Source organism: Phocoena phocoena, chromosome 21, assembly GCF_963924675.1.
Source record: "Phocoena phocoena chromosome 21, mPhoPho1.1, whole genome shotgun sequence".
NCBI lineage: Eukaryota > Metazoa > Chordata > Mammalia > Artiodactyla > Phocoenidae > Phocoena > Phocoena phocoena.
Window position 1 is genome coordinate 22,976,432 of NC_089239.1, and position 68,863 is coordinate 23,045,294.

The following is a 68,863-nucleotide window of genomic DNA, read 5'->3' on the forward strand; positions in this document are numbered from 1 at the left end:
TATTTGTGGTAGTCATGTCCTGTAGTGTTAGCAGGAACACTGAATTAGCAAATACTGGTTCACTGCTCCTAAGGGAAATAACAGGTTAGGTTCCTTTGAGCTTCTGGTTACATTTTTGTCAACCAACCAATACATAACCTTGTTTTACATGTGTTTGTGTTTAAAGCCACATACTTAATATATATGGTTGATCCATTAACATTAAACTCATGGCCAACTGCACTCAGGCCTGAAGGAAGCTCATCTAACACACATATCTCCTCCATAAGGCACAGCACAGCCTTCCAGCACTTAGAAACCCTGGACATCACTTCATCACTATGCTTTGGGGCCATTTTAAACAATGAAATCACCAACAGAAAGCACAAAAAGGTGAAAAACATGGCACTGAATAGGTCACGAATGGCCCCATTTTCAGAGTGGGAGCAGAGCTGAAACACGAAGGCAGGTCATGGACTAGTTTGACCTCAGCTGGGGAGACACGTGTCAGGCAAGTTTTTCATTGTGCTGTTCATGTCCAAGAATGAACAAACAGGGGTTAGAAATAAATTTTAGAGAGGAGTCTAATTTGCAAATATGGAATCTGCAAATGAGGAACAAGTGTACTTTTTCATGCACTGATAAAAACATATTCAAGAGAAGCAGAAAAATGAATTTATGGCATGATAGAGTTTGTAAAATTGTATTTAAGGACTTGAAATTTGAATTTAAGGCAGCCATAAATTTTCATCCATAACATTATATTGGGGTCAATACATGACCCCAACGTGGTTGTCCACTTACTACCCTCTGCATGTTCAAGATCCCACCCAACTGGGGGCTTCCCTGGTGGCGCAGCGGTTGAGAGTCCGCCTGCTGATGCAGGGGACACGGGTTAGTGCCCTGGCCTGGGAAGATCCCACATGCCACGGAGCGGGTGGGCCCATGAGCCATGGCCACTGAGCCTGCGCTCCGCAACGGGAGAGGCCACAACAGTGAGAGGCCCGCGTACCGCAAAAAAAACAAAAAAAAAAGATCCCACCCAACTGAAGGACTCAACTTTCCCCAAATACTCCCCAGGTTCTCTATGTTTTTTTCAGATGCACCTTTTCCTCATTCATTCTTGCATTCAACAAATACGTATCAAACACCACCCATGTCCCAGGCACAAGGCAGTGAAAAAGATGATTACTGTCCTGAGTTTGCGTTGCATGCTGTAGGTGTTTTTAAATTTTGCCTCAGCACAGTTTATGGTCCATATTCTACACAAAGTAAAACAGAATGGAAGCCATTATTCAGTTAATTGAGGTTTAAACACAAACCATGGAGGCGAGCTCTCTTTCAAAGTTACCCTTATGAGCTCCCTTCTCTGTCAGCTGCCATACTTTTTCCCATACACTCAAAATACAAAATAAGGTGGCTAAAAAGACAGAAGATACCCATAGGTGAGGCTTTTAGGGAGAATATCCATAAAAAATGAAAAGGGTTTATTGGGGGTGCTAGTAAAAGAAGGGGTGCATTTAGGGAGAGAGCTCTGCAGGAAAGAGGGCTAGTGAGGAATCCCTGGGGGCAGGATACTCCATTCCCAGCTGTTACTTTAAACACTTCCCAACCCTCCAGACCTTCAAGCCTGACAGCTCTGCACGGTGAGAAGACTGCAGAGCTAGGACAGTAAGCGGAGGTACTGCCTGTCAGAGGCTGAGGGGTCTGGGGGTTCTGGGTGCGCTCAGGAGCTGGGCTGAGGACGGATTCCACAGGCTCCTTACACAAATCTCCGCTCCCGATGCCTCAGGGATAACACTCACAGGGATGGGGGAGGCCAACGTCTGGGTCATGTGCAGAAGGGGGATAGTGACACTAATAAATGTTCAGTCCCCTTCTCTACTTCCCGCTCCTGCCAGGGAGGGCCCGCTGTTCACTCACTGCTCACATGGCCCACCTGCTTCTCATACCCCACATCCCGCACCCCCGGCTAACTCTTAGGCTTGAAAATACTCAAAGGGCTGGCCTTACTTTGAGATATACTTCACAAAAGTATTTGTCCTCCTAGCCTGCCCTGCTTTGCTTTTCTCTCCATCAGCAACAGAACTTGGGCCGTTTCTATCATCCTTAGCATTGGAAGGCCAATGAGGACAAGGTATCCAGAAGGCGCCTAACAGCCAGCGTTTGTGGCCTGGCCTCGAGATGGCCTTAAGAGACTTTCTTTTGAGCTCTCTGGCCTTTTCCAGCGGCAGAGACAACTGCTAGATTAGGAAGGATGTAACCTTGGAGGTGGCCAAACACAGACCTTAGTTACTAGAGTGAAATGAGGCAGCCGATTTTTTACCGGGGACGCGGGAGTAAGGAGAAGAGATTGGGACGAAGGGTAAAGAACAGAGGGTACCGGGACTTCCCTGGCGGTCCAGTGGTCAGGACGCTGTGCTTTCACTGCCATGGCCTGGGTTCAATCCCTTGTCGGGGAACTAAGGTCCTGCAGCCAAAAACAAAAACACAGAGGGTACCGAGATGCCCTTCAACCACCTGTCAGGAGAACCACAAAAGACACGTGCCTGCCCTCCAGGCTTCGCCAGCAGGTAGGGACTTGTTTCCTCCAGGTCACTCCCAGGAAGCAAGGGCCATATGAACGGCATGCTCTTCTGCACCAGTAATGCTTCCTTTCCTCTCGCAAACAGGTTTATGAGAGTCAAATCCAAAACTGCCTTTCCTCTAGGTCTTGATAAATTGTTGCTGAAAAGAAGTGCTGGCAGATACTTTCTATACCCACGTATTTAAATCTAGTTATTTTCTTTCAAGGCCCACCTTCTACCACCCCCCCCACCAGTTCATCTCCCGGCTTCTAGTCCCTACTCAGCCAGGATTCACTGTCTTAAACGTTACATTATCTAACAATGCCATGTCACTCCTCTCTCCTGACCCCACTTAAGCTTTTGTCAGCATAGGCTCCTGCCTTTTTGTATCTTCCACAGGACCTAACAGGCATTAAATACCAGCTTGCTAACTGATTTTCAGTGAATACTGTCTACCTGTCATAAAATTCCAAGCATCACAATTCTCTAAAGGCACAAATACAGAGCACTTCCTAATTGTGCAAAGCTCTTGAAACTGTGATTTAAAGCTTTTAGTGGAACCTCAGAATTCCTGAAGACAGTATGATAGTGCATAAAATAAGGTAAGATTATAGAAGCTACGATCCGTGTTACCACTAGGAGTCTACAGCAGCATCGTAGGAGGTAAGGTGAAGAGAGACGGCATAACCTGTTTCAGTTTGAAAACCAGAACTTTAAGCCCTGTAGGTGCTCACATGATACACAGTATAATATCTGACATTTAGAAGCTTGGCCACGGAGTTATAAATGAGTCATGCTAGAAAATAAGATGGATGGTCTTATGATTTTAATCCATTTGGCAGTTAAGAAGAATTCAGTAAAATATCGTGCATTAAGTGGTCTTTACTGACATTTCACCTTCAGTTATTCATTATTGTGTCTTCAGTTAATTATATAAGTATGATAAGTTCTTTTCTATTTGCTGTGGGAATTTAAGTGTAAAATAAATACAAAATACATTTGTGGTTTAATGAATACTCAATGAAGCCTTTTTTTTTTTTTTCCTGACGTATTCCTTTCAATCTGGTTTCATCCCAGATCTTTCTTTTTACTTCCCCTAGGAAGAGTCTATTAAACCACACAATGGATCTGGAACCAATGAACTTGAGTTTTAATTACATCAGACATATTTTTTGATCTCATCATACAATACCAATACAAAAGCACCGCCCATGCCTCTCAACACGTTGGACCAGGCGCCTTTGAAGAAAGCCTTGGGTCCTTCATCTTTTGCAATCTTCCTCCAGCAGTCCACTGTCCCAGAGTACATAATATCCGCTGTGGAAACAAATGTTGGTAAGGGCTCCATAAGTCTGGGGGAAAGAGACTTTTCCTCCAAAAGACATCTGCCCACATAGTCATCAGTGTTATAAAGGTCACTTTGAGCCTACCGCCCAGCTCTAGGCACATTCAACAGGACGTCCCCTCCCCCTGCATAACTGCTGAGGGGGGGTCTCTGGTGATTCCTACTTCAGCTCAACTCAAGATCAACTGAAGAACTGGGGCAATGAACCAGCTAATTCACAGAAGTCAAACAGAGAAACAGGAAGGGAGCTGGGTGGAGCGGAAGTATTAAGCTGGGTGGTCCCCTTTGTTATGGATGAGAAAACTGAGGCCTAACCTCAGACTGTACTGCCTAAGGTTAAAATGAGAGATGCAATTATTAGGTTGAACCATAAGAAACGGCCAAGATTCGATGTTTTTTTACTGTAAACATGGCAATTTCATATGTTTCAACCTATGGAAGCCAAAACTTTTCCTATCGCCACAGACTGCTTCAGGCCATCTCTCCCCCAGCTAAACCACCCTCCCCAATAATACTTGTAATAACTAGATAAGAGAAGAAGTATTTTTAAATAAACTAGCTGACTACTTCAATTCTTTCCCCTTGTTTCTGCACCCAGGCTCTAAGGGAAGAGGGCCTAAGGCCTCTGTGATGCTAGATGCCTAGTTAAGTTCACTTCTAAATATCCCATTTTTGGTGTTATCATTCCTTTGATAAAAATAAAATATCTTTTTTTAAAGGAATACTGGAGAATGTTGGGGAGGATTCATTATCATCTTTCTTTCCTAAATTCTCAGCACAATTTTAACAACTTAGAATAGCGAAGGCTGAAACGAGCACTGACTAGTATTCTCCTTGAGCAGAAAAATAAGAGTCCGATAGGTCTCAGGCTTACCCCCTTTCCGACCAGACTGCATCATCATCCTACGACGGACAGTGTCAAAGGGGTAGGACACCAACCCCGCGACCGCCGTCACAGTCTGGGCGATCATCCAGCTCACGATAATGTGCACATTCTTGGGGTCAGGCAACATCCCTGTGGGAAGAGCCAAGAAACCAAATGACCATGACATGGGTTCCTCTGAGCAGCTGAGCAAAAAGCAGGTGGGGATGGAGAACAGGCCACCACACCTCCAACTCCATGCCCTACCCTTCCAGAAGAGTCCGCCCTTTGTGGGGTGCTTCATGAGTAACCAGGCAGCCAACAAAAGTTGGTGGCACACTCCCTGGATCCTCAAAGCCAGAGAGCTGTGCCCAGTGCACAGGGCATGTTGAAGTGGCTCCAAGTTAAACTTGGTAACGGATAGAGGGAGCTGGGCTCCCACTTCATCCGTCCCCGCCGAATAACTCAAGGCCAGTTTATTTCAGTAGAGGACAAGGAGAATCCCCCAGCTATTGATCCACGCCTTGACACCTCCTCACTGAGAAGCCTCAGTTTAGGCCAGGGCAAGGGACAAACAAGATTAACAAATACAAAGTCCTTTATCAGTTAGAGATCTCTCAGGATCCTCTCTGCACACACCCTCCTCCCCGCTCTGCACCCCCTGATGCCCATCTCTCACCCTTGGCCGTGTCATAGACTCCAAAGTAGGCGGCTCTATAGATAATGATGCCCTGGACAGAGACGTTGAAACCCTGGTAGAGACCCCTCAGGCCATCAGACTTGAAGATCTTGGTGAGACAGTTGCCCAGACCAGTGAACTCACGCTGGGCAGCACCCTTGCCCACGTCGGCGGCCAATCTGGTCCTAGCAAAGTCCAGCGGGTAGACAAAGCAGAGAGAGGTGGCCCCAGCTGCCCCACCGGAAGCCAGGTTACCGGCAAAGTAGCGCCAGAACTGCTTATGCCGGTCCACGCCCCCCAGGAAGATCTGCTTGTACTTGTCCTTGAAGGCGAAGTTGAGAGCTTGGGTGGGGAAGTAACGGATCACGTTGGCCAGGTTACCCCTCCAGAAGGAGAGAACGCCCTGCTCCTTGGGGATTCTCACCACGCAATCAATGATCCCTTTGTATTGCTTCTCAGCACTGATCTGTTGGCTGGCATGCTGGACCTGTGGAGGGGAGGAGGGTGGTGGAGGACAGGCAGGGCAAAGAGAAGGAAAGACGACAGGAGAACAAGGTTTGCACTTCCTGGATTTCCTTGTTTAAAAAGTATGGGGAAATCAAATGAATACTGAGTAAATGTGTTAGCTACTTGGATAATGCGCCCCCCAAACCCAATTTTGCCTCAAGTATCAGGGCATTTGGGAGAAAAGTTTCTGCTCCAAATAAACAGAAAGGACGATTTGATTACATAAAGGGAGTCATTTATTTGTTGCATTTTTCCCTAGGTGCCAGAACTATACTAGGGGCTTACTGGGAGATAGAAATGATTAAAGATCCTTGCCCCAAAGGACACCTGCTCTGATTTGACAGACATGATCGGCAGGAGATGAGAATTCCTCAGTCTCTCTAGTCTCCCCGGAGACCAGGATCTCTGAGTAGTAGATGTTCTAACAGCAGGAGAAAGAATCCACTAGGCATTCAAGCCTGAAATTTTTCAAGAGGATTATCCAAGTAATTAATTATTGAGGGGTTTGTTGCCGTGGGCAATTTGTTGGGGTTTTTCTTGTTCCTGATCATTTTGACTCCCAAATTGAAAACGCCCAATTCCTCATTGGAGGGGCCCTTGCCTTTTGGGCAAGTGAAAAAAAAAAAAGGATACATGGGATGATGAGAACAAACCATTCAGAGACCAGGCTGGGGAGGAAAAGATTTGGGGAAAGGATGAGTAAAGCGATCTAAGTTTATTCTGAAAATTGTTTCTTAGTCTCTCAAAATCTCTTTATGTGCAAAATGGGGAAAAATAATACCTACCTTACAGAGGTCATACAAAGATGAGTGAATAATAGATATGTCAGCCTACAGCACAGCGCATGGGACATCGTAATAATCTCGAGTAATAATTATTATTTTGATGTTTTTATTGTAAAAGGTGGATGCAGGTAAGAGGATGCAAGGGACTTTGAAAATCAAGAGGTGAGGCCGACCCAAGAAGCCTGAGTGTCCGCGCTGTCCCCGAGCAGGATCTGGCTGGCTGCAACCTACTCCGGGTGGGTTTCCATATATAGACACCCGCACGCGGGGCGCCACCCGACACCGGGAACCCGCTACTGACTGACGCTGGACCTGACTCTGAGCAGAGGGCACCTTCCCCTTTTCGCAGGCCGCGCGCCGGGCCCAGGCCTACAGCGGATTTTCGGCGGCGCCCCGCTTCCCCTCGCCCCGCAGCTCGCCCGGGCTCCGCGCGCCCCGCCCCGCGCCCAGCTCGCCGCGCTCGCGCCCGCTCGGTCTCCACCTGCAGCAGCAGTTTGACTCTCTCGATGGGGGCAACCGCGGTCTTGGAGATGGCAGCGGCGACGCCGCCAGCCAAGAAGTCCTTCAAGAAGCTCAAAGCCTGGTCGCTCATGGTGACAGCCGGGCGCACACCGCCTCCGAGAGCCGCGCTCTCACTCTCTTCGCCTGGCCAGGCACAGAGTCCCCGGCTCTGTCCCTGCGCGACGCGAAGGGGCCGGTCGTTCCCCCGCCCCGCAGCCGGCCTTATATGCCCCGCCCAGCCTCTCGCGAGAGGAGTAGGGACCCCGGGGCCGTGCGCGCCCCGCGCATTGGCTGGACAGGTGCGCGGAACCCCACCCCACCCCTGCCAGCCCCCTCCTCTGCAGAGGGCAAAGGGGGCGAAGGCGCTTCCGGGAGGCAGGGGTGGGCCGGGTACTGTGCCTTTACTTGGGACGTTTAAAGGGCGAATTCATGTTATCTGTCCCGCGAGCGGAGGGAACACCGTGTCTGTGCAGCATGTGGGCCGCTGTATTTATAGCACAAGGAGGCTTAGTCCCGGGCCTTACCTGGACTCAGACACAGGACCTGCAGCTTCCAGCCCAGCTTGCTTTAGCCTCGGGCCTGCCCGCGACCCGCCCCTGGCCAAGGCCTGAAATGTTACTTTTTCTTCTTCTTCCTTGTAACTGTGTCCCTCACCAGAGCTCCCTGCCTGGATGTGGGACTCTAAAGAGTTGTGTGCGTTCACAAATAAGATCCGCCAAAATAAATACACTAACGTCATTTGATGCTATGGTTGCTTCATCTAATTTGGCAACCCGCTGATTCCCCTCTTCTCACCATTCAATCGTTCAATCCTTCATTCTGCTATCAAATGTTTCTGTGCCGGGGGCTCTGCGCCACCAGGACAGGCCGAGCGCAGGGGGCCACTAGGTGAATACTTTTAGCAATATTTTAGCAAGTTGTGTGTGTGTGTGTGTGTGTGTGTGCTGTTTTTCTATTGGGTCAGCCTGTAACCCCATGATACATAGCCCCAAGGACCTTATAGGATACAGGATACGTTTTTTTGGTTTTTGTGTTTTTTTTTTAAATCCCTTAAGGGCTTGATGTTCCACCCTGCTCTCAATGGAATCTCAGAGCATATTCTGGGCGGAATGTTCTCAGGCAGCTGGCGGCTTTCTGAGGGTCAGTGCTGTTACCCTTCCCTTTGGAGTAGCTGGGTGACCGGGATGTCAAGTAAGAGAAGGTCGAATCCTTGACTGTATTTGCCTCTTTTTAATAGACACCTGGGGTGGGGGAGATATATGCTATCTAGTCCTAGGAATGGATTGCAATTAATGTGTGGAGTATTTTTTAAGAAAATATATTACTATGAGCTTTGATTTTCCTTAACATTTTTTCTAGACAGTTCATATAATCATACAGGTTTTCAAATACAGCTGTTCCTTCCCCTAGAATGATTGCTCTAAACTCTTTACACTATCCAATTCTCTTGCCATGTTTGTTAATGTTCGTTTGTACACTGGACAAAGTTTATTCACTTTTTTCACAAGCTTGCTGTTGAGTGCAGACAGATATCATGTTAGGCATTGAGTGAGCTGCAGCTTTGTGTCACTCTGGGTTTGGAGGCTTCAGTAGAGCGGAGGTCACGTAGTTGGGTGCCAGGACCACAAAGGGTACGCGTTTATCTGAGGCTGGAGAAGACTAGAGTCCAGAAATCCAGGTGAGAGGTCAGAGCAGGTAGAAGGTCAAGGATTCAGCATAAACAGAAAAGTCCACAACCTCTTAAAACTCAAAAAATTGGGAATTCCCTGGTGGTCCAGTGGTTAGGATTCCATGCTTTCACTGCTGGGGGCCCAGGTTCAATCCCTGGTTGGGGAACTAAGATCCCACAAGCTGTGAGATGTGGCCAAACAAAACAAAAAAAGTTTTGTCTGCCTATATGCCTGGATTTATTTTTACTGTCGAGCTGTTCAATTATTTAAACATCACAAGATTTTTTTAAACAGACATTTAAGTTAAATATTAACTTATATTAATTCAGGAAGTTTTATCATCTTTGTTACACTTAATTTTACCAATCAAAATTTTTAGTATTTCCTAAGTGGGAGATATCATATCTCTCCTTGGCTCCTGTCCAATTGTCCTGTCACGTCAGAGGAGCTGTAGCTGGAATCCTTGACAAGAGGTTTTCCGTGGACATCTGCACACTGTCCTCTCCCCCCATGGGCTTTCTCAGAAAGGAGAGGCCTCAGATGCCCCCAGGAGCATGGGCTGTCTGTGATCACAAGATCTGGGTATCACTTACACAGGCAGGGGTGAAAATGGCGCTCAGTAGAACATGCGTCTGCCTGCCAATCCCAGTACTTGGTGGCTTTCTGCCAGCCTGAGGATGGACAAGGCATCTGAGATAAGAGAGAAAACTCTGCTTTCAAATGTGGCATGGTGTCCTGGAGACTGGGGTGGGATGGGGGGAGGGCTATGCAGAAATGAGAGTAGTGTATTGAACGGGTTTTGGGATTTTAGTGGCAGCTTTTAAAGAATTAGTCTCTTTTTACCAAATTGGGACTAGAGAACGGGAGCTGCTAAAGAGAAAAAGCCACAAGAAATTTAAACAAAAAACACTTAAGGACTTGGTGATGATGGGGCTAATGCACTGCCTGCGTGTAGGTGTACCTCTAAAACTGCAACGAAGTAGAACACACTATTACTATTTGTTCATGTGGTAAACTCCGGCCTTAAACAAAGAGGAATGAATTCTGAAAATTTATTTTTTGATCATATAAGACCATACATGAATTGCTGAATTTCAATCAAAGATTGAAGTAGACTCATTCATTTTCATGCATTGATGCATCGTTTCCAAAAGACCAAACAAAACAAATGCTATATTTCTCCACAGTTCTCGCTTGGGGCAGCTTAATTAATTAGAACAATACCTTAATTAACAAATTCTTTATAAGAAAGTGTCTTAATAGTAAAGTCCTTATTAAAGGGCACACACACATCACATGCCTTCAGAAATCATGTGTATTCATGCAAAACACTCCAACTACCAGCTCCTACTTAGCTCATGCCAAGAAAATTATGCAACTACAAAATCTGTCTTCTTTTTAACCTATTTATTCATTGTAGAAACTGCTTACCCTTTAGTGATCAACTCCTTGGGTATCCACTCTCCTCCTTCCTTTATCCATCAAAATAGAAATGATCTGAACCATTCACTCACCATTCATTCATTCATTTCCTTTTCATCTTTCAATAAGCATTATTGCATGCCTACTCTAGACACCAAACACTGTTGGGCACTGGTGATACAAAAATCAGAAAGGTAAGAGTGCTGCCCTAGAGACGCTCACATGGCAGGAACAGACATACTTGTGCTGCCTATAAGGGTGTTCCAAGGTGGTGAGACAAGGGTCCAAGTAGGCCTGTGGTTGTACTTCCAGGTGAGTGACTTTCAATGTGCTACCTGAGTCAGAACTTGTATTTTTATTTTAGGAACGCTTAGGACACAAAAGTTTTGTTAGAAGGATCTTAGGCATTATTATTTAAAGGAGGTGATTTCTGGGGCAGAGGAGCCCCTGAATCATCAAAAAGATGGTCAGAGGGATTTCTTCTCCCAGAAGTCCCTCCTCCCTGGAGAAGTTGGCTCAGCAGTTGCTGGTGGGAGGAGCCTGCAAGCTTTCAGCCCCTGCAGCCTGTCCCCCACTCACAGAGTTGGACACCCCCTTCCTAAAGAGACCCATAACCTCTTCTCTCCCACCCAATCTTAGTACCTGCTCTTTACTTTATCCGCGACCCCAGTAAGCATTTTCAGTCTTCTGTAATACAGTCAAGCTCATTTTTATGGATGTGTAATAATGTCTTCTGATCATAACCGTCCACCCTTCATGATTTACAGGCTTCTGATTTCACTGAAATATGAATAAAACCAATACTCACCTGGAGTTGTCCTGACTGGTAAGTGTTGTACATTTCGAACTGGCTTCCCCAGTATTTAGTGTTTCTTTATCCTAGAATTGCTTTTTTTAAATACTTGCTTTATTCCTGCTATTATTTAAATCAGTGTTTAATAAATGTTATCCAAGAGTCCATTTTTGCTCATCTGTACTGTTGAATAACAATATGTTGCTATTTTAATATAGGAAGTCTTTTCCCCCGTATGCTTGCTTTTACCCCATGACCCTTCCTTTTTCAGTCAGCTAGACATTCTGTGTCATGGCCTCAGAAAAAGAAAACATTCAGAAAGCAAAGAAAATAAACAGTCTATTCTTGGCATTCGAATTTCCAAAGGAAGAGAAAGAATTCACATCTACACAGGAGATTTGGTAGAATACCTGAGGGAAAGCAGAACTTCCTGCCCAGCCCACCCTTTCAAAGATTACCTCAAGTTTTCCCAAACCTGCGGTGAAAGGAAGAGAGTTAGAGAGAAAGCAAGGAGTGATATGTTCGTTTGGGTCTTCAGGAGACGGGGCCCTGTACTCTCCCAAGCCCAGGGAGGCTGTGAGAAGCCAGGGAGACATGGCTGGGTGGTGGTTTAGGACACAGTCAGAGACAGCCTTGCAGAGTTCATCCAGCATGAAAGGGAACAGAACAAATCCCAGGCACCTGCCTGCTCAGGTGAAGGACCCTAGAAAAACCCATTACATTCCTCCTGCCCCTGTGTGGCGTGAGAGCACCAGAATACCATTCTGTAACCAAGGACACTAAAGTCAGCCGAGGGCAACACCGACCTGAAGAGCCCTGTGGCTGGAAATGAGGCAAGTGTCAGGCGTGACCTTGGCGTGACAATGACTGAAGACCAGAAGGGAATAAGGGAGGACCTGGCAGGTGATCCAGACCACGTGCCCTTCCTCCCCAGACTTAGTGCTACAGACATCCCCGGAATGTAGATGGAATCCACCGGAAAGCGGTGGAGAGAAAAAGGGGACCCAAACTCTTTCTACCACTCGGCAAAAGGGAGCCTCTTCATAGAAATTAAATTGCTTTGCACAGCTGAGTGTGTGGGGCAGTATTTGTACTTGCTGTAGTATTTTCTTAATTAAAAAAAACAATACGCTAAAGGCATGTCACAGTTTCGGAAACCACCGTTGCTCATTCTGTCAAGCACATTTCTTTAAGAAGGAGATGCAGGGCTTCCCTGGTGGCACAGTGGTTGAGAATCCGCCTGCCAATGCAGGGGACACGGGTTCGAGCCCTGGTCTGGGAGGATCCCACATGCCACGGAGCAACTGGGCCCGTGAGCCACAACTACTGAGCCTGCGCTCCGCAACGAGAGGCCGCAACAGTGAGAGGCCCGCGCACCGCGATGAAGAGTGGCCCCCGCTCACCGCAACTAGAGAAAGCCCTCGCAGAGAAACGAAGACCCAACACAGCCTAAATAAATAAATAAATAAATAATCAAACAAACAAACAAACAAAAAAACATCAGAGGGTACTCAAAGATTGAATCATAATAAAAAAAAAAAAAAAAAGAAGGAGATGCAGACTTAATTGAGAGGGAGAGACAGAGGGAGGGAGTGTTGAGAGGGAGGGCCTTCAGGGCAGTTTACTCTATAAATCTCTGTGAGACTCCAACGTTTGCATTTCTATTAAATGGCTAAACTAAATAGGCACAGTAACGGACTCGTTTAACATACAAGCTCCATGATGTATTAAACACAATAGTTGTTCAATAAATGTTTTTTAAATGAGTAGGGAAAGCTTCAATTTCTAGTGCACTAGTTTGTTTATTTTTACAGTGAACCTATATGATGTTTTATTTATTTATTTTTATTGAAGTATAGTTGATTTACAATGTTGTGTTAATTTCTGCTGTACAGCAAAGTGATTCAGATATATATATATTCTTTTTTATATTCCATTATGGTTTATCTCAGGATATTGAATATAGTTCCCTGTCCTACACAGTAGTACCTGGTTGTTTATCCATTCTATATACAATAGTTTGCATACCCTAACCCCAAACTCTCAAACCATCCCTCCCCCATCTCCCCTCCCTCCTGGCAACCACAAGTCTGTTCTCTATGTCTGTGAGTCTGTTTCTGTTTTGTAGATGAGTTCATTTGTGTCTTATTTTAGATTCCACATATAAGTGATATCATATGGTATTTGTCTTTCGCTTTCTGTCTGGTGTACTAGTTCTTAAATTTTTCAATAATGGAGCACCTGGAACCCACCTTAACTTTGGTGTAGCACTATGAAATGTGGGTACATAGGATTTCATCATATAAAGTAGGAGTAAATATACTAGCAGAAATATGATTGTCTCTAATGTGTGCCCGCCATGTAAAATCATAGCCACTTCAGTGGTGGATTTGTCAATTTCTCCTGTAGTTGTGACAAATGTTCCTTTATACGTTTTAAGGCTTTGTTCTTAAAGGCAAAGAAAATTTGAATTGTTATACCTTCTTGGTGAATCTAACTTTTATCATTAAGTTTTAGTCCTCTTTATCTGTAGTGATATTTGTGCCCTAAATTCTTAACCCCCTAAATGAACAGAGAAATACCTGCTTTTCTTTGGTTTGTATTTGCCTAGTTTATCTTTTTCTACTCCTTTACTTTCAACCATTCTGTATATTTGAGGTATATTTTCCATAAACTTTTATATTTTCTTTTCCCCTTTTTAAAAAAGTCTAAGTTGATACTCTTATTCTTTTAGCTGGAGAGTTTGGACCCATTTCCATTTGTTGTGACCATTGGTATTTTAAAATTTTTATTTTTAAATAATTATAGATTCACAGGAAGTTGCCAGGGAATCACTACACATATTTAAAATTTTTACTTGTGCCATTTTATTTTATAATTTCTATTTGTCCTCCTTGTTCATGTCCTTGAAAGTTACCATTTACATTATTTATCTACCATGAATATTCTATGTCAACCATTATATATGTTTCTGACTTACATATTAAGGTGCTAATAACACTATAATGGTTATTCATTATTTTAGGTGGCTACTGTTTTGCCAGGTTCTGAGAATGCCAAGTTTTCTCTCTTGGTCTATTTAGGCACTGAGTATCTCTCTGGACTGTGAAGCCAATTTATTTGCTGCTGCGGAAAACACTGACGTCAAATTAATTCGGAACTGACACAGTGGTCAAATATGTGCAGCTTGCTGTGCATACGATGCTCTCTGGAAGAATTGCTTGAATTTCATAACATTATTCAATGTGGCCACTAGGGGGGGATCACATGTAGCTATTATACCATGTATCAGTTTGTGAAAGATGCCATCACAGAGTATCAATACCACAGATTGGGTGGTTTAAACAATAAATTAATTTTCTCACAATTCTATAGGTTAGAAGTCCGAAATCAATACGTCAGCAGGTTTGGTTTCTTCCGAGGCCTCTCTCTTTGGCTTGCAGATGGCTGCCTGTGTCCTGGTCACACGCTCCTCTGTGATGGGGTTGTTCTTATGTGTATCTGTGTTCCAATCTCCTCTTCATATAAGGACACCAGTCATATTGGATTAGGGCCTAGCACAATGACCCTATTCTAACTTAATTTCCTCTTTGAAGGCTCTATCTCCAAATAGGATCACAATCTGAGGTACTGGGAGTTAGGGCTTCAACATACAAATTTTGGAAGAATACAGTTCAGTCCATAAGACACCAATATGAGTGAAAAGACAAATCAGAGAGAAAATAAGACTTTGCCCAATTTAAAAATAGATGAAGACTTGAACAGAAACATAGACTTCGCTAAAGAGATTATATTCATAGTTTAATAAGAACATGAAAAGGCGTTTGACACCATTACTTACCAGGGAAATGCAAATTTGGTTCAATCGTATAACATTGCCATTTCTGTAAGTCAATTTTCAGCAATTTCATATGATTCAACCTAAAGAAAACTCCACAGTGAGATGCCACCACACATCTCAGAAGGCTAAAATTTAAAAAGACAGACTGCCAAACGTTGGCAGGAATGCAGAACAACTGGAATCCTCATACACTGGAATTTCCACATTACATTGTGGAAATGTAAAACGACACAGCCACTTTGGAAAAATAATTGATCGTACCCGCTAACGCTACGCATGCGCTAACTCCACCGACCACCATTCCTCTGAGAAACAAAACAAAATACAAAAAACGTCGCAGGGAAATGCTAATAGAATGGCCTGGTAAAGAGTAGATCTGTTTAACTATTCTAACCTCTTCGTCCGAAAAGCTGGGTAGAGAGGGACACAGTAAGTCCCCAGAATTTGTTTTGAGAAAGCAGAGACGGCTAGGATGGCGTTAGAGTTTCCGAGCAGCACCTGGTACAGTACTCGGTCCACGTTGTCTGATTTACCCAGAGAGCAGCGGGGTTATTTGCTTAATGTAGAAAGAACGGAGCTACCTTTAGATTAACCCCTTTCTTGCAGTTACCCTCTCTTGCTAGGCCTTTTTCTGGAGTTCGGGCAACCCCGCTATCCCTGCGTTTGGAGGCGCCTCAAGCGCTGTCCCCCAACCCGGGCCACCAACCCCGAGGCGCAGGGGCGCGACCAGGAGGTCGCGGAGGGCCAGGCTGGCGCCCGCTCTGCTGTCCGCTCCCCGGTGCCTCCGGGGGGACGTCGGGCCTGGGGGCGGCGGACACACAGCCCTGGGTGCGGTGGGTCGGCCTCCTGCGTTCATCCTTCCTCTCAGCCCCAGGGCTCTGCCGCGGGCTTCTGGAGAAGTGATGCGGTAGAGGGTGCTGGGGGCTGGGCCCGTTGCCGTGGCAACCCGTACCCGGCGGCTAGCAGAGCCCCGGGCGCCAAGCCCAGCGCCTCTCGGCTCCTCCGGAACAGGAGAGCGGACTCCTGGGAGCAAGCAGCCGAGCCGCGCGGCTGCGGCGACGCGGCCAGGGTGTGGACTAGGGGGCACGACGGGGGCCGAAGAGAGGCTGGAAGCCGGGTGGGATCAGCGCCCCCTGAGTTCTCGGTGCCTGGTTTTCAGCCCAAGCAGCCCAGCGCGCCTGGACTCTCGGCGGCGCCTCTCGGCCGCTGGGGGAGCCCGGGTCAACCTGGAACGCGGGCCCGGGATGCGCGCGCCCCCTCCCACCCCCATAGTCCCGCCGCGGCGCCAGGCCCGGACCCTGCGCAGCAACCGACCTGGAGAGACGCTGCCCGGAGAGCCCCGCAGTGGCCCCAGCCCTCCGCGGGCTGACCCCCAGTGGCCCCGGCCCACAGGTGCGGGCGTGAGACATCCCGGGGTCAACGCCGCCGAGCTTCCGCGGTCCCTCCGGGGCGGGTCGTCCTGCATCCGTGAGGCACCGACACATCATGAACGGCATCACGAACTCTCTAAATCCAGCTCCCTACCGGCCCCTCACCCGTCCCCAGAGGTTCGTTTATTCGGTTTTCGAGTCTACCGCCCTGCAGGACACCGATGACTTCGTGCTGCGCACCGTACTTGGCTCTTAATCCATCATCGCGTTTAATTCTTTCAGCAAACCCAGGTAGGCGGTGCTACCTCTGTTTTGAGACTAAGGTGCTCGAATCTGGGAAGAGGCCCTAGCCCTGTATGACCTCTCCAGGCCAGGGCAATGTGAAGCACCTCCAGCCGTGGCCTGGTCTCAGCCTCCACAAGAGTGCAGCTGTTAAAAGCCCCGCCATTCATCCTCAGGGTGAATTTCGTTCAATTCAGCAATTGGGATCTAGCAGAAGCCTGTCTTTGTAGGTAGCTCTCTCCTTACCCTGCAAGAGGAGACTGGAAACAATCTATTTAATCTCCTTTCAAACCAGAGATATAATGCATCAGTCATCTACAGCATTACACTTTATTGACATATAATAACCAACTTTTAATAACACTTTATCATTGTAAAGATCTCTCCCTTACTTTTTTTTTTTTTTTTTTTGGCCACAGCTCAGCATGTGGGATCTTAGTTCCCCAACCAGGGATCTAGCGGGCGCCCCTCTGCAGTGGAAGCTCAGAGTCTTCACCGCTGGAATGCCAGGGAAGTCCCCTCTCCCTTACTTTATTACAGTTCATGTCATAATCACATGTTGCTCCATGAAGCAGGTGATTATCTTTGTTTTACATGGATGTAAACTGAAGCCCAGAGAGGGTCAGCAGCTTTGCCGAAGGTCACACACCTATAAGGCAGTTGGTTCCTTATTTAATGCCGCCCCCATATCTGCGGTAATATAGACATTCCTATAAAGTATCACACATTTCAGCCATCACAATGTACACAAATACTATTCCACCTATTATACATGCAATTTTTTCAGGTGCAGAAGTTAAAGAAGTTTAGGACTTAGAAAACAAGAGATTTTGTTGTAATGAAGTTATTTTCCTTTTGTGTAGTTTGAAATATCCATCAAAATATTTCATGGTTCCATTATAAAAGCGATGGATATAATTTAGAGGGAATAGCTCATCAAAACCTAACTACCAAGTGTCACTTTTGAAGTCAGTTCCAGAAACAATCCTTTCTCGATTTCTGGAACAATGTCATATGTATATGTTGAACCATATGAAAATGATGGTATTTGACTGATTTTGCCTTACAAAACCATAATTTCATATGGCTTAACTTACTGTGATATTAGTTATTTTATTTTACAGTCTTGGCCAGTTTTGGCCTGCATCTTTCTTCCTTTTGGGGTGTGGGACGGGAGCCCTGGGTACTATAAGAATCCTTTTCCTTCTGTGCCTCTCCTTTCCAAGAGCTGCATATGACTGTCATCCTAGCAGGAAGCTCATGTTGGTTACACATGGTCACAGGCACGTGATGCCCTCACAGAGGTCATACTCAGTACTTTCTACAGTGATAGAACTGTCTTCCAGATGGAGTTTGTTTACATATTTTATATTCAGAGCTAACAAAATTAATTTTGCAGGTGAATTTACCTTGTTGTGTTTTTCTCTCTAAGCAACGAAGTGGAAGTTAAAAAAAACCGATTTTCTCATTCAGTCCCACAATGGTGTTAATAATGACTTAGTTGCTAAAGCGTAAGAATGCCCTTCTGCTTCTCAGGATACAGTTTAGTATTTGAATTGTGTCTGCACCTCATGGTAGGTTGGGACCTTGAAGAAATTACTTAAATTTGCTGCATTTCAGTTTCTTTACCTGTAACATTTGAGAAACTGATGCACCTGTCATGATTGGTGTGTGTGTGTGTTGAATGTGTGTGAAATGCAGGCTCTAGTTAAAGGTCAGCTCCTTTCTTCCTCTTCCCTTCCACGTCTCTCTGACATGTGTGGCGAATCCCACCCGTATCTTACTCAGTGTGCATATAGTCCATCTGTGAGTGAAAACCTCAGTGGTCAGTAAGAAATGCTTTCATTACACAAATAAGATAGGACAGGTATTATCTTTATTTTTCCGATGGGGAAACTGGGAACAGAGATGGTGAATAATTTGCATAAGAATAAAAAAAGAAAAACATATAAAACACTAATCTTGTTCAGAAATGCAGTAACAGTAACAGATGCACCAAATATTTATTTCTAGTTCAGTGACACAGCATCTAGTGGGTTCTGTAAACCAGATACAAACAATGTGCCTATATTTGTAGAGTTAACTACTTCAGATGCCTTGTGGTTAAGAAGTTTCAACTATGTTCTAAATGACTGACTAATAGGAAATAGAACAAACGTGAAGTTTAGTATTTCCTTTTTACTCAACAGTGGAAAAATCAATAGAGGAAAGTGAGAAGGGAGCTAACATTTCAGTTGAGAACTTAGACTGTGTACCAGAACTTGTGCCAAGTTACACATGTCACATCTTTTAAATTTTATAAATCTGTTAGGTAGGCATCTCCATTTTACAGATGACAAAACTGAGGCTCAGAGAAGGTAAATAACTTGCCTCAAATCATTCAGTCAATAAGAAGTAGAATTAGATTCAAACTCATATCCTGGCACTCCTAGACATTGTTGGAGAAAGTACCAATTTATAGATTTTTGGAAGGAAATGTTATCAAGAGGCTTAAATATTCAGTCTCTCTGACTCAGTTATTCTACTAATGTAAAGTTATCCTAAGAAAATAGTTTGAAATATAGAGAACAGCTTATTGAATAAAATTCTTCATTAGAGAGTTATTCATAACAGGTAGAATGTGAAATGAACCTAGTAACCAATACTGGGGAAATGGCTAAGGAAACAGTAAACTGTGGAGCTTCCATGGGATGGAATATTACACAGCTGGTAAAATAATCCTTCCCCCAAAGTTTGTAAAACTGTGAGAAAATGTTCATGTAATAAGGTTAGGTGAAAAGAACAAGATGTTAGGATATATTTTTATCTATTATATTAATTATAATAATGAATTGATAGTTATTAGTAATTAATTATGATAATATACATAATAATCTCAACCATTAAAACATATGCACAGAAAAAGAACAGGAATGCTAAACACCAAAATGTTACCATCAATTATCTCTGGGCGATGAAATTACATTTATTACTTTTCTTATTTTAATCTTTTATTAAAATTAGTTTTATTAAAATGAATTTTTACCAAAAATTTAACATTTTTTCTGTAAGCAGATAAACTATTAAAAAGCAAACAATTGTGTCTGTCTGATTTTAAAGTCCATGTTTTCTCATCCACGCTGCATTCACTAATGAGGTCTTGGCTCCTAATTTTATCTTCCTTGTCAGTTCCTTGGCTATCCAGGTCCCTGTCATTGTCACAGGGAATCCGAGCAGGTGACTTGAGTGTGAACATACCCATCCAGATAGGTAATAACAGGGAGGGTCAGGGGTAGGGAGCCTTCTGCCCTCTGCTCTTACTCCTCCCTGCTCTTTTCTGACCCCAGTGCCCAGCATGGTACCTGGCATATGGTGGACCCTCAGTGAATGCTGGTTGAATGGATGAATCCTAGCCTTACTTTGTAATTTTCTCTCAGCTTTTGCCCCTGTGTTACATTCGGCTTCGAGCTCTGGTCAGCTCTAGTCTAGTTCCAACATAGTGTTCACGAAGGCCGTTCGCTGAGGGCCTATTAATTGCCACACTCTGTCCTAGGTTCTTTATACAATATACCGTTTACTTCTTAACAGCCCTGTGAGGTGAGTGTTATTTCTTCCGTTTCATAAGTGAAGAGACTGAGACTCAGAGAGAGAGAATTAGAAGTTACAAACTGCAGAGTCAGGACAGAGATTCAGAACCTAGTCATTGTCAAACTCCAGGGCTTGTGCTATTCAACCACTGTGTTGGTACTGATTCTTCATATGTTGCATTTCTGATCATGACTTCAAGCCAAAAATGATTCACGTATATATATATACTTTGGATATCAGGAAGGGCAGAATGAACCCACTAACAAGCCAAAGGTTTACTAGTCACCCTGTAAGGGCAAGGCAGGAACAGTTAGTTGTACTTCTCCATAATTATGTATGTAAAAGTATATGTGGTCCCGCATACAATGATAATATGTTTTTTTCAAGCCCCAAATCAGGACACATGATCTGCCAAAGAATTTTTTTTTAATATTTATTTATTTATTCATTTGGTTGCACCAGGCCTTAATTGCAGCAGGCGGACTCTTTAGTTGCAGCAGTCAGTGTCCTTAGTTGTGGCATGCAAACTCCTTTTTTTTTTTAATAAGTTAGAATATTTCTTTAAAAACAATTTTAAAAATGCAAAACATTAAGGAATTTAAAACACCACATTTTCGTTAATATAGAAAGAATTTTCACTAGAGTTAGGCAGCCACCCCAAAACAGCATGGCAAAAGGGCATTGGTATAAAGGAAATAAAATACTACACAAAAATCCAAAACAAAACTAAAAACATTTCAAATTAAACCTGGAAGACTAGAAGATTCCAACAGCAGATTTCTGTCCACTACTGAAACATTCCAAAATCCAAGCTTCAAAGGCACCTAAATGTATCTTAAATAAAATTTTTTTTGTTAAGAAAAAAAAGGAAAGAAAGCAGTGAACCTGGTTATAAATCCTGCAATATATTACATTTTAAAATATCCTAGTACAACAAAAACAAATTATAAAAGAAATGAAACAAACAAATAAATAAAAACAGTAGCTACAGAGGTTACCTGTCTGAGCACCTACATTTTCTTAGGAGGGGATGGTGTCTCACCAGCCATATAGCCCATAAACCTTCTCAAAAAAGAGAAGAAAAATGTAACACAAGATTTGATTTCACAGTGTCTCTAAGCGCCCCAGACCCCAAACTGGGGACTCACTGAATGAAGAGAATTTCTTTTTCCTTTGTTTTCTTCTTGACAAAAAGAAGAGATGATCTTGAAAGTCAATTACTTCTTTCAATGCCTTGTATGCCTTTTCAAAAGTCTGATAAAGTGCTTGACGAAAGCAAGTCTCTTGATGGATTTTTCTAATGTTCCAGGGTATTTTCTTATTTGATAGCATATACAGAAATACTTCAAAGTTCAGTGGAGTTAAAGCCAGCAGAAATGACCAATCAAAAGAAAATAACTATTAAAAATTTTAAATGGAATAGTTCGTATTAGTGTGTTTGTGTATATACATAGTCCGCTTTTCATCGTGGGTGACATAAAAACAGTATCAGAAAGAATTACTTTTAAATACAATTCAGAATTACAATTTTAACAATGTACAATAGTTTTACAATAATTCAGATTTTTGCATGATAAAATAACTATGCATATTTGATAAATATACATTTTTACCTCTCATAATAGCAAAGATTTTAAGAAAGTTACTAAACGATATGAAAATATATTTAACTTTCACTTAATATCTGGGCTGTTTGGGTTCTTCCAGTATGGTTTGCTCATATTCTTTGCCTTACTTTTTGAGGGAATTCAAGAGGATATTCATGTTTTTAAACTCTAAGATGTCCATTGAGTGTACGATCCAGAAATAGTTGGTAAGGCTATGTTTTAGCATAGTGTGTATGCACAAAAGATGGATAGTGAGTAAAACTAACAGTGAAATAATCTCAGATATTTCTTCTAATGTACTTGGTTAATTTGATAATTTTTTTAAAAGGCTACCTACATTTTTCCTGGTGCCTTATCCCACCCAACAGAAACCTTGAGTTTTTCATCAAATAGAGAGGGTGTTCTATTTGTGTTTTAAAATTCACTAATCTGTATACATGTGATATGTAACTATTCAAAGTATATGTATCATCATCTATGTGGCAACCAGATGGTCTCTACACACATATGAATGATGATTTAATTAAGCGATTCCTTCTCCCTTGTTTAATTCTCTATCCCAAATAGTGTGCATCTTCCAAAGTATGGTCATTTAGTAAAAGAAGTACCAAGTGAGCCAGAGGTACTTATATATTCCACAATATGTCACACAATAACCCTATACAACTCAAATTCTTTAGATGAGATGAGAATATCCTAAAATAAATTAGAAACTCCTCTTATGTATCTTTTTCTAAGGTGAAATGAGACACTGCACAGATCAGAGGTACTATTCTGTTTGTCAACAATCAACCTTTCACTCCATTTTAATATTATTTAATTCTATGGAAAAAACAAGTTTTATTGCATTCCTTTTTTAAAATGGGGGGAAAACTGTGCAAGTAAGCATGATCAAACGTCTGTTAGAGCTGGATAATACGGATCTTATTGCCTCGAAGTCTCTCTAGTAGTGTCCAAGAAATTATGTTTAAGGTCCATCTGAAGGAAAAAAGTGCTGGAGAGACAAGAAAGGACTTGGGTAAAAAGCTTCAGAGGATTGTAGGGAGATGGAACTTGCTGCTTACGTTGAGCTCTGGAACATCTCCATTTCTTAACACACCTTCCAAACCATTCACTGGGATAGTTTTACCCATGTTTAAAGGCTCATATTATATGCAGTTTGGGGGCTTTTATAAATTCAGAAGTAAAGTAATATAAAGAGTAGAATATTGAAGGATTCAGAGTAGGGCTATAAAAGACTCAATACTGCTAAATAAGTCCCCAAACAAAAATGTTCAGTCCACCCCACCCCAAAACCTATGTGTAATAGGAGAAAATGCACAGCAAGAAGCAGAGGAAAAGCATGTAGCGTGGAATAAATCACACACTGAACAGTCTAGAACCAAAGGAAAAAAAGCAAACAACATACATATACACAAAAGCCTAAGAAGTAGCTATTCTCCTTATGTCTTTAGGTGAGTACCTCTACCCAGTAGATTATAGTTATGAAAACAACTCGGTTGCTTTTTCTTTTTAAAGTAAAAAACTGTTTCCCATCCTGCTCCATTTTCTAGAATCTTTTTGGTTGGTTGGTGTAAACAAAAAGCAAAGCACATAAACATGCAAGCGTGCACGCGCACGCACACACACACACACCCACACACACACACCCTCCTGAAATGTGAAAAATGCAGATATATAACGCTGGTATTAGAAATCACTTCAACTTTATACTTAGCAACTTATAGACCCTTGATTCGCCCCCCAAAATATTTTCCCTTGTCCTTATTCTTTAAATGCCCAACCACCAAAAGAAAAAAGGAAAAAAATAAAAGGCTTTAAATGCACATGTTTCAAGTGAGTGCCTTGTTAACAAAAATGGTAGCATTTTCTTCACTTTGCATTGTTAAAGATGCAGGCATAGATCAGGGAGTGTTAAGTCTAGCATGTATTAAAAAAAAGCAACATAAACGTAGCATATATCTTTCAAAAAAGGCTAAAACACTAACAAATACAAGTCAATGCACATATTTTTAACTAGTGCAATTGTATGTACAATGGAGTAAATGTTATTTTGTGTGCCAGACATTGCAATACTGTTCATTTCCCTTTTATGGTGCAAACATGCCAACTTTATCATTAAAAAAACCTTTATTGGGTCACATCCATGTTGCCCTCCTACCCAAATTAAGGGGGAAAAAGTCAATAAAAGAGCCCCTCAAGATTTCATAACTATGAACATAAAGCTCCTAGATAATAGTGTATAGGCTGAATTTTCAGATTTGTATTAAAAAATTATAATTTAGGTAGATGTCTTCCTCATGGATTACAACACAATGTGAAGTTACACGACTCTGAAATTTGTACCAACTGTACAAAAACAAAAGCAAGAGACCATGAAAAAATTATGTTCTTCGTGGCCTGAGAGCCTGCACATTTCTCTGAGTAATGTAAAACTACGAGAGCCTGACATTTTTCTGTATCTCACCTCTTCTGCCTCTCTGTCCGTAGGTTTTGTAAATCAAAGTCAGTAACATCTTAGTAGCAAAGGTCTCGTCTGTCTCCCCCTCCTTTCCCTTGTAACTAATCCTACTCAAATTTCCTCTCATCTTCCTGAGCATTTTCCATGAACAGCATTGCAAGTTTGTTTAAAAAAAAAAAAAAGGGAAAAAGGAAGTTTTACAAGGGTTTTGTTGGTTAATTATTTACTGGTGGAATCACTCCACCAGGAGTTTGATTTCATTGGCTAGCAGTTGGTTTCCGTTCGATAGGTCCCCTGCGAGCTTGGTGAGCAGCTCTCGCTCTGCGGTTTCGGGGTCGCTGTCAACAGAGCTGGAACTTGTGCTCAGGTTGCCGACAGCAGTGTTGGCTGGGGGGCCCAGCTCCGGCTCACTAGTCTCACTGGCCATGGACACCGCAGAGAGCAGGGACATACGCCAGGTGAGCCGGCCAGAGGGCAGAAGGGAGGCGGTATAGTCTGCTGTGATACCAGCTACATCCAGATCACAAGCCTTATCAAACCTACATTTGCACTGGCCTCGCAGACACAGAAGGATGTGATACCAGCTACATCCAGATCACAAGCCTTATCAAACCTACATTTGCACTGGCCTCGCAGACATAGAAGGAGCCGTTGTCTTTCATCAACAGGTCAATGCCACACACATTCATTCCCAGGATATTAGACACCTGGATAGCTAGCTGTTTCCCGTGTTCACTCAATGAGCACATCATCCGTACACCACCCAGTGAGCAGTTGCTTTGCATCCTCCCATCTGTTGAACAGCGTAACATGGTGCCAACCGCACGGCCTCCCACAACAATGACACGTACATCCCTTCCATGAGACTCTTTAACACACTTCTGAAACAGGTATGGAGCTTCATGGCGAATAAGATGGCTTAGATCAGCCCAATGGTGCTTATCGCGAGCCAAGAAAACCGCTTTGCCTCTATGGCCCCGTGTATTCTTCACCACCATTGGGAACTCCAGTACTTCTGCTTCATCAATCATTTTAGCAAAATTTTCATGACAACCATAAGAGAAGGTATCTGGCAGAGGAACACCGTGACCTGCCAACTCTTGAAACGTCCAGAACTTATTACCACAGTTCAGGATGGCTTGAGGTCGGTTCATCCACCTGCATCCCATCTTCTCTAGATGGCGCAAAACAGTGATGTCACTATCACTTTGCGCGCAAGGGGTTGGTACTCTCACTACCACCACCTGAGGGTAAGCAGTAATTAGTTCTCCTTTGATACGAAGACCCAGGTTTCCTTGCTCAGCTGTCAGCACCACGTCATCCATCACCACAGCCCTAAAGTCCAGTTCCTCCTCACAACATTTGGCCTTGAACGCTCGTAAGATCTCTTTTTGAGGATAGTCTTCCCTGATTCGACGATCTGTCAAAAACCACAACTTGGCGGCCACAGAGCTACACATCTTGATCTGCCTGTTCTTCCTTTTCTGGGATTACTTCCTCCTGAATGTAGACTCTTTCTAGGAACGTAGGAGCTCTCACAGAGTCTGAAATCTGTAGTGCAGGCTGGCAGGAAGGGCAGGTGAGAACTCTAGGGCCGAAGCTTCAGTCCTCTGCTGAAAAATCTCCCGGGCATGTGAACTCTTACTTGTGGCATGCATGTGGGATCTAGTTCCCGACCAGGGATCAAACCTGGGCCCCCTGCATTGGGAGCGTGGAGTCTTAACCACTGCGCTACCAGGGAAATCCCTGCCAAAGAATTTTAAAAGAATTATTCATTTTTTACATGGAAAGAATAGATGAATCCATTATGTATATGTATATGTGTGTATGCATATATGTATATACATATACACAGAAATAAATATATTTCATGAACACAGAAATAAATGTCTGGTAGGACTTGTGAAAATTTCTGAGGTTGAGTCTGGGCTTAACAGAAATAATGCTGTGATTAATAGAGTTGCTGGTATGGGCCCAGGAGGCGAAATCTGTGGCCCACATGGCTCACATTTGCCATCTCAAGATCATGTACTTGTCAGTTTTATAAAGCTTATATGTTACATCACATGTATCATTTCTACTAAGGCAGGTATGATGAGAACAGAATAGGTGTTCTCAAAAGAGATGCAACTCGGGGCTTCCCTGGTGGCGCAGTGGTTGAGAGTCCGCCTGCCGATGCAGGGGACACGGGTTCGTGTCCCGGTCCGAGAAGATCCCACATGCCGCGGAGCGGCTGGGCCCGTGAGCGATGGCTGCTAAGCCTGCGCGTCCAGAACCTGTGCTCCGCAACGGGAGAGGCCACAACAGTGAGAGGCCTGCGTACTGCAAAAAAAAAAAAAGATGGAACTCAAAAAAAATTGGGGATTGAAGATCACAATGCACCATCCAAAAACACCAGTGTTTCAGGTATAAAAACTAAGCAGAGGAAGAAAACTACCTATGTTGATTTTTTGACACTGTAAAGTATATAATAAAAGTCACCTTTCTTTTTTTTTTTAATTTGTTTTATTTATTTATTTTCGGCTGCGTTGGGTTTTCGTTGCTGTGCGTGGGCTTTCTCTAGTTGCGGTGAGCGGTGGCTACTCTTCATTGTGGTGCACAGGCTTCTCATGGCGGTGGCTTCTCTTGAGCACGGGCTCTAGGTGCACGGGCTTCAGTAGTTGCGGTACGTGGGCTCAGTAATTGTGGCTCGTGGGCTCTAGAGAGCAGGCTCAGTAGTTGTGGTGCACGGGCTTAGTTGCTCCGCAGCATGTGGGATCTTCCTGGACCAGGGCTCAGACCTGTGTTCCCTGCATCGGCAAGTGGATTCTTAACCACTGCGCCACCAGGGAAGTCCAAAAGTCACTTTTCTTAGTAGAACAAAACCAGAACTTCCAAGGTGAAGAGTGGAAGGAGAATCTCCTTGATTGAGTCAGAGACTCTGTTCCTGAGATGCACTTTTGCATCCAAGTCTCATTAATTCCTGCTGCTGCCACTGTGCCCTCCATAAGAGCTGCTCTCCCCAGCTGTGGCCTAAAGTCCCCCTATCTCTGAGGCACAGCTGACACAAAGCTGATGGTTCAAAAAGACTTTACCAAAGGTCGATGGATTACAAAAGAGAAATAAAAAGATATACCATAATTTGAGTACTCCTAATCAGAGAGAGCTTATCTCCAGAGGTCATGGACCCCATCCCTCCTTACATGGAATTCTGCAGAAATGGAAAGTCCTCTCCTGGGTCCTTTCTACTTATTTCTAGCCTACCCCCAATGAGGGCAGAAATTAGCTTAATATACACCATTTGGGAGTGCCCCGACACCTAACCCAATGGAGATCACCTGAGTTCCCCATCCTGCCACAGATCTGGATTCTTATGTGATGACATGCATTTCCCTTCGGGACTGACTCTGGGGGTGATCATGCCAGGGCAGTCCTACCTTAACCTAGTAATGCAGGAGCCGCCAAATACACAGGACAAAAGGTAAAAGTTCACAGTAACAAGGCGGGGGTCATTTGCAAATTGCAGTTAGTCTAGAAACTAAGTAGGAAAGATACCAGGAGCTTTAGTTTATATACAAAATAATTCTCAGGACATAGGTTAAATAAGAAGAAATGGCAATATTCTGATTTAAGAAGTAGTCTTCTAATTTTTACTTGTACATTCAATTGAGTTTAATTAAATCTTTGTGTTATTTTTCATCGGTCTTTCTTGGATTTCAGATAGAGTAACCACCATCCTGGTTTACCTAGGACTGAGAGGTTCCTAAACTCAGGACTTTCTGTGCTGAAAGCAACAGTGCTGGTCGAACCAGGACAGCTGTCACTCTGATTACAGCCCCGACTGAGAACCTACTTAAACTATGAACTCTCTTCCAAGGAAGAGGCAAATACACTTGATATTTTGTGTAAAGTTTCATGAACTACCTGAAACCCACTTGTGAACCCCCAGATGTTCATGGAGCCTGGGTTAATAAACCCAGACTTATATAAATACATTTTGGATTTTTATGTAAACTTATTTAAATCTTTATTTCCTGAAGTAAAAGCATACTTTATGCAAAGGGTCAAATCCAATTACCTTTCAGAGATTTTATATTATTTAATTTAATTAATTAATTTATTTTTGGCCACGTGGCATGTGGGATCTTAGTTCCCCAGCCAGGGATTGAACCCACACCCACTACAGTGGAAGTGCAGAGTCCTAACCACTGGACCACCGGGGCACCCCTAGATTTTATATAATTTAAAATCAAGATTTACTTTGGTGTTTTTCCTTTTCAGTCATATCTAGAGACCGTGTTGGAAAATATCAAGAATAGAGGAAGAACAAGAAGATTTACTTGATGCTGAGAAGTGGCTGGAAGGATTCAGAAACTTGAGAGAAGAATTTGAAAAATATGACCCAGAAAAAATAGGTAAGGTAAATGTGTTTTGAGAATCATACTAGGTCCACATTTAATTATTTTGTACTTAAGAATAGTTCAGATTAAAAATAATACATATTCACTGTGGAAAAATTAGAACCTACAGGAAAGTATGACCAAGAAAATATACATCACCTAATAATTCCATCACTTGGTGACCATCACCATTATCATATTGGTATATTTCTTTCCTTTTTTAAAAAAATAAATAAATAATTTTATTTATTTATTTATTTTTGGCTGCGTTGGGTCTTCGTTGCTGCGCGCGGGCTTTCTCTCGTTGCGGTGAGCGGGGGCTACTCTTCGTTGCGGGGCATAGGCTTCTCATTGCAGTGGCTTCTCTTGTTGTGGAGCATGGGCTCTAGGCACGTGGGCTTCAGTAGTTGTGGCACGCAGGCTCAGTAGTTGTGGCACACGGGCTTAGTCGCTCTGCAGCATGTGGGCTCTTACGGGACCAGGGCTCGAACCGGTGTCCCCAGCATTGGCAGGAGGATTCTTAACCACTGCCGCACCAGGGAAGTCCCCATGTTAGTATATTTCTATCAAGTCCTTTAAAAAGTAAACAAATAAGTTAAACAAAAATTAGGGTCAGCCCCAATTACTTTTATTTGTGAACATAGTTACTATTATATTGTGAACATTTCAACAAGCCATTAACTAGAATTTTCACATGAATTTTAAAGTCTGCTCAAGATTTTATCAAATGACCATAAAAAACCCTACTTTTTTCTACTTTACTCTCAACACTCTACACTCCAATATTTCACTTCTTGTCACCAAACATGTGTGGGTTTTTTCCACACCAACCAGTTCTCCAATTCTCTGTGGGTGTCACCAACTGGGTGTCCTATGATTTAAAGCAATTCTGCTACCTGGAGATAGCATCAGAGCTCTCGAATTACAGGCTTAGTCTCACAAGAATGCCTTTCCCCACTCCAGACACCAAGTGCAAAGTCCAGGTTGTCACCTGTGCTTCGGACAAACTGGTCATGAATAGGAGGTTCCCATGACCCCTCCTCAGGTTCAAGAATTTGGTAGAATGGCTAACAGGCATCAGGAAAACAGGTTACTTACTAGATTACTACTTTATTATAAAAGGCTACAACTCAGGAATAGGCAGATGGAAGAAATGCAGAAGATAATGTATGGGGGAGGGGTTCGGAGCTTCCATGCCCCTCTGGGTATGCCACCCTCTCAGCACCTCCATGTGTTCATCAACCCACAAGCTCTCCAAGCCCTGTGCTTTAGGGATTTTTATGGAGGCTTCATCATATGGGCATAATGGATTATTAACTCAATCTCCAGCCCCTGCTCCACTGAAGATGGGGTGGGGCAGGGCTGAGCAGCCCAAGCTTCTAATCATGGCTTGGTCTTTCCGGAGACCAGCCCCCATCTAGGAGCCCAGCAAGAGTTACCTCATTAGAACAGAAGACGTTCGTATCACTTAGGATATTCCAAAGATTAGGTTCATCAGGGGCTCTGGGTCAGGAACTGGGGTCAAAGACCATATATTAGAACAAAAGATGCTCCTAGCACTTTTATCACTTAGGAAATTACAAAGGCTGTAGGAGCTCTGGCCAGGAACCAGGGATAAAGACAAAATATGTGTTTCTTATTATATCACATCACAATTCTCCAACTAGTGTTGGGCATGTAAGTTATTACCAGTTATTCACTATTATAGTTATTATATTTAATAGTTCAATGAATATGCATCAATTTTTGTGTATTTATTTCTTTAGGACAAAAAAATTCTGAATATCTTTAGGAATATTGCCAAAATTGCTCTTTAGAAATTCCAATTCACATTCTTACTAACACTATATACACACACCAGCATTAGCTTCCCTGGCCTACATTGGGTGTATTAGTTATCTATTGCTGTATAACAAGTAACCCTCCCACCCCAATTTGTCAGCTGAAAACAGTAAGCATTTGTTATCTCTGAGTTTCAATTGGTCAGGAAGCTGGGCTGGGTGTCTCTGGCTCAGAGGCTCTCATGAGACACAGTTCAGCTGTCAGCCAGAGCTGCTGAATGAAGCCTCAACCCGGGGAGGATCCACTTCCAAGTTCAGGCACTGGCCGTTAACCAGACACATTCATTCCTTGTGATGTAGGCCACTCCACAGGGCAGCTCACAACACAGCAGCTGGCCTCCCTCAGAGCAAGCAAGCAAGACAGAGAAAGTACCCAAGAACGAAGGCTCAGTCTTCTTATAACCTCATTTTGGAAGTAATGTCCCATGATGTTGCCATATTCTGTTTGTTACAGCAAGTCACTGACTCCAGCCCATGTTCAAGGGGAGGGCATTATACAAGGGCATGCACACCAAGATCTGGAGACTATCACGGTATTTTCATTTTGGTAAAGCTTTGCCAAAACTAACAACTCAATTTTATTTTACTTTGCTTACATTTGATTACCTGTATAGTTGAACACATTTTTTTTTCTAAGTTAATATTTTATCTAGTAAACTAATGTTTATTGAGCATTTACAATTAGCCAGACACTGAACTAAGCATTTTATGTACATTTTTTCATGCAGTGTTCCCAACAATCCAGTAATGTAGGCACTATTATTAATCCCATTCTACAGATGAGGAAACTGAGACACAGATTTTTTTGTTTGTTATCAAATATTATGTAACTGGTAAGTAAGGAAGCTCTGCAGTCCATACTCTTAACTAGTCTTATATGTTTCTCATGCCCATGTATGTATTTGTACTTTATACATATGTATATATCCATAAATAATATATACAACTTTATTTTAAAATTATATATACATATCATACTGTACAAATACTTTTGAATTTTTTTCGCTGAACATTGTTTTTGAGATTTATCTAAGTGGATACATGCAGATACATTAGTTCAGCCATTTTGGCTACTGTATAGTATTCTGTGGTGTGAACGAATCATTTATTTAGCTCATTTCCTATTTCATTAAGACATATTCACATGGGTATTATTTATTAGAGATTTTAAAGATAATGGTTTATCTTATAGGTTATTGAGCACAGGCTCCGGACGCGCAGGCCCAGCGGCCATGGCTCACGGGCCCAGATGCTCCGCGGCATGCGGGATCTTCCCGGACCGGGGCATGAACCCGCGTCCCCCGCATCAGCAGGTGGACCCTCAACCACTGCATCACCAGGGAAGCCCTATTTGCAGTGTTTTGATTTCTACTTATTTGTATCAATGTTCTCATAAGGGAAGGTTAGTTTCAATTTCCTCACATTAGAGGTAATGCTACACTGAACAGCTTTCTATACATTTTCTTGAGCACATTTTCAAGACTTTCTCCAGGGTAGACACCTCAGATGGAATCATTGTCCAAAATCATTATGCAGTTTAGTCAACGGCAATGTATAAAATTTTCTGCTTTGCCTGTATCCTTGCTGTGTTAATTTGCTAGGGCTGACATAATAAAATACCACAGTCTGGGTAGCTTAAACAACAGATATTTATTTTCTCATAATTCTGGAGGCTGGAAGTCAAAGATCAAAGTGTCTTCAGGGTTGGTTTCTTTTGTGGCCTCTCTCCTTGGCTTGCAGATAGCTGTCTTCTCCCTGTGATGTCATTTGGTCTTCCCTCTGTGAGAGTCTGTGTCCTAATTTCTTCTTCTAAGGACACCAGTCATATTGGATTAGGGCCATACCTAACAACCTCATTTTACCTAAATTACCTCTTTAAAGATGCTATCTCCAAATAGACACATTCTGAGGTACTGAGGGCTAGAACATCAACATCATCATATGAATTTTGGAAGGACACAATTCAGTCCCTAACACTTGCAATACTTGGTTCTATCAATCTCAGTAGTTTCTAAAATCAGTTTAATGGTTGTAAATGGTGTTGTGTCATTTAACCTGTATTGACACGTCTATTTGCCATACTAGACAGTAGTTCTTGAAGCTAGGGCCTTTGTCTTACTGATCTTTGTGACTCCACTGGGCAACACATAATTGGCATTTAGTAAATACTAACCATTTGAATTACATTTTTAAATCAACTTGAAGACAAAGAAGCTAGTAGACTCTGCAGGCTTAGCCTGGTTAGAATTCTTATTTTCTTTTAAGTTGTTTTTATTAATTTCTTAAAATTCTATTAAATTCTTTTAAGTTGTTTTTTTTAATTTCAAGATTCATAAGGTACATAGTTGTCATTCATGTAAATAATTCCCTGTTTTGATTATCCAGTTTGCATCTTATCAAGGAGTTCTGCTTTCTTCTTCTTTTACTGTGAGTCTCTGAAAAGCATTTCCCTGATTTTTAGAAATCTCAAGAAGTCTAGGCAAGGTGGGGACACAGTAAACAAAATGCAAAGTCAACCTAATTTGCTTTGGTTTTTAGTTCTGCCAAAGGTATGAATCAGTTGAGTTAAATGAAGATTGAGAATGAACCTAGAGATTAAGCTACCAATTGGAAAAGATACTTGATCTAAGCATTGAGCATTTGTTTGTATATATTCTTTCATCATTTTATGAATGATATAATTTTTTAAAATTTTAAATTAAGTTAGTCTTAAATATACAGGTTCTAATTAGAAAGAAATAACCTTTCACTAAAAAATTTCACAGCTGCCTTCCTATTTCTAGATGTTTTAGCAGGGAATGAGCTCTCCCTCTCTGGACTGTTGTAGCACCTTATATGTAGTTGTTATCTTGTATAAATGACTATTAACATGGAGTTTTAATTCTCCAGTTGTAATATAAACCCCAAGAAGATAGTCACTATGACTTTACAGCCCTATTGTGTCTTATACGTACACAGTAGATACTCTAAAAAAAAATATGCTAAATGCAGTCCCCAAATTGTTCCCCACCATCCTCTCCATGACTCTTAACAGGAAGAAAAAATTTAAAAACCCAGACCTATGATTTATGTGGCAACTCTGTAAGTAGCAGTGTGTGGTTCTCCCTCTCTCTCTCTCTCTCTCTCTCATTCTCTCGGAGGTTGGAAAGAAAGATTTCAGTCCTGAAAAAGTTTGACTTACATCTGCAGGAGGAATATTCTGACGATTTCCTGTAGAGATACAACCTTGTAAATAGTCCCAATGGCATTAATTATTTGGATCTTCTGAGAAATGTGCAGGATCACAATGGTGAAGGAAGGGATCACACACAAAATCCTCCCTGAGCCCATCCACACGCTCCATATTGTTATTTCCTTTCTTCTAATCCACTAAGTCCTACCAGACTATTGATAAACTTTCAAGGAAACTCAGCTCCTTAGGTTCCTCACCTTTGTGGTGCTATGTCTTCCTGGAGACCTTGAATTGTGGACAAGTGGCAGTCTGGTCCATAGATGGTCCACGAGAAGTTGGCTTTTAGGAACAAAAGGTGTTAACGTGAAACTACTCTGCGTTGTTACTAAAATTATTAGTATTGTTATAACAATGACTTTCATGGGAGAATCAGTCTGCCTTCGCTAGCTGAGGAGGTTACCACAGTGCATGGGAGGATACAGAAGTGCTAATCTGGTCTGACTCACTCTGTGATATTCCCGTGGCCACACTTTATTTTTAGCTTTGGTCTTCTGCAGCACTTGACCTTTTGCCTGGATAGAGCAATGTACTGTGGAGCTCAAACCCATAACCCTCCCTGTCCCATGCAGTGTAGGGCATGTATGTGTTAGATATGCCTTCTTTGGAAGATCTGCAATCCAGAATGGTCTTTTAGGACAAAGCAAAATGGTTTATATTCACACACACACACAGATACTCATGCATGCACACCTCTTTGGTAACATTGCCTTGCATGTCTAGGAACTTCCCTGGTGGTCCAGTGGTTAAGACTGTGCGCTTCCACTGCAGGGGGCATGGGTTTGATCCCTGGTTGGGGAACTAAGATCCTACATGCTGTGAGGTGCAGGGGTGGGGGGCAAAAAAGTTTAAAAAAAACGAAAAACATTGCCTTGCATGTCTGGTAAGACAATGTTTTTTCTTTTACATCTCTTCTGCCATCTGCTGCAAGAGATTAGTATAATCTTAACATTCATGAAAATATTTTTAAAATGTGGATAAGGCTCTTATACAAAAATATGCATCCCACTTGTTTATTTTATTTTATTTTTTAACATCTTTATTGGAGTATAATTGCTTTACAATGTTGTATTAGTTTCTACTGTATAACAAAGTGAACCATCTCTACATATACATATATCCCCATATCCCCTCCCTCTTGCATCTCCCTCCCACCCTCCCCATCCCACCCTCTAGGTGGTCACAAAGCACCGAGCTGATCTCCCTGTGCTATGTGGCTGCTTCCCACTTGTTTTAGAATAACAGAAACTTAGAAGCTTTTCCCTTCAAAAATAGAAGAGTAGTTAAATAAATCATGGGATATCCATACAATGAGCTACCATGCAGCCTTTAAAAATTATTTCCTGGGCTTCCCTGGTGGCGCGGTGGTTAAGAATCCACCTGCCAATTCCAGGGGCACGGGTTCGAACCCTGGTCCGGGAAGATGCCACATGACGCGGAGCAACTAAACCCATGCGCCACAACTACTGAGCCTGCGTCTAGAGCCCACGAGCTACAACTTTGAGCTCGTATGCCACAACTGCTGAAGCCCACACGCCTAGAGCCCGTGGTCCGCAACAAGAGAAGCCACCGCAATGAGAAGCGTACGCACCACAAGGAAGAGTAGCCCCCGCTCGTCGCAACTAGAGAAAGCCCACGCACAGCAGCGAAGACCCAACACAGCCAAAAATAAATAAATAAAATAAATAAATTTAAAAAGAAAAGATTTCCCTGGGAAAGCTCCTTCTCCGTGCTTCCACTGCCTTCTGTATGCCCCCTTATGGTAGAACGTATTGCTTTTTAGTGTAATTACTGATTTCCTTACCCATGAGAGCTGGGTCTATGTCTGTCATGTCCACTATTTTGTTCTGTACCAGAGTGTAGGCACTCATTAAGTGGTGAAAAATAGACCGTGACCGTATCTGGCAGATATGTATCACGTGGTTAATAGAAGTTTTCACTGAGTGATTGAATATTGGATGGTTTAACATTTCCTCTTTCTTCTTATACTAAAACAAACATTTTTATTGAGGTAAAAACATAATATTGATTTTACCATCTCAACCATTTTTAAGTGTACGTTTCAGTAGTGTTTATTATATTCACACTGTGGTGCAACAGATGTCTAGAACTTCTTCATCTCGCAAAACTGAAACTCCATACCCACTGCACGCTGATTCCTCCTCTCCTCTTCCGCCAGCACTTTTCTACTTTCTGTTTCTATGATTGTGGCTGCTTTAGATAACTTCATATGAGAGAAATCATATGGTATTTGTCCTTTTGCGATTGTCTTATTTTGCTTAGCATAATGTCCTCGAGGTTCATCCATGGTAAATCAAATTTTTGATATGAATTCTATTACCTCTGTAACCAGAAAAGAAGTTTTGCATAGAATCATAGAAGCTAGAATAACTCTAGAACTTATCTAGACCAATTTCCCCAACGCCTAACTTTACTTTTTCTAGACAAGAGACCCAGAAATAGAAAAGTAACTCGTTCAACGTTAAACGTTAGATAAGGGCAAAAGTGAGCCCAACAAATATAAAAATAAGTAACAGAGGTAAATGTTTAGTCCTTTCACACAATTTACAGCCCTTTTAATGCTTTTATTTTCTACTCTGTATTTAGCTGTTTTAAAACAATTGTGTCTTCTAATATTCCATTTCATCTTTAAAACAGAATCAACTGCCCAGGTTATTTCTTTGTTCAGAAAGTACCCAGCACTTTGTTAGGGATTGTGCTTCTTCAGTTTTGTTTGTAAAACGCATTCCACGCATGGTCAAGACGTTCCATTCTGGGCATGGGACTCCTGTTGGCAGGATGAACGGGCTTTTTTAGGTTCATGGGGGAATTTGACTCCTGAGCCATGCAAATCTAACAGGGTGGAGTCACCAGCAGAGTACCAGAGATATCTTAGTTCAGCTGTTTGCTATTATGTAGCATTCTCTCTTCCTGCTCTGAAAGAGAAAAATGTCCGTAGTTACAATTTATCAAATAATTGCCAAAGAAGAGCCTCTTGCTCTTGGTGCCCAAATGAATTAATTAGTTCAAGGAACATGTATTATGAGTTTACCATGTGCCCTATTGTCATTTAGAGACACTTTAATACACATATTTCCTGAGACGATAAAAAAAAAAAAAAGAATCCGTGATTTTTAGAGCTAAGGTTAAGGGCTGTTAGCAATCACATAGTCAATTTTTTGACATTTTATTTATGGGAAACAAGCCCAGAGAGGGACTCAGAGTCAAACAGCTAGTTAGTAACGTTCTAGAACTGAGAGGCCTGCTTCTGACCTGCTGGCCGGGGTTCTGGGCAGTGCTCCCAAGCATAGCACATCCATCAAGAAGGATGTCACACAATCCCGGATCATATGTGGGCTTTGTTTGAAGAGGGACACGGAGAATCTCACTCAGCTTGTCTTTTTATGAACAGTCTGCTCTTTTTTTCCCCCCTAATTTACTTGTCAGCATGATTTTCAGTCTTAATACCTGCCCTGGTTTTGAATCGTGAGCAGAAAACTCTGGAGATTTCCAGCCCGAAGTGATGTCAAGCTTGACAGTGTGTTCCAACACTGAGGGATTATTTTTTCTGCTCTCCAATGGAGAGAACCAGGAAAGGAACTTCCAAACCTCACCTGAGACTGGGCCCTGTGATGTATTATGCATGTCCTTTGGTTGATGTCAAAGGATGACTAAAATCGACTCTGAGAGGGGCCTTTGGCTTGGTGCTTTCAGTTTTGTTTATGACTGGAAGATAGGAGTTCTTCTCTAAGTGTGAGGTTACAGTACATTCTGGCAATCTTTCTAACAGAAACACAACATTTTACCTGTTAGGATTTGAGGGAGAGGAACCTCTGCAATGTTTTACTGTGATTCTCCCACAGCATCCTCTAAAGCACGGTGAAAATGACTTCAGGAATTTTTTTGGTAAAGACTGCTTCACACTTTGTACTACTTTATGACTTTGTGAGTATATATTACTGATATGAAACTTAGTGGATATATGTACAAATAAACTATCATAATTCTCAGAAATGTAGGAAAAATATATGTCATTATGATACCTTGTTCTGTAGAGTTCCAAAAGTCGAAATACTATTCTTTGGACAAAAAGTACCCCAAACTGGGCTTCCCTGTTGGCACAGTGGCTAAGAATCCGCCTTCCAATGCAGGGGACACGGGTTTCAAGCCCTGGTCTGGGAAGATCCCACATGCCACGGAGCAACTAAGCCCATACGCCACAACTACTGAGCCCACGTGCCTAGAGCCTGTGCTCTGCAAGAAGAGAAGCCACCGCTCGCTGCAACTAGAGAAAGCCCGCGCGCGGCAACGAGGACCCAATGCAACCAAAAATAAATAAATGAATAAATAAATTAAAAAGAAGGGCTTCCCTGGTGGCACAGTGGTTGGGAGTCTGCCTGCCGATGCAGGGGACGTGGGTTCGTGCCCCGGTCCGGGAGGATCCCACATGCAGCGGAGCGGCTGGGCCCGTGGGCCGTGGCCGCTGAGCCTGCGCATCCGGAGACTGCTCTGTAACGGGAGAGGCCACAGCAGTGAGAGGCCCGCGTACCGCCAAAAAAAAAAAGAAAAGAAAAGAAAAAAATACCATACTCCACCTTCTGCTTTTCCTGTCTGGGTATCTGTCCAAGTCATGTAACTAGAAAGCATCCTAGACTCCCCATTCTTCCTCATCTCACATTTAAAGTCACCAAGGATAGAGTCTGCTTCCTGATCGTCTCCCTCATCTCCGCCTTCACTCAGGCGCCGTGTTGTCACTGTGTCATCTTGCCTCGATGGCAGCAGTAGCCTCCTAGCTGGCCTTCCTGCCTCAGCCTGGAGGCCTCTGCACAGCTGGATGTATGATGCTTCTAAACTGCATATGTAATCGTGTTGCTTCCCCGTTCAAAATCAATCACTCCCCACTAATTTAAGAACAAATTAAAAACCTTTTGGTTTAGCATGCCAGGTCTTGCATTATCTGGATATACATTCCACGCTGGCCTCATCTCCTTTCACTCCCACATCCACCCTCCCTCTCAGCCACTCCAAACCAGATGTAAGTTCTAAAATGTAGTGTGTGATTTCTTACCTCCACTTCTCTCCATGTGCTGTTCTTGAAATACTCTCCCCTCCCTCCCCTTTTTTCTAGTTAGCTCATTCTCATCCTTTAAATTCAGTTTAAGTGTCACCTCCTCCAGGAAGACTTCTTGGATCCTTCCATCTGATTTAGACACCCTGCTCCATGTTCCTGTAACTCTCTCATAAAACTCATTACATACTCTATTATAATTGGATCTAAATTGCAAACTCCTTAAAGACTGAATTCATTTTTGTATTGGTCTATTTATATTGGATTTACAAATTTTACTTTAATTTTTCCAATTAATTGAGCATATTTATCCAGAGCACAGGGTGATTATGCCCCCAATTTTACTTGTCTTCTATAGCTCCAGGGGCCTGGAGGCAGGAGCAGGATCTGTCTTCCACTTCTCGAGCCAGGAGGTGCACTCACTGCCCACTTCTCACACCATGCCATTTCCTCCCTTCTCTTGTAATTCCCATGGCCAAGCCGCAGCCTCGCCAGGAAATGAGATGTCAGGATTCCCCTGCTCCTGGGCCTCCACAGTTCTACATGCTATTTCCTTGGCCACCCATGCACAAAACTGCCCCCTCTCCTTGGGCAGGTGAGATGAGGTGATGGGGCTAGCCTCTCTTCATGGACACTGTGCTTTCTCCTTAACCCAAGTCCTCTGCCATATTGACGAGGCTGGATTGAGGGGATGGGGAGGGTGTTGATGCCAGTTCTGTTGACTGGCCCCTTTGGGGTGATGACTGACCCCAAGACATGACGCTTCTCTGAGCTTAGAAGGTGGAAGACTCAGCACCTTTCCCCGCCTCAGTCAATTCCAGAAATGGCTGTGATAGCTGAGTGCTTACTATGTGCCAAGAACAATTTTGAGCGCTTTACATTGAATCCTTAAGCAACCCTATGATGATTATATTAATATTATTCTCAATTGACATATGAGGAAATTGAGGCAAGAGAGGTTAAGTAACTCGCCCAGAGTTATCAGCTAGTAAGTGGCAGCCCAGATCAAACCAAAGGAGACTGGTGTCCAAGTCCATCGGTGCAGCCACCTGGCCCACTGCCTCTCCCCACACGGCCTGTGCAGTTAGACATAGTCACGCCCGCTAGTGACTGTTCACCTTAGTGTGTGGCAGGCAAGTCTTTCCCTGTGCCCTGGTGACTCGATGAGCGTTTGTGCTGCCCTCCTTCACCACTGTTTAGTTTTACTTACTAGATGTGGTTTTCAAGTTATATAATTTCTAGGCTGATCCAGTACGGCTTTTTTTTTTTTTTTTTAACATCTTTATTGGAGTATAATTGCTTTACAATGGTGTGTTAGTTTCTGCTTTATAACAAAGTGAATCAGCTCTACGTATACATATATCCCCATATCTCTTCCCTCTTGCGTCTCCCTCCCTCCCACCCTCCCTATCCCACCCCTCTAGGTGGTCACAGAGCACCGAGATGATCTCCCTCTGCCATGCGGCTGCTTCCCACTAGCTATCTATTTTACATTTGGTAGTGTATATATGTCCATGCCACTCTCTCACTTTGTCCCAGCTTACCCTTCCCCCTCCCCGTGTCCTCAAGTCCATTCTCTAGTAGGTCTGCGTCTTTATTCCTGTCTTACCCCTAGCTTTTAAAACAATGTTTCTATGAAAAAGAATGATTAGTTATCTATCTTCTATTTATTTACCATTTTCATACCATTTACCTTTTTTTTTTTTGGCCGTACCGCATGGCACATGAGATCTTAGTTCCCCGACCTGGGATCAAAGCTGTGCCCCCTGCAGTCAAGTGTGGAGTCTTAACCACTGGACTGCCAGGGAAGTGCCATACCATTTACTTTCACTGGTTTTTACTAAGTACTCTTTTGTTTTTTAATTGAAAAAGTAATATATACACAGAAAGATATTCAGACGGCACAAAGTGTTCAGAGGAAAGTAAGCCTCCTCTTCCAGACCCCCAGCCTCCCCGGCCCCTCCCCCAGGGCCAACTGCTGTCACTTTCCTAGGTCTTTTTTATGAAATATAGTGTGTAGCAATGTCATACATTTAGCTCACGTTACAATTTAGATGTGTTGATAAAATGTATGGTCTTTATTTTATTTATTTTGCGGTATGTGGGCCTCTGACTGCTGTGGCCTCTCCCGTTGTGGAGCACAGACTCCGGACGCGCAGGCTCAGCGGCCATGGCTCACGGGCCCAGCCACTCCACGGCATGTGGGATCTTCCCGGACCGGGGCATGAACCCGAGTTCCCTGCATCGGCAGGCGGACTCCCAACCACTGTGCCACCAGGGAAGCCCTGCTCTTTATTTTTGCCTGTAATGAACCTGGCTTTGCTTCTGCTCCCGCCCTTGCTCCACCATTCCACCACTCCTACTCGTGGGCTAACGGCAGAAAAACGAACCCAGTGTCCTGTTTCGTTTAAACCCTAGTCTACCTGGTAGTTTAAGCTGCTCCTTTAGGAGAGCTGTTCAGCCTTACTTGGATGAAAAATGTCAGTCTCTCAATAGCCTGTCGTTCACCCTGCACCTTTCAGGAAGGCAGCAGGGGTGGGGGGCAGGGGGAGCGGGGCAGCTTATGTGACCTGCAGCCAATATTCTCAAGTCCACTCGGTGTGTGTCCGCTGGCCTCTGGCTCCCGCCTCTGGGCCATGAGCTTTATCCCTCTGGTCAGGGCTACCCTGCAGACCTTTGAGGAGGGTCAGTGGCCTGCTGTTGGCACACCACTCCTGGTGGCTGCGCTGGGCTGAGTTGAGTGCAGCCTGGCTTCTGATGGCCCTGTGGCCCTCCTGGGTTGGGCTGACATGTCCCCTTCTGCAGCCTTCCCCACAGCATTTTGCTCTCGCCTGGCAGCTGCCTCGGCTCAGCGGCCCAGCCAGGTTCTCAGTTACTTCTGGGGCCTGTCAGCACGTGAGACCCAAGGGCAGCTCAGCAAAGCTAACCCTGGCATTAGACCTTCCACCTGACCACAGGCACGATGATGTTTGTCCTGCTGTGGCCGCACCAGGTTGGAATGGGACACCCTGTGAGGTGGCACCTCCCAGAGTCAGACAGAGGATTGTGGAGCGGGTGCAGCTTCCCCCACTGCCCTCACTGTCACCCGTGCTTGTCTAACCTCCCCCCTCCCCGCCCCGCACCAGAGGTCATTTATTAAAAGACAAACACATGGTCTGATTGTCCCTGACAGAAGTGCTAACTTCTTCACCATGTGGGGAACTGAGTGAACATGGGTCCTCTGACCTTGGATGCTGATATACTCAAGGGACAGATAAGGGAGTTTGAACATTCTTTTCTGGGTAAATTTCTGTTTTTATATATCAGTAATGGAACATTACCTCTGTCAGTCTTTAGACATTCCTCTGTAATGTAGAAGTTAGAATGATTTTGGCTACAAGTGACAATAACCAACTAAATGTGGCTTAAACAATGAAGACATCAACTAAATGTGGCTTAAACAGTGAAGGCATTTAATAATACAAAACAAAAACTCTGAGGGTTAAGGGCTTCCAGAGTTGGTTTGTCAAGTCCACAGTGCCATTCAGGGCCCAGATGTTGTGCTCTGCCACCCTCAGCATGCTGATGTCTCATCTTCAGGTTTATTACCTCAAGGTCGCAGGATGGCTGCAGCTGCTCTGGACATCACTTCAGACAGCCTCATTCAAAGGCAAGAGAAAGGGGGCTTTCATAGTGGAGAAACATCTCCCCATGTCTCTCTACTTTTTATCATGGTGAAAAATCTTTCCAGAAGCAGTTCCAACAGATTTCTCTGTATTTCATATTATCCATAACCATGTCACATGGATACCCACAGCTGAAAGGAAGACTGGGGAAGAAAATGTCAGGCATTTCCACCGGATCTATTGTGGGACTATATGTCCCCGTGGAAGAAGGGGAAGATAAAGTGTAATTGGCTAAGTCACAATAGCCTCTACCACAGGAAGCATATCCCAGTCTTTCTCCTGGGCAGGTAGATACCTTAAGTGTCCTAGGCCTGTACTCAGAAAGACAAAGAGAAGAGTCCACTAATAATTTTAAAATATTATTCCCTTTATACGGCTACACATACACAAATGGATATGTGCCAATACATTTTTTTGCACTTTGTTTTCACTCAGAAATGCCAGCATTATCATGTACTCACTTCCACATGTACTCCAGTCCTTTTCTACTATTGCTAAGGTGTCCAGTCACATGTAGTATGACCATCTTAATTACAGTAACTTTATGTTTTACTATCTGGTAGGGCTGGTCATCTTCACTACTCTTCCTTAAAACTTACTCAGTTATTTTTGCAGGTGTATTTTTGTAATGTTAGCCCCATTTAGTGCTGAGCTATACCTTCAAAGCTTGTTTATATTCACACACACACTATATAACACTATATACACATATATTAGTATATTATTTTATTAACATAATATGTTTAAATAAATTGGGCTTTTTCTTTTAAGGATCATCCATAATACAAGCCAAAACCCAAAATAAAAAACCAAAAATCCCCCACCAACTTCTAGAAGAGAGTTCTTGTTTTCATTATGAAATCCAAACAATGGAAAAATTAACCAAGGTAAAGCAAGGAACCAAAAAAAAAATGCAGGTAGTAAGAATTTACATATATACTTTTTCAATAAAGTATGGAATCTTTGGTAATTTCAGTTTTCTACAGTGCACAGAAATGGATCAAAACTTTTTTATCTGTTTCTCCACAATAAAATGACAGAGAAATTTGCTTTTACTCAAGTTCACAGAATAAAATTGTATTAACTATCATTTTAAGCATTTCTGAAATTAGTTGATCTTAGGTGAGAGATTTTAGATATTTTCCTACCCTGTAAAAAACTACCAATGATACTTCCCTGGATTTGCAGTGATAATATTCAGAATCAATCATTTTGCTTCCTTCTCTGTATCCATACATTTTGTAATCAAGGAATTCATCTCCCTGATTCTGTATACTATGAATCAGTTCATCATCACGCCTGGTCTGAGGAGAGGTTTTTATTCCTGTCTAGTGACCATGAAAATTTCTAAGCCACCAGGTGGCAGAGTATCCTTGGCTTAGATTAAACAGTACTGCACTTTTCCGCTGATCGCCAAGTGTAGTTTATAGCTAACGTGAGTGGCCTACAAACCTTTCACTCATGTATGCCTAAAATATTTTTTAAATCATATACACCCTCCACAAATTTTAAGTTTATGTATAAAAGTATTCAACAAAAGTTTAAATAACGAAAGAGAGGTAACTTCTGGCAAACTGTAAATACTGAAATTTAAAAATAAAATTTATGGCATTCCTTTAAATAAATCTAATTGAATACAAAATATTGTAGGGGTTTGATAGCCATCATCATCTATTTAAAAAATTCCAAAATGAGCTTGTCTTTTCACTCCTTTTTCTCCTTGGCATCTTATTTTTCACTGTATTTCCTTCACAGAATTTTATACTAATAGAAAGTGTTTTATGCTTAAAAGATTTGACCACCCTATTTTTCTTCTCTGCAACAAGAGAACAAAATTTATGTGTATAAACAAAATAAATTGTTTTATATTTCCTGTGACCATAAAGTAATGTGTGAAATTCTTATATTTCTAAATTTCTAATATACACACATATGTATTTCTAAATTTGTCCAGGACACATTTATTCTGTCATTAATTTGAAAAATTCTGAAAAACACCAAAATGGCCCTTAATCATACCACTTAGATATTTTTAGAGAACAGTAAATGGCAACCCCTGTTATCTTCTCTCTCCCTACTTTGTCTAGATTCCTTCTGTTAATTAGTTGATGCTCATTCATTCATATTTCTTCTAAGTTTATAAAGATCTACTTATACCTTGAAAATTTGAAGTACAAAATATTGAGGTGCTTCCAAAATTGCCTTTTTAAGAGATTCTCTCTTTCCCAGCATTAAAAGCACAGTGTTCCATTGTGGGTATGTGTGTGTATACTTGATTACATGCACAGATGCGCAAACACATACACACACATGCATACGTAGTAGATGAGGGAAAACGACCACTTTTAAAAAACAATCACCTTTATGATATTGCTAAAATTTAGAGCTAACTCTTTGGGAGTTTTGGAAACTGCAGAATTAACGGGAATACAGTTCTCCATAAGACCACTCTCACTTCCGACACTAATTGCACGTGCAGACTGGGAGCGTTCCCCAAACTACCCTCAGGTTCGATAATTTGCTAGCAGGACTCAAAAAAACAAACTGAAAGCTCTTAAACTCACAGTTATAGCTTATTTTGGGGAAAAGATACAGATTAAAATCAGCCAGGGAAGACGAGCACAGGGCAGAGGCCAGGAAAAGTACTAAATAAAGAGCTCCCATGGTCCTCTCTCCGTGGAGTCTCATATGCATTATATCCCTGGTACGTGTGTGTAACACATGGAATACTGCCACTAGGGAAGCCTGCCTGAGCCTTGTGGTTCAGAGTTCTTACTCAAGTTCCATTACACTGGCATGACTGTTTGCCTGTGTGGCAAGTATGTGTGTGTGTGTGTGTGTGTGTGTGTGTGTGTGTGTGTGTGTGTGTATGTGTACATACATATAAGAGAGAGCTGAAAGGAGGCAAGGATCCAGGCCTAGGGGACAGGAAGGATCCAGCCAGAGGGGCTGCCACTTCTCCTCACTGCCCCGCCCAGCGAGGGGCAGCCTGCCCAGGCCTACTGCACCCCTCACCCCACTTGTGTGCTGATGAGACTGAAGGCTGGAGGGACTATGGCCAATAAAGGGCAAAGATGACCCAGCAAAAATCGTATATATAAATATATATATGTATTTATATATGTGTTTATATATAATATATATTTCATTTATTTTTAAAGGTGTTTTATTTATTTGGCCATGCAGCGTGGCGCGCCTTGCAATGGAAGCATGGAGTCTTAACCACTGGACCACCAGGGAAGTCTCCTATGACATATATTTTAAAATTTATATCTATCTATCTATCTGAGAGAGAATCACAGTATGTTTTATTTGATGTCTGTCTTCTTCCACTCAGCACGTTTTTGAAATTCATTCATCGTTCGGCAGTAATTTGTTAGTGCTGGGTAGTATTCCACTCCCTGTATGTGCAACAATTTGTCTATCCATTCATCTGTTGGACATTTGGGTTGTTTCCAGTTTTAGGCTGTTATGGACAAAGCTGCTGGTCTTTGTGTAGACATATGTTTTACTTTCCTTCGGGTAAATACTTAGGAGTAGAATTGTTGGGTTGGATGATAAGCATTGGTTTACTTTGTAAGACACGGCCAAACTGTTTTCTCAAATGTAATATTGTAATACTTTATGTTCCCACAACAATGTTTGAGAATCCAATTCCTCCAACACTCGGTATTGTCAGTCCTTCTAATTTTAGCTGTTTAAATGGCTGTATAGGGTAGTTACTCACTGTGGTTTTAATTTGCATTTTCTTCATGACTTAGGATGTTGTGCATCTTCTCATGAGTTTATTGGCCATTCATGTATCTCCTTTTGTGAATCCGGTCAAATCTTTTGCTCATTTTTAATTGGATTGTCTATCTTCTTATTACTGAGTTATAAGTTCGTTATATTTTCTTCTTTTTTTATTGAGGTGTAGTTGATTTATAATATTATGTAAGTTTCAGGTGTACAATATAGTGATTCACATTTTTAGAGGTTATACTCCATCTATAGTTATTATAAAATATTGACTATATTTGCTGGCTGTACAATATTTCCTTGTAGCTTATTTATTTTATTTTATACATAGTAGTTTGTACCTTTTAATCCCCTACACCTACCTCCCCCCGTCCCTTCGCTCTCCCCACTGGAAACCACTAGTTTGTTCTCTATATCTGTGAGTCTGTTCCTTTTTTTTTGTTGTATTCACTAGTTTGTTTTATTTTTTAGATTCCACAAATAGGTGATATCTTACAGTATTTGTCTTTCTCTGTCTGACTAATTTACTAAGCATAATTCTCTCCAAGTCCATCCATGTTGTTGCAAATTCCATTCTTTTTATGGCTGAGTAGTATTCCATTGTGTGTGTGTGTGTGTGTGTGTGTATATATATATATATATATATATATATATTATATATATATATCTATCTCACATCTTCTTTATCCATTCATCTGTTGGTGAACACAATTTGCTTCCATATCTTGGCTGTTGTAAATAATACTGCTATGAACACTGGGGTGCATATATCTTTTTGAATTAGTGTTTTCCTTTTCTTTGGGTATATACCCAAGAGTGGAATTGCTGAATCATATTGTAGTTCTATTTTTCATTTTTAAGGAACCTCCATACTGTTTCCCACAAGTGGCTGCAGCAATTTACATTCTCACAGTGCACGAGGGTTCCCTTTTCTCCATATCCTCACCAACACTTGTTATTTGTGGGCTTTTTGATGATAGACATTCTGACAAGTGTGAGGTGATAGCTCATTGTGGTTTTGATTTGCATTTCCCTGACAATTAATTTTGTTGAGCGTCTTTTCATATGCCTGTGGTCATCTGTATGTCTTCCTTGCAAAAATGTCTATTCGATTCTTCTGCCCATTTTGTAATCAGGTTATTTGTTTCTTTGATGTTGAGTTTTATGAGCTGTTTATATATTTTGGATATTAACCCCTTATTGGTCATACATTAGCAAATATTTTCTCCCATTCAGTAGGTTGCCTTTTCGTATTGTTAATGGTTTCCTTTGCTATACAAAAGCCTTTAAGTTTAATTAGGTCCCATTTGTTTATTTTTGCTTTTGTTTCCTTTGCCTTAGGAAATCCAAAAAAAAATCTTGCTACAATTTATGTCAAGTGTTCTGCCTATGTTTTCTTCTAGCAGTTTTATGGTTTCCTGTCTTACATTTAGGTCTTTAATTCATTTTGAGTTTGTTTCTGTATATGATGTTAGAAAATGTTCTAATTTCATTCTTTTACATGTAGCTGTCCAGTTTTCTCTTTATATATTTATTTTTTAATGTAAGGCCTTTTTCAAACATATGTTTGTGGCTTGCTTTTTCCATTTCTTAATGATATCTTTTGAAGAGTAGAAGTGTTAATTTTAATGAGACAGAAGAACACGTTTTAAAATAGTGCTGTGAACTCCAACTATTTTAAGGCTATTTTGCTGCCATCCAAAACTTCTACAAATGTTATCCAACTGATGTATTATGAGGACATATCTACTTACAAAGCCTTTTTTTGGGATGAATTAAGGTGGTATTAATAGTAAAATTACACAGTATCTCATACGTTATGATCAGCAAAGTCCTTCTTTGGTGGGAAGGGTGAGTACTTTCTGGGAATTAGGTATTAATTCTATCTTCTCTTCTATTTGTGTGTGTGCATGGGGTGCACAGAGAGAGAGAAAACATATAAAGACCAATCAGGAAGCTTAACAATAATACTACTGGTACATTCTTCTGGTTGCTACATTCCAGGCACTGGGCTAAAATAAATACTCCTTATGGTGACTCTGTGAAGTATTGATAGATATTTTTGTCCTCCTTATTCAGATATTCAGATGAGGAAAATGAGGTTCAGAGAAATTAAATATCTTGACTGAGATCCCACAACTAGTAAGTGGCTGAGGTGGGATTCCAAGGGAGGTTTGTCTAACTCCCAAACTCACGCTCGTCATGGATGCTCTGTTCATGTTCTGGACTCATTTGATTTCAGATACATTGAGTATAGATTTTGGCAGGGTGTGGAGAAAGCAGGGGCTGCAGGGAGGGGAGGGGAGGAGAGAGATTAGGTCCAGGACTTATTTTCGTGGGAGCTGTTCATGCTTCCAGTTCCTAATCCCCTAGATAGCCTGGGTAACTTCACGGAGGGTCCAGGGTAACTAAGCCAAATTAGACCAATATAAATACAAATCCAGAAGCATTTCTGCCTCAGATAATCTAACCAGTTAGCAGGCCATTTGGCTTACCGCATCCTCTGCCAACACTTCATAAGGTCTTCCTTTTGTTAAAGAATATTCTACAGTGACTTCCTCAACGCTTTATTATGTGAGGGCCTGATTTACAATTTTACATGTAATTAACTCTTGTAGTCAACTCTTTTTTGTAGTCAACTCTTATTTCAGATCTCATTAAAGCCATGTAGTTATTTGGAACCTTATCTTAGTGATTAACCCTATTTACACTCAACTCCCTTCTGAAATCTTTAATACACTCATGTTTTCCAATTTGGCAGATACGAAGTTTCTATGGTTTACTGGAGCTGTAAGTTTGGGCCGTTGGCAGTCTCATGTTACTTGTCACAAATTCTATTAAGGCCCTTCCTTCTACTTGATGGCCTGAGTCTCTGTAGTTTGCACAGCAAAGATGAAATGCTTGGTGGGATCATTAAATTTAATCACCTTAACCAGCAATATGATATCCACTATTGTATAGTTCTACTGAATGCTGAGTCACTGGGCTTTCTTTCATGACAGTGAAGTGTTACCTTTGAAAATTCAAATGATGTTGATTATTCAGACTGAGGTGAGTTATGAGATTGTGTATAATCTATTAGAAGTTATGCACTTATTAATAAAAGACAAATTTGCATTTTCCCCCCTCCTTAAGAATCAAAGGCCAAAACAATAGTGTATTGTTGGAATTTATTGATATGGTATTAAAATTCACTGCGGAAAGAAGAACTAAATTAGAAAGTAAGTGATACTAATGGATGCTTAGAAATGGGCTGTTTTCAACTAAGGAAAAAAAAGAACACTTACACATAGCCAAGGCTCTTCTTTATAATTGAAAAACAAATTTAATGACAGTTAAAACAGAATTTCTCATCCTTTTCTTTTACCATGAGAGCTGCAACTTTCTGAAATTTTATCCCTTTTAAATTCCTAAAATGTTTCTTTATTTTAAACCTGAAAAGCATTAAAACACCTTTTCCCTAAGGAGTTCAGTGTCATTTAGATTTGTTCTAACCATCCCACAATCTGTCATTTGATTATTAGATGGCATTTGGTATCAAAGTTCCACCAGTGTTAAAGTTGGAAGGTTCAGGGAATTCCCTGGTGGTCCAGTCCCTGGTCGGAGAACTAAGATCCCGCATGCCGCAGTGCAACTAAGCCCGCACACCACAACTACTGAGCCCACGCGCCTCAATTACAGAGCCCACGTGGTGCAAACTACAGACCCCACACACCCTGGAGCCCGCACGCCACAACTAGAGAGAGAAAACCTGCAGGCCACAACTAGAGAGAAGCCCACACGCTGCAATGAACAGCCTGCCGTGCTGCAACAAAGATCCCGCATGCCATAATGAAGATCCCACATGCCACAACGAAGACCCGATGCAGCCAAAAAAAAGAAAAGAAATAAGTTGGAAGGTTCAAATACAGAGAGATTAAGATGTTGGCCCAGAGTCAATCAAACACCGAGTTGGTTTAGGGTTTTGGTTTTTCTTGACCAACTTATCTATGGCTTAGAAGAATTACTCTAGGGCTTCCCTGGTGGCGCAGTGGTTGAGAGTCCGCCTGATGATGCAGGGAACACGGGTTCGTGCCCCGGTCCGGGAAAATCCCACATGCCGCGGAGCGGCTGGGTCCGTGAGCCATGGCCACTGAGCCTGCGCGTCCGGAGCCTGTGCTCCGCAATGGGAGAGGCCACAGCAGTGAGAGGCCCGCGTACCGAAAAAAAAAAAAAAAAGAATTACTCAAATTTTCTTCTAAGTACCTAACTTACTATCAGACAGGAGTTTAGTCTCCCTATAAAGTTTTTTTTGCTTATTTGAATGTTGCCACTTGAAACTAAGGCCTTAATAATCATATAAAAATTCCAGAGAATGTTTCAGGTATAAAAGAAATTTGAGGAACATAAAAAAATTTTAGATGAAAAAAAATGACAACAGCCGTGTCTTTCTCCCTCTCTGAATCCACCCCTCTCCCCTCAAAAACCAACAACAACAACAAAAAGCCACCAAAACCTCTGCTGGTCTCATTGGCAGAAGGTCTCATTGGAAATAAATATAAATATACTGTTGTGTTTCATAAATAAGAACTAATTCATGGGAAGGAATAGGTATGTATAGCAGGAAAAACCAGAAATGAGTTGCAGATATAAACAAAGGAAGTCAGTTTAAATATATGTACAAGAAAGAAGAGACACATAAAATAAGAAACTGTTTCTTTGGAATTTTATTTTCAAAGTGTTTTATAGATTTCCATTCTTATAGTGTTCTGTGAGTTAAGTGGACAGTTCATATTCTTAACTGGTATTTGATAACTAAGATCACGAAAAGATAAAATATACTAACTTTCTGCACAGACTCTGAGCCTGCAGCTGAAGCAGTAAGAGAACCTATGTCCTAAGACTCAGCCTTGTACTTTGCCCTTGTTCTACTCTCTGCCTGCGGCACTCTGCCTAGGGGATGGACAGAGCCATCCCACCCTATAGGGGTTAGCTGGGCCAACTGAGAAGGGGCCATGACAAAGAGTAGCATAGGCGTCACTCCACATCAGGCATAGAAAGAGAACTAACGGGTAAGAAGAGTCAAGTGATATTGATTGGTAGCTCCCCAGGGTTGAATTCAGAACATGTTCTGCTGTCTCCTGGGTGCCAAGATTTGACAGAAAGGGCAAAGGACAACTTGAACAATGTGGGGTGGGTGGGTGAAATCTCCATCCATTGTGGTTCACGTGGGATGGAGTGCTCAGAATGAGGGAGATCTTGACAAGGCTCCCTGCTGGTAGCAGCCCCTTGTTTCTTATCAGAAACCTGATATTAAGCACCTCTTTTTCTTCACTGCTGGGGTTGGGAAGAGTGTGAAGAGAGGACACAGGTACTAAAGAGGAGAGATTTTGTGTAAGAGGTCTTTTGTCCTTAATGGGGAAAAAAAAATAGGAGAATAAAAAGAGAAGATTCAAAACGAAAGGACAAGACCTGAAAGTCAGAAAAACATTTCAGAAAACAGGCTAAATGAAAAAGGAATGAAGCGGTCCTGGTCACTAGAAAACACAAAATTTGGGGTGGTGGTGATTTGCAATGGAAAGGAAAAAAGACACAGCTCAAGAGGATGAAATGTAAGGAGAAATTAGACACAACCAATATATACATAAGAAAGGGGTTGGTTTTGTAAATTATGGTACATCCACACAAGGAATACTATATAGGCTTTTAAAGAGAATTAAGTATACAAATATTAACACAGGTATCTGGAGACTGACTAGTGGAAAAATAAAATGACAGAATAATTTGTCAAGTATAATTTGATTTTAAAATAATAATATATGTTAGTATATATATGATAAAAAGTCTGGAGGATGACGCATCAAGCACCCAAAGGTATCAATAGTTATTTCTGGGTGAGGAAGGGGACCTTTATTGTGGAAGGGTGTTATGTTTTCCATTACACATTTTTGTGCTTTTCCAGACAGTTTTTATAAAATTCATATAATTTCCATTGTATATCAGGAAAAAAATCAATAACAAGTATAGAAATAAGTTACATTGCAAAGAAGAAACAGTACATGTAAAGTTGAAGAGCTATATTGCAGTAAAACTTAACATTGAAGTAATTTATACAGAGGTGTGTCTATATCTATACTTACATCTGTATTTTTATCCATGAAATGGTGATCCCAAAGCAAAAGCTTTAACTACATTTAAAATTGTTTGTTGGTTTAAAATGACACAAGTGATAGACTTTTAATAGATGATGATTATAAATGTGTTCTGTATTATACTGTATTCACTCTAAAATAGAATATTAGACACAATCCATAACTTACCTATTGATGTACTTAATACTTTGTCAATGATTGGATTTTTTTTTTTTTTTTTTTTTTTTTTTGCGGTACGCGGGCCTCTCACTGTTGTGGCCTCTCCCGTTGTGGAGCACAGGCTCCGGATGCGCAGGCTCAGCGGCCATGGCTCACGGGCCCAGCCGCTCCGCGGCATGTGAGATCCTCCCGGACCGGGGCACGAATCCGTGTCCCCTGCATCAGCAGGCAGACTCTCAACCACTGCGCCACCAGGGAAGCCCAATGATTTAATATTTTCTTCTGATTAACTTGGATTATTCCCTTCAACTCTTCTGCTATATTTTATTCTTCCTATATTTTATAGGTTACATATAAAAAAGAGAGTAATGATGATAATTCCACCTGGGAGTTAGGATATTCTTTCACTTACTTAGGAAAACCTCCAGTGTGAAATCAGACCAAGAATCTATCCAGTGCATTGTCAATCTCAGGCACGGTCATATAGAAAAAGAGAAGAAAAAAAAGTGCTGGGAGAGCAAGTAGGAGAGAGAGGAAAAAGTGTAAATCCTTTATCCTTTGTTGTGTTCAAAATGACCCAGAAGCTGTGTTCCAATTTGTTTCCATATTGCAGTCAGGTCCGATAGAGTTCTATTTAATAGGATTTCATCTATAATCCACTCACATAGGGCTGGGGCTCTGTCCCAAATTAACGCAAGCGTAAAATGAATTTTTCTAAAATGAAAAAACTTACACTGGGATTTAAAGTATGATTTTGGAAAGTTTTGAGGGCTTGGACTATCCATTTCAGGTGGAAAAGTAAAACTTCAGAGACATTTCTCCCCGCAGTGTGTAAAAACTTAGAGCCCAGGTAGAGAAGGCTTAACGAGCCAGGATGAGGAAGTCAGTACGGGTGGGGATCGTTAACATTCGGAACAGTGGGAAGAGGCCACAGGAAACAGTCCCCTTTGGGCCATCTGGACCAAGCTGAGGTACTAGGGAAACCCAAGTGGGAGACATCTTTGGAGAAGAAATGCTAGTTGGAAACAATCCAAGCTGTCTTGTCTTGTGAGAACAGCTCTAAAATGGACACTACTAGGCCAATTTTACTTCTGAGATAAATGCTGCTTCTTTTTTTTTACGTGCTGCTCCAGGGCCATCTCTGTCCCGTAAAGGTCCCAGGGCCCTGCATTCCCTTCTTCCTCCCTCAGGGTCAGCACGGCGACTTCCCAGGAGGCCCCATAACTTTCCCAGTAGGCCCCGCACCTTCCCGTCATGCCCTGCACCTTCCCGGCATTCCTCGCGTCTTCCCCGCATGTCCCGCTGCAGCAGACTCTCTCTCAGGGGCCTAAGGGCGTCTCTCCACAGCAGTCTCTGGGCAGGTCCAGCAGACTGGAGTTTTCCTGCTGCCGCTACTTCAGGAAAAGGGCTTGTGTGTGGTAACAAGACTTCTTCAAGGTAAGATTTCCACCCAGGCCCTTAATACTTGGAAAATCTCCCTGACCCCCTCCCACAGGATTTCCTGTGACGGTCCCAGTCCCGAAAAGCCGAGGCCCCAAGCCTTACCCATCCGGGAACAAGCCCTATTTTACAAATTAAATCATCTTCAGGTTATGCAGTCTAGGGAGAACACCTGCTCAGGATCAAACAGCTCCTCATTCTTTTGCACAGATCCTCAGCTGTGTCCTGTCTGGGCTATTATTCATTGTCTAATTGCTTTGTTTCCCAGTAACTCAAATTAAATCATATTCTTCAGGAACCAGGTTTTACTTTGCCTGGAGGAACAGGGAATACAAAGGGAGTGTGAGGAAACTAGCCACGCACTTTCAGTTATAGTGTTGAAGTGGATGCAGACTTTACCCAATGGTATTGTTAAGATTATGAATGTCGGACATCAAGACACTGCTTTAGGAATTATAGAGTAGTTTTACATGTTTATTAACCAGTTTGACCCTAGAAATAATCCTGTAGGTGGGTAGGTTAAGTGTGATTATCTTGCGCATTTCACAAATGAAGAAGCAATCTGTCAGAGATTGAGACTTGCTAAAGTCGCACATCTAGTAAGTGGCAGAACCGAGGACTGAAACTCAGGACTTCCCACTTTATTACCCATGCTGAAATTCCTTAAAAGAAAAAAAGCCATTATTCAAAGTGCTTCACTGGTGTTCATTTTGGTTAACATCAGTAAAAGATGACCCTACAATATCAAATATGTTTTTCTTTTTGAGGGTAGTCTGATTTTTAAAAAAAAAGCAAACAGCAACCCCCCCCCAGATACATATACATCTCTTACCTCCGTCTGTCTGCCTATCTGTCTGCCTATCTATCTATCTATCTGTCTATGTGATATGGCTCAAAAAGCGCCTGGAATGTCCTCTGGGGATTTGGAATGGCCCTGATCACTTGTGGTTGATAATACAAGCATCACAGTAGTGATTCGCACATCTTAGGCTCAGTTCCGCCTGGTCCCCCAAACCCTTCAAGCTCAATCCCATGGATCTCCTAGGGTAGTTCAGCTTGACTTTGGAATACAGGATGGAGAAAAGACAATACATATTACTCAGGACAGGTGGCAGTTATGTCATGTGCCAGGAGATCTGGCATACTTGGTCTGGGTTAATGGGTTTTCCGTCACCCTAGGTTTGATCAGTGTTTTTTGATATTGTGCTTTTAACATCTAATAATGTGGGCAAAATATATTCCTGGAACATTACCTTAGATTATTTCTCCATTTTGAAGTAAAGGCTTAAGAGAATTTATTTTATAATAGTACACAGATGTTTTCTGAGAGAACATGGTGTTAAGGATTTTGACAATAATGAAGGGAACAGGGATGATGAAGAACACTTTTTTTTCTGCACTGTATATCCTTGTCTATATTTTAAAGATAAAGTGGTCTATTTGGAAAAAAGCTTGATGTAAGAAGTTAAAGTTGTATACTGCTTTAAAGAAATACTGCTTTAAAGAAAAGAGTATCATTCTTAAGTACTTTTTGAATACTGAATGTGATTTAATCACACTAAAATAATTTAAGTATCCAGTTAAAGTTAGATTAATCAGGAAAATATATGGTTCCATCCCCAGGTATTTGGTTGAAGAATAAATGCTAAAGTACAATGAAACAAACCTAAATTTATGATAGCAGACATAATATTATCTCTACTCCAAAATATATTTAGCTAATATAGATTCTACTCTTTTTTGTTTCTGAAGAAGGTCTTTTAGTAAAAATTACAGTCCTTACTGAAGAGCTCAAAAGTAATTGGTATACAAATACTTCAATTTTAAGCTTTCCTATTGTACTAACCTGTTGGAGTAAATAAAAGATCTCCATGAAGTGTGAAGCCTCACACCACATTTCTATTTAAGTCCTTTAGTTTCCTTGGGAATGCCACCCACTTAAAGCAAAGTCTGATTGCTAAATCAACATTAAGATAGTTAGAATCCAAATGCAGTTTGTTTCTTTGCTGAATCTCTACTTTTTTTTTAATTAACGTCTTTTTAAAATTAATTAATTAATTTATGGCTGTGTTGGGTCTTTGTTGCTGCGCACAGGCTTTCTCTAGTTGTGGCGAGCAGGGGCTACTCTTTGTTGCGGTGTGTGGGCTTCTCATTACGGTGGCTTCTCTTGTTGCGTAGCACAGGCTCTAGGCGCACAGGCTTCAGTACTTGTGGTGCACGGGTAAGTTGCTCCGCGGCATGTGGGATCTTCCCGGACCAGGGCTCGAGCCCGTGTCCCCTGCGTTGGCAGGTGGATTCTTAACCACTGCACCTCCAGGGAAGTTCTGAATCTCTACTTTTTATTACTTCTTGCGTTCTATACACAGACAACTGTAGTCCCCCGTTATCCACAGTTTCATTTTCCATGGTTTCAGTTATCAGAAGTCAACCTCAGTCTGAACATATTAAATGGAAAATTTCAGAAATAAACAATTAATAAATTTTAAGTTGCTCAGTGTTCTGAGTGGTGTGATGGCATCTCTTGCCATCCTTCTCTGTCCTGCACAGACGTGAATCATCCCTTTGTCCAGTATAATCCATTTATTAGTCACTTAGTAGCTGTCTTGGTTATCAGGTCGAATGTCAAGGTACCACAGTGCTTGTGTTATTAAGTAACCCTTATTTTACTTAATAATGCCCCCAAAGCACGAAGAGTAGTGATGCTGGCAATTCTGATATGCCTAAGAGAAGCCGTAAAGAGCTTCCTTTAAATGAAAAGGTGAAAATTTTTGACTTAATAAGGAAAGAAAAGACATTGTATGCTGAGGTTGCTAAGATCTACGGTAAGAATGAAACTTGTATCCATGAAATTGTGAAGAAGGGAAAAGAAATTTGTGCTAGTTTTGCAGGCGCACCTCAGACTGCAAAAGTTACAGCCACAGAGCACAATTAGTGCTTAGTTAAGATGGAAAAGGTATTAAATTTGTACAATGAGGTGTTTTCAGAGAGAGATCACATTCACATAGCTTTTATTACAGAATATTTTTATAATTGTTCTATTTATTATTAGTTATTGTTAATCTCTCATTCTGCCTAATTTATAAATTATACTGTATCATAGGTATGTATGATAGGAAAAAACATAGCATATATAGGGTTCTGTGGTTTCAGGCATCCACTGGGGGTCTTGGAACATATCCCCCTTGGATAAGAGGAAGCTACTGTGCTTTGATATTTTAAAACTGCTAGCTAACAGAAAAGGGGGATTTCTACAATGGGTTTTCTGCTCATTTTATAAGTATGAAAGCTACTTTGATAGTGTTTTTTGTTATAAACATAAAAATGTATGGAGCTAAAAACAACAACAACCCAAGGCATCGTCTGTTACAGAATTTAAAATGTCAAGCCTGACAGTAACTTATTTTTTGTCCTCAGCAAGAAGTAGCAGAGGCTAGTTTCCACCCTGAGGACAGAATGAAGTTATTGTGTGACAGATGATTTATTATTATTTTTTTTTACAGATGATTTTTTTAAACACACTAGATCTGTGCTAAAATACTATGTTTGGGCCATATGCCTTAAGACTATCTTCTAAGTAAGGGATATCTTTGGGTACTGAAGAATGTAAGCTCTCTTGGATAAAGTCCAAGATGACCATCCTTTTTTCAAAATCCACTTATAGAGTATATTGTTAAAGGTTAGTTTCAGATGTATTGATATTGTCATAATCTGTCATTAAGTTTCTCTTAAATGTTAATGTATGGAGAGACCTTTTTCTACTAGAGGAAGTGTACAATATAGGAAAGACAATTGTAGGGAGAGAAATGACAGCCCTGATTAAGAATAACAACATGGTAAGCTTTAGGGCTCCAGAGTCAGTGAGCAGGGCTCAAGTTCAAGCTCTACCAGATACTAGCTATTTAATATTTCACTGTACAATGGAGATGATAACAGTAATTACCTCATAGTGTTGTTTTATGGATTAAATAAATTAATACATGTAATGTGTTTGACATGTAGTAAACAGTCAATAAATATTGGCTATTATTACAGTCTGAGAATTTAAATTACTTATTTAAAGTGTTGCCTGTAGAGACAGAATGAGATATGAGCTAAAAATAGGGGCTGGATGGTTCTGTTTGAAGGTTTCTTCTAAAGTCTAAATCCATGTGGCCATACACCCATTTTCCTTATCACACTACCCATGATGTAACACCCTCACTTGTCCTACGTATATACCCTCTCAGTGTTCTCCTATCCTATCCCATCATCTGGGCTTCTTGTTCCCACTTCCAAACTCTCACTCCTCCCTTCCTTCTAAAATCCTCCCACTGTGCCTGTCAGAACACCCAGTGCACGAGGAATAAACTTTGCTACATCCTCAACCTCTTGTAAGTGTTACGGTCTAGTTTAACCGAAAGCTGGTCCCCAGAAGACTTCCAGTATCAAGCTGCTCATTGCCCTCACCCCTCAGTGCCAATTCCAGACCTCTTTAGGCACCTCAGATCTCACTGACACTACCAGGACAATGTTGGGGACAATAATAGTACTTAATTGATAGTCGTAGGGATTATATGGGGACAGTGCATGCAAAATGCTTAGCACAGTGCCAAGAACATATTAAATTCTAAGTAAATATTAGTTTTTATTCTTATGTCTGTTTGCCTCTCCCAACAGAGTGTCATCATCCAAAACAACTACAACTATGGAATCATACTTGCAGCCTATTCCTGGCTAATATCTTCTATCCGTTCTAGGCCTTTGACCCTTCTGCTTTTCCCCGAGTCTGTCACTATGCACCTGTTCCCACTTCCCTCTCTAAGCTGGAACACCACTTAGATTTTATTCTCCCACATGTTATTCATTTTCTTGTCAATATTACAGACTCTCTTGCTTTGTTGTCTTTCATTGACATCTATCTGACAGATTCCCAGACCTAGATGAGCCCAACTGTTCATCTTGTCGTCACCTGTGTTTAGGTTGCTGGGGAAAATCACACTGCTGAGGGGTAGATTTATATCACTATAAATTCAGTGTCACCAACCTCACCTGTGCTCTCAACATTTTCTGTCCCTCCCTACTGTGTTCTCTTAGTCAGCTCTATATCCCATTCTCCGCTGTGCTTATTTCAGACCTTTTTCAATTTCTTCAAAACACATACCCTCTCACTTACCTTCTTTCCCTGCCTCACTCTCAGTAAATAACCTTGCATCTTCACAGTAAAAAGGGAAGCTGATATTTAAAAGATTACAGACCTATTGTTTCTTCATTTCCTCTGTCTCCCTGTGTTCCTGATCTTTCTTTCACCGATCCATCAATAATTCCCTGTCTTTCTTCTCTGTTTTTAACTTCTGCCTTGATGCTGCCCCTGTCCACATTTAACAGTTTAACAGTGCTTGTACTACTCATCTAAAGGGGGAAAAAAAAAGACTCTCTTTTTGACTCCACCTCTCCTTTCTCTATGTCTTCTCTTTCTTTTCCCCTTCTTATCTAAACTTCTTGAAAGAGATCTTCATTCTCTGTTTCTATTCCCTCAAGTTCCACTCACCCCTTAATCCACTACAATATGGTTTTGAACCCCATCACTCTACTAGAACTGCTCTTACCAGAGTCATTGGCTCCATATGTCCCAATTCAATAAAAATTCATAGTTTGCTTAACCTTTTGACTGCTTTTAAAATGACTGACCACTGCCTCCTTCTGGAAGCCCTCTGTGTTCTTGGCTTCCATTACCATTTCTCTTTGCTTCCTTTCTGTCATTCGTTCTACTACTTCTTAGATTCTCTTGCCAGCACCTTGTTCTCTGTTCATTCCTTAAATAAGGGTTTCTTGTTTATTGTCTGTCTTCCTTGCTACAGAGTAAGGTGTCTTATCTCTGTATTCCAAACATTTAATATGTGTCTAACATATAGTAGGTGGTCCCCAAATATTTGTTGAATAGCTAGAAGAATGAATAAATATGGTTTTATTATTTTATTAGAAGTATGGTTAAATTTGTGAATATAAGATATCCATACTTAATTAGAAGTGTAAAATGTATTCCAAATCAAACCTATCTGACTTTAATTTTTTTCACTGTTATGGGTCATCCAGATACCTTTTGTTAGACTGGGTAATAGAATGGTAGCTTTAAAAAGTTCCTCTTTTTAGAAGTACATATACCCTTATAGGAGACATGAGCTATTCATTTGTTCATTTATTAAATATTTATTGAGCACCTTCCAGTCATTGTTATAGGTTCTAGGGATACAGTGGTGAGCAAGACAAATAAGGTACCTCTTTTCATGTAGCTTACGTGAGAAGTGGAAACAAAAGTCAGTAACCAAGTAGTCAGTAAACCAATACGATAATTTCAGGCAGTGATAAAGAAAGTAATAATAAAAACAGTGTGATATGGCAGTGACTAGGACACAGAGGTGGGATTGAAGTTAAGGGTTAGGGAAAGCCTCATTTTATCTATCAATAAAATGAAGGTAGTTTAACTGTTAAGAAAATACATTTCCCATTAAAGAGAGTATGTGCATATTATATATATGTATATTCGCTTGTTCAATTTTAAAAGTAACCTTTCTTTTTATAGACACAGAAACCGAGGTTCAGGGAATTGAGTAAACCCCTGAAGCCACATATAGCTGCTAAGTAGCAGACCTGGGATTCAGCTGCTGGCCCAATTAATCTGAAACCCATGCTGTCTCCATCACATCATACTACCACCCATACTACCTACACATACTCCTTGTGTCACTGTTAGGTTTAAGCAATCTATCCTAATATTTTTTTGAGGATTTAAAAAAACCCGTACTCTATATCAATAATAAAAATGCACAATACATAATGTTCATGTGATACTTGCTGTTTTTTCAAGGCACTTTTATTTTCATTATCTCATTATCCTGTGACCACTACTAATTAAGATAAAGAGAACTTGTAGACCATTTGAGAGTTGAGAAAACTGAAATATGAAAGTTAAGTGATTTTGCCATGATTACACAGCCCTGTAATGGTGGATATAGACTAGATTCAGTTCCCTTGACTTTTAGTCTGGTATTTTTTCCAGTATGTCTATGAAAAACTTATTTTCTTTTTTAAGTACTGAATTTAAGAGTTTAAGTACTGAGTTTAAGTCCAAATAAAACCTGAGAATTAATTTTAATTTCTCAGGCAAAGTGCCAAACGTTTATTCATTAGTACTGGTAACTTCACTGTTAAGAAACGAAAAAGAAGAGAATAACAGAGACTAAGATAAGAAGTGTTATATATGTATCATTAAATACTTGATTCTATCCTTTTTTTCTAATTTTATGAGAGTGAAAAAAGGACACCCAATTGCAAAGTCCCCGAGATGCTGTTCAAATTCACATACTTGTGAAATGCAAATATGTGATAACTTAATTCTTTGCAGTCTATGAGAAAGTCATTTTTGCTTGTTGCATTATTCTTGATGACACATATGTTTTGTTTTATAATTATTGAGGAATTAATAAGGAAAATGGAAAAAAACTTTTTCATGTTTCTGCCGAAAGAAAATATATTCTTCTCTTTTCCAAAAGTCAGCTGGGTCTTATCAGCTTTGCAAAATGATGAATGAATGCCTTGTTCATTATTATTGCTTAGGTCATTCTTATTTATGCTAGTAATTCAAGGATTATGTTTTGATTGTTCTTGAGAGATGAAAACACTTTCTTGCTGATGAATAAACACTGCCACTTTTAAAATATTTGTATGCAGAATGTCTTTAAAGCCATTATGAAATGCTTTGCAAAAGCATTAAGAAGCTGTTTTTCGAAAGGCACTTTTCTTTCATGCTGAGCAGTCCAGTTGAAAGGCCTTTCAGAGTTGTTTAAGCAATACCAGTGTTTTAGTGTAATGAATAACTTTTTATAGAAGACAGTCACACACAATTCAGCATGCCGGTATTTCTATTTCTGTGCACCACCAATGCAGGGATTCTGTGGTAGACTCTCATTCTTTGAGAAAGCTGAAGCGATCAAAACCCTGATTAACCTCTGATATTCACGTGGTGCTCTTGATCTTGAGGACTGCAGCAGTCACAAAGCGTTAATGGCAACCATATGCTTAGGGTATTGTGGTTATGGGTGACCCAAATGTGAACTTGGGGGTGACTGATGCTAACTGCTATTTGTTTCACATTTGGTGTGGAGATTACTGATGAAGAGTTTGAGTTGCTACTTGACAGAATCCCCCTTGATGAAGATGGAAATGTCAGATACCTCCAATTCATGGCCATGTTTGATTCGCGGTACTCTTCTTTCACATTTTCTCATTCCTTAGTAGTTTTCTATTCTTGATGTTTTTATTTTCATTTTTATTATTTTTCTTTTTTATACATTTATTTACTTATTTATTTATTTTTTGGCTGCTTTGGGTCTTGCTGCACACGGGCTTTCTCTAGTTACAGCGAGCGGGGGCTACTCTTCGTTGCAGTGCGTGGGCTTCTCATTGCAATGGCTTCTCTTTGTTGCAGAGCACAGGCTCTAGGCACTCAGGCTTCAGTAGTTGTGGCACGAGGCCTCAGTAGTTGTGGCTTGCGGGCTCTAGAGCACAGGCTCAGTAGTTGTGGCGCACGGGCTTAGTTCCTCCGCGGCATGTGGGATCTTCCCGGACCATGGCTTGAACCCGTGTCCCCTGCATTGGCAGGCAGATTCTTAACCACTGCGCCACCAGGGAAGTCCCTATTCTTGATGTTTTTAATTCAGAGAATAGACCCCCAAAAGAATTAAGGTTATTTAAAAATTCTCTTTATGGATTTGTATCTTATTTATTAATATTTTACAAGTGACAAAGATTTTCAAAATAGCAATGTTAACAAAAAAGTAGAATCTTTTAACATCGATTCATGGCAATTCATTTAAAAACATTTAATACCTCAACGTCTGAAAAACTGACATGAGAAGGGATAGTGTAACTGAGGTCACAAAGGGAGAGGAGTGTAAACTTCAGAGCTGGGAAGAGAATTGTAAGTGGCAAAAGTCAAGTCCTGGAGATGCCCCCTCACTTACCTCCCAGGTGCTGCCCATTTACAAGACTTCTTACTACTTCCTTCCAGTGGGGTCCAGGTTGGACAGTAGAGTACATGGCTATTGCCAATGATTGTGTTAAAAGCAGAGCAAGAATGCTTCCTAAAATATTCCCAATCTAAATTCTCTATCATGGAACCCAAGTTTTTACTGTTTTCTAAAATCTTTTATTTCACAGGGTAGTTCAAAGCTTAAGTATTAAAAATTCTGATTAGTATTGACCATCATTCCTCAAATACTGTAAGGGATATTGCAGTCCCAGACATCTGCTGTTTTTTGGCTGAGACCTCTGAAAGGTGGTCTCCTTCTTCCTAAAGGCAATTCTTTTCTCCAAGGCAATTTCAGGAAATAACTGTCTTCATCCCACACATCTCCTACACCATCTTCCAAATCACATAACTGTACTCCTTAACCATGAAACCCACCCACCATTTCCTGTTAGCTTTTTGATAGCAGAGTAGACCTGATTCGATTTGAAGGGTATGACAAGACACATCTCTCCAAAATTATTTTCTATCATCCCTATCATAGGGTCTGAAGTTCTCACCTTAAGAGACCCAGTTCTTGGAGTCAGAAGGTACTGATCTGCAGAAGAAGCTGTTAAGATACTAATATCTCTGAGAGGGGTGATACTTTAATTTGTCAGTCTTTAATGTTTAGTTCAGCATTTCCCAAAGTGTATCAGAGGAACACTGGTTTCATAGGATGGTCAAAACTCTGACCCTTAAAAAGGTTCCCGTGGCCAAATAAGTTTGAGAAACTTATTAAATGAAGTTTCTAAAAATGAATTTGTTTCCTGAAAGAAAACAAAGGCTTCACATAACCTTTAATATTGCTAGCGTGTGTTGTGAATCTCCAAGGGAGAAGAAACAGATCCTAAGACAAGTAGTTTTTGTCAACGATGATCCCAGGAAATACTAGTAAGTTATCAGGGAAGTAAAGTGACAGGGAAGAGAAGAAAGCCAATGTAGGATTCATTAATGAGCAGGTTATTGGTGTGGGCATCTGGGGCTCTCTCTTGCCAACGACCTCTGGAAACTGTATAGAACCGCCTCAGAGCTGGGCCAGCTGAGGACAAGAAAGCTGGAGTAGATCTCCATCAACTCCCACCTGCCATTGGTTGAGGGCTACTCTTGGCAGCATAAATACCTGGCTCTGCACAGAGTCTGGCAGAACGTGCTCCCAGTCAGAGAGTGTCCTGAGGCCGAGTCCATAGGTGCTTGCAGTAGAAAGCCCTCAGTGTAAAAGGGTACTGGGGGTGTTGAGGAGATATGGGTAGGCCTTATCTAAAGGTGTGGCATCTGCTACAGTGGGATTTAGTACACAGCATTTCCCAAACTTACTTGACCTTCTTTCATGGAGCATCTTAGAGGCTAGTTTTCCACAGAACATAATTTGGGAAAGCTACCGTAGTTAGATTAAGTTAATCCGTTAAGTAGTCTTTACCTTAGAAAGTCAAGATCAGGTGTCTGAGAAAATGAAGTGAAGGAAGACAGAGACTTTTTAAAAATATGGAGCCTTGGGCTTCCCTGGTGGCGCAGTGGTTGAGAGTCCGCCTGCCGATGCAGGGGATGCTGGTTCGTGCCCCGGTCCGGGAAGATCCCACATGCCGCAGAGCGGCTGGGCCCGTGAGCCATGGCCGCTGAGCCTGCGTGTCCGGAGCCTGTGCTCCGCAGCGGGAGAGGCCACAGCAGTGAGAGGCCCACGTACCGAAAAAAAAAATATATATATATATATATATATATATATATGGAGCCTTAGAGAGAGACTCAAGCAGGGTGCTTTGGGGGCGTTTCCTGAACACTCAGAGGCAGCAGTGTAAGGGCACTTAGGCTGAAGCGTCAATGCCAGAGGACTGGTGTGAGGTGGCGAAGGAGTGAAGTAGAGGGGTGATAATGGTACAGCTGATGTCAGCCTGGCCTTTTCAATTTTGGGTGGATAAGTTTTAATGACAGTAGACAGCTCTCTTAATTCTTTATATTCTTGATTAAAGATACCAAATAACAGACTGTAGCTTCATTATTGATATTAACAAATACTTCTACCAATCTGATATTTGGCATTCCTTATCTCATTATTATTGCCATCTTGCATGTGAGAAAACAGATGTATAGAAAGATTAAGTGATTTCCCCAGATGACATAAAACAGTGAGTAGACACTGCCAGTTGAACCCAGGTCCATCTGACTTGAAAGTCCACAGGCTTTCTACTATTCCACAGTGCAACTCTGAATTACACAACAACAACGAGAGTAGTTCCATTTAACTAGTGTTTATAATTTGCCCCACGTCGTGCAAAGAGCTATACATGCATTATTTCATTTAATGGTAGAGACCATTCTTCTAAATTCTGCTTAAATTCACTGATTGATTGCTAACTATCCACCTCATCTGCCAGACAGGATGATCATATTTATTTCTTGGTGTTGTTGGATAGAGGCCCCTGAACTGGGTTTCAGGAGACTTGGGTGATAGGAGTTATAGTTTGAACTTTCATTTAATAACTCTGTGACGTTGGTCAAGTCTTTAACGTTTCCTTGCTCTGGTTTTCTCGTCTGTGAAATAAAAAGTTCAGGTCAAAATATCTCCGAAGTCCTTTCTAGGTTTAAAGTTCTGCTTGAAGCAGTTTATTTATTTATTTTCTTCCTTACCATATTTATTCAAAAATTCCTTACATTTATATATAAAATATACACACACATATATTTTAATTTTTAAAAAGATTTTATAGATAATCTTCATCTGTTCCCATGGAGTGGTCTGGGGAACCTGTCTCAAACCTCTTTTCCTCTTACAAAAAACACCTCCAAAACTACATTCAAATTTGGAAGAAAACAAGGATTGAAGCAGTTTATATTCTTATGAATATTAATGGAGATTTGAAGGGGTCATTTAATATACTTAAATGATGCTCTAGTAGAAACATGTTTTCCTGGCAAATACAAAGAATTAACAAAACATAACATTGAAATAAAAGTATTTTAGAATCACCAGATTAAAATCAATACAGTAAACATGTACTGAGTATTCTGTGTTTTCAGTCAGTCAAGCACTCCTGAATCGGGAAAACAAATATTTCTTTTAAAGAAATTATTTCTTTGCTAATTTTGTCACAAAACCTGCATAATTATTAAATTTTTTTAATGTATACATATGTGGAGGAAAAGAATGGAGTTGTCAGTAATTTAGGAGAACAAAGAACTGTAGAAAACTATATAGAACAGTTAACAGTGCCAAGAGTATTAAAAATATAAAAATCCATATCACTTTAGATTATTCTTTTTAACTTATTTGTATGCCCCACCTTTTAGTGCCCTAGTTTTAAAAGATATACAGAAATACTCAAACTTCATAAAGAACCCAGTTAAAATTAATATGTTTTGATCAAAATAGACTGGAAAAAAATGTGGCCAAAAAATTACCAAGTCCATTAAAAACAAAAGCTAGACTTTGTGATGTGCTCACACCAGTATAATTTCCAAGGAACCAATGGAATTGTCTCCCTGGGTTTGTGACTTAGCTCATTCATTTTACAGGCAGCTGTCCCACTAAGATACCATCTCCAAGGGCAGGATTCTCCTTCGAAAGTGTATATATGGAGCTAGGGACCAGCTTAAGATCCCTTTGGAGCGTGGGACTGTCCAGACTTTATAAAAGCCTCCATTGATTCTGGGAGACTTTGCAATTGCCATGTTGTCAGTCATCGAAACCTTGGTGGTTTGTAAGACAAAGTGCTTCCTTTTGGGTGAAGAACCCTGTATTACTTTCCTGGGGCTGCCATAACAAATTACCACAAACTGCGTGGCTTTAAGTAATAGATGTTTATTCTCTCATCATTCTGAAGGCTAGATTTCTGACATCAAGGTGACAGCAAGGCTCTACTCTCTCTGAGACTCTAGGTAGAATCCTACCTTGCCTCTTCCTAGCTTCTGATGGTGACTGGTACTCCTTGACATTCCTTGTCTTGACACTGCATCACTCCAGTCTCTGCCTCTGTTGTCACATGGTGTTCTCCCTGCATGTCTCTGTCTCTAATTTTTCCTCTTATAAACCAGTCATATGGGATTAAGAGCCAACCCTATTCCAGTATGACCTCACCTTAACTAATTATATCTCCAACTACCATATTTCCAAATAAAGCCCCATTCTGAGGTACTAGGGGTAAGGACTTCAACATATCTTTTTGGCGATAATTCAACACATGACAAATCCCGTTACAGACCTAATGTGTTGGATGTCTTACAAATTTATTTGAGGGAAGGCACAAATAAGAGTTAGTTCCCATGTGTTCTGTGAGATAGCTACAACTGTAGCTAACATTTAATGCCTGCTACTTGTCAGGCACTAAATATTAACTCATTTCATTCTTAAAACAGGCCTATTAAATATTTTATGTATAAGAAGCCTGGGGCATAGGAAGTCAGTTACCCATTGTCACCCAGTTAGTAGTGATGGAGCCAGTGTGCAAACCCAGCCTGGCTGATTCCTAATACTACCCTGCCTCTGTGGACAGTAAGTAGGAGCAATTTGCGCTAACCAGTAAGGCTACATGTGGCTATTGAGTACATGAAATAAAAGAGTCAGAGATTCCAAGGAAATAATGTTTTCTGGCCACTTATTGTTATGATTTTTTAGACCCAAATTGATATTTTTTATAAGTGTAAGATACCAGGTTTTTAAGATGTATCATTAAAAAAAGAATGTTAAAATATCTCATTAATGATTTTTATGTTTGATTACATGTTGAAATGATAATTATTTGGATACATTGGGTTACATAAAATAAATTATTAATTTAACCTTTTTAAAAGCTTTTTAAAATGTACTATTAGAAATGTTTAAATTACTTATGCGGCTTGCAATGTATTCCTATTGGACAGCACTAAATTAGACAGCAAATCTTTCTAATTAGAGTAGGCAGCATAATGGGAAGAAGGAGTTATTTCAGTCATTATCTGACTTCAAATAAACCAGTTCTTAAAGTCCCTGTACCTTAGTTTCTCTATCTGTAAAATGTGATAGAAAAAAATTTTTCCTCACAAATTTAATTAACAAATTGAGCAAAAGTAATTATGAATTATCATTTTGCACACTGTTTACAGAAAATTAGACAATTATCTAGGAAGGTAGGAATGATATAAATAAGTAGCTAATCTAGCTTAAATACAAATTTGAAGCATTTACTTATTATTTTCTTTTAGCAAATTGATGTACAGCTTTGAACTCCAGATACACAAAATATTTTTGTGGTGTGGAGGGTCACTGTCATTTCTGGCTTTACAATTTTATTTTAGTAAAATCATTATTTTAATAATGATCATTTACTTTAGTATAGATCTGTGAGGTGGCAAGGGCAGGTATTGTTACCTCCATTTCACAGATTTAATAAGAGATTCAGAGAGGTTAAGGTGCAGGGCTATCACTCTTAGCTCTGAGGCTAGTACTTTTCTCATTATACTTTCCAGATAATGAAAATTATACTTAAATTTTAGGTGTGGTAGTGTTCAGCTATGATTCCCATCAGGAATGGAAGAGGGAAATAGGTGGATCAGATGAGATTAAAGCTTCTATGCTGTTATTTGACATGATGTATTAATTTGTGTAGCCGATTTTGACATAAACCAGAATCCCAGCACTTTCACTCTGAATTTACTGTGACTGTAAAGTTGCCACAGTGGCACCTTCATATGAATAAGTTTCAAAAATATGACCACTTAAAGAGGATAAGAGATTCAGATTTCCAAGCAATCCATGTTTTTTGGCCACTTATTGTTATTATTTTTTAAGTTAGAAAAGCAACACATTCTTATTGTAAATATCCAAATATTATAGAAGTATATCATATAAAGTCAAAAGAAGATTTGGAGGTGGCCTTACCATCTTCCACCAAATCCAGTTTCAACAATAACCGGCTAGGACTTCCCTGGTGGCGCAGTGGTTAAGAATCCACCTGCCAGT

General features: G+C 41.2%; 2 protein-coding genes across 2 annotated transcripts; both read right to left on the reverse strand.

Moving 5' to 3' along the window:
- Positions 1-3,350: 3,350 nt before the first annotated feature.
- SLC25A4 (solute carrier family 25 member 4) lies at positions 3,351-7,446 on the reverse strand. Its single transcript, XM_065899782.1, has 4 exons — positions 7,206-7,446; positions 5,433-5,919; positions 4,766-4,906; positions 3,351-3,863 (listed from the first exon to the last, which is right to left on the reverse strand). The coding sequence occupies exons 1-4, from the start codon at positions 7,314-7,316 to the stop codon at positions 3,706-3,708; spliced, it is 897 nt and encodes a 298-aa protein (XP_065755854.1). The 5' UTR covers positions 7,317-7,446; the 3' UTR covers positions 3,351-3,705.
- Positions 7,447-24,473: 17,027 nt separating this feature from the next.
- Positions 24,474-25,698, reverse strand: LOC136141863 (beta-citrylglutamate synthase B-like). Its single transcript, XM_065900026.1, has 2 exons — positions 24,842-25,698; positions 24,474-24,777 (listed from the first exon to the last, which is right to left on the reverse strand). Exons 1-2 carry the CDS (start codon positions 25,696-25,698, stop codon positions 24,474-24,476), a joined length of 1,161 nt encoding a protein of 386 aa, XP_065756098.1.
- Between the last annotated feature and the right edge of the window lie 43,165 nt (positions 25,699-68,863).

What these genes read in the sequence shown, in the direction of transcription:
- SLC25A4 (XM_065899782.1), bottom strand. Translation starts at nt 7,316, where the DNA reads ATGAGCGACCAGGCTTTGAGCTTCTTGAAGGACTTCTTGGCTGGCGGC. An exon ending in GAGTCAAACTGCTGCTGCAG is followed by an intron (nt 5,920 to 7,205) that starts GTGGAGACCGAG and finishes TCCCCTCCACAG; the next exon opens with GTCCAGCATGCCAGCCAACA. An exon ending in AGTCTATGACACGGCCAAGG is followed by an intron (nt 4,907 to 5,432) that starts GTGAGAGATGGG and finishes CTCTTCCCACAG; the next exon opens with GGATGTTGCCTGACCCCAAG.
- LOC136141863 (XM_065900026.1), bottom strand. Translation starts at nt 25,698, where the DNA reads ATGTGTAGCTCTGTGGCCGCCAAGTTGTGGTTTTTGACAGATCGTCGA. An exon ending in GCAAATGTAGGTTTGATAAG is followed by an intron (nt 24,778 to 24,841) that starts GCTTGTGATCTG and finishes GTGCAAATGTAG; the next exon opens with GTTTGATAAGGCTTGTGATC.